Source organism: Mizuhopecten yessoensis, unplaced genomic scaffold (assembly GCF_002113885.1).
Source record: "Mizuhopecten yessoensis strain PY_sf001 unplaced genomic scaffold, ASM211388v2 scaffold11185, whole genome shotgun sequence".
NCBI classification, from domain to species: Eukaryota; Metazoa; Mollusca; class Bivalvia; order Pectinida; family Pectinidae; genus Mizuhopecten; species Mizuhopecten yessoensis.
Window position 1 is genome coordinate 1,232,451 of NW_018408922.1, and position 72,089 is coordinate 1,304,539.

At 36.2% G+C, this 72,089-nt stretch overlaps 1 protein-coding gene and 1 pseudogene across 2 annotated transcripts; one reads left to right on the plus strand and one right to left on the minus strand.

Annotated features, from left to right (window-relative positions):
- The first annotated feature begins 5,215 nt into the window (after nucleotides 1–5,215).
- On the plus strand, nucleotides 5,216–30,837 carry LOC110440581 (fibropellin-1-like). The gene is made up of 31 exons (XM_021483725.1): nucleotides 5,216–5,460; nucleotides 5,975–6,115; nucleotides 7,176–7,311; nucleotides 7,873–8,028; nucleotides 8,369–8,523; nucleotides 9,143–9,304; nucleotides 9,793–9,833; nucleotides 10,300–10,419; nucleotides 16,826–16,939; nucleotides 17,301–17,414; nucleotides 17,732–17,845; nucleotides 18,443–18,556; nucleotides 18,679–18,792; nucleotides 19,101–19,214; nucleotides 20,018–20,131; nucleotides 20,412–20,525; nucleotides 20,804–20,917; nucleotides 21,176–21,289; nucleotides 22,866–22,979; nucleotides 24,137–24,250; nucleotides 24,619–24,732; nucleotides 25,558–25,668; nucleotides 25,842–25,955; nucleotides 26,061–26,174; nucleotides 26,476–26,589; nucleotides 27,158–27,268; nucleotides 27,528–27,641; nucleotides 27,981–28,094; nucleotides 29,176–29,289; nucleotides 29,757–29,887; nucleotides 30,286–30,837. Exons 1-31 carry the CDS (start codon nucleotides 5,216–5,218, stop codon nucleotides 30,703–30,705), a joined length of 4,095 nt encoding a protein of 1,364 aa, XP_021339400.1. The 3' UTR covers nucleotides 30,706–30,837.
- Nucleotides 30,838–46,085: 15,248 nt separating this feature from the next.
- Nucleotides 46,086–49,174, minus strand: LOC110440549 (annotated as a pseudogene). Its single transcript, XR_002461749.1, has 2 exons — nucleotides 48,941–49,174; nucleotides 46,086–47,439 (listed from the first exon to the last, which is right to left on the minus strand). The product of XR_002461749.1 is annotated as an actin, cytoplasmic-like (transcript).
- Between the last annotated feature and the right edge of the window lie 22,915 nt (nucleotides 49,175–72,089).

Consider the following 72,089-nt stretch of genomic DNA (forward strand, 5'->3'; position numbering starts at 1 on the left):
TATTCAAAACTGTTTGTATATCTAGACAAGAAGATGAATAGCTTTTTAAAGACGTATCATCAACAAAAAGACTTGTTGTAGATTCTAGTACTTCGGCGATTTCATTAATATAAATTAAGAAAAACAAGAATTGAACCCTGAGGAACTCCAGCACATATCAAACCAGCATCAGAAGAAGAATTATTTATAAACACTTTCTGTTGTCTGTTGCTTAAGTAGTTTTCGATCCAAGAAAGGAAATTTCCTGAGATACCATATGATTTTAACTTGACTAATAAACCATTATGCCAGACTCTGTCAAAAGCTTTTGAGATGTCACAGAAAACTAAAACTAAACAAGTATGCTTCTTTTCTTCTAGATCAAGACAAATATTATGACATAATTCGATTAATTGATACACAACTGAGTGGCCAGGCATAAATCCTGATTGGTACTGATAAAATAGAGAATTTTCAAAAAAATAAAATTTGCAAGTACTTAAAGATAACACTTTCAAATGTTTTACCAACCGTAGACGAAAGAGAAATCGGTCTATAGTTAGAAGCAGAATGCCTATCACCCTTCTTAAAAAGCGGTAACACTTTAGCAAATTTCCAAATATCAGGATAAATACAAGTAGATAACGATAAGTTAAAAAGAAGTTTCTAGTGGTTTACATACAGTTTTTGCAGTGTACTTCATCCATGCCTGAGGCTTTGTCAAGTTTTAAATTCAACAAGACATCACATATTTCATTATAGTTAATTATAGGAGATTCAAATGAACTCTCCGTTTTCGGTTCTAAAATAGGAATATCAGTATTGTTATCATCTATGCTAGTGATACTGCAAAAATTGTTATTCAATAAATTTGATTTGTCCTTATCGTCAACTAATAAACGTCCCGATGTTGAATCAACTAAAGTAGGAATAGACTGCGAGGTCCCTGAATTTCCCATCAGTCGCCAATATTTTTTAGGATCAGATGAGTAATAAAAATCAATAAGATTTCCAACATTTTTACAGAAGGATTTTCTAGCATGCTTTTTCATGTTATTAATTTGTTTCGCTGTTTTTTGAGTTTAGATATATCCCGTGGATGCTTAGAATGCTTGGCTGTTTTTCGTAATCTATCGCGTAGTCTCATATTTTTTCTCAGGACTAAATTCATCCATGGCTCATCGTTAGGTCTTATAGTAACTTCTTTGTGTGGTATTGTTCTACAAGCAAAATCGAAGCCGAATCAACAGAGTTACATGTAGCAAAAAGAGTATTCCAGTCATATTCCTCGATAAGGTTAAATAATACATAGTCACCTCTTTTTTAGGACTTTTTTATTCGTTACCCAAATGAATTTCGGGTATTTTTGAACTTGTTAAATATATCAGTATATATGATATTACGACTATTTTTTTTACGCCAAACAGAATTATCTCTAATTGTTAAAGCACGGACTAAGATAGCTAATTATGTGGTTAAAGTAATATACATGTACACGTACTTATGATTTGCTTGAATAGATATAAGTTAATAAAGATTCATATTCAATCGATTGTGTCGATTCATAAGCGTATTTTTAGCTTTAGATATTATATCTAAATGATATAACCATGAAATGCCATATACATTATTGTTCTGTATGTATGCATCTGCGAAGCGAATTCTTGCGCCTGTTCATAAGAAGTCTACTATTCATATATAAAAATCGATTTTTTTTCTGCCCAATACAAACGATCAAATTAAAAGCATATGTCTGTCGCTGTGTTACTCCACTATGACGTCACTGTTTAAGTTGTTATGCAATACACAAATGTCAAGTACATTGCCTTGTGGCCTTTTATCATATTGGTATGAAAAGAAAATGTCGACAAATATGGCTATCTGTTGTGTGAAATCCAATAAAACAATCATTAAACCTTCATAATTTTTTTTTTTTTTAAATGCTCATTATATAACAATATCCTGTCAATGCTTATAAAAATGTGCGATAAAACTACAGAAGTGTAAAATGAAAACATGATTGTGGAGTGTTTTTTTTATACATGAATAATTCGTAATACGGAGCACATTCAAATAAACTGATCAAACAACGCTTCCACTTTGGCAACTACACACAATCCAGATGTACTACAAAGGTACGACTGGTGTGAAAGTGTGATTTCTGACATATCTGTTTGATATAACTGATATACACTTACATAAATCACCCTCTAGTATTGGTCATGTCCCTTAGTGGGTAGGCCGACGTGGTTCGGAAACCTCCGCCATAGTGTGTCCATATGGCTATCAATGACACTTGTAGATAATTTTGTATAAAGAGGACCCTGTCAAGATAGGGATCACTAATATCGATCTCGCAAATATTGTCATCGGAAAAACAAGTTGACATTGCGATTTTTCTTTCTTGGCAGAATGTACGTTGGATATACGCATTTTGAATAATTATTACAGTAAAAAGTTATTTTCAACAGTGGTTGAGTTTTCATCATCCGGATGTTTTTTTCCCCGAGGGAATAACAGCAGGAATTACGCACCTTGGAGAATGGCAATACACATTGAATAATTCTTACAGCAAGTAAAACAGTTTTGGTAAGAAAGATTTTTCTTCGTTGGAATCTAATAATATTCGTACATATTGAGGAGTGATAAAAATGCCTTGAATAATAGTTAGAGTCAGGAAATATTTCTTTTTTAAGAAAGGTTTCCCTAAACTAAATGGAAATTAGGAAGATTTATATATACATTGAGATACGATACCTTAAACATTTGATGATTTAATACGAAAGTAAATATTTTTATTAGTTTTTATCTATCAGAAGTGTCAAAGTCATCTAAAATAAAATAATGATATACGACTTTGATTAGTATTACGTTAAGGTGAGTAAATGTATTGCGTTGGTGATTATTTTCCTCTCGTAATAAGAAAGGAAAAGTTTATCATTACGTGTATCACGTTAATAATTAAAGTGAGTAGTTTTTTATAGGAATCAATATAAAATATTGTATTCCTAAAGGGATATCCAAGATTTTAGTTTCGTACATGTATTACCTCCCTATGTGATACAGTAAAGGAGAGTCGTCCGCGTGCGTCAAGTCCTCATGACACCCACAGTCTGTACCCTGTTGTTCCTGTCAATTCTAACAATGGTCCTTAGCACCCATTTCCGGGGAGGAACGATCAGCTGGAAACCTTTAACAGGAAACACGGTGAGTCCGCACTAACAGAAATAGCGATAAATCCTCTTAACACGGAATGCTGACGTCTTTCTATGTACATTTATTTCTTGGCGTGACAACCAGTTACGCGATAAAAAAAAATCTTATTTTAAATATGTAATTATATCTATCTTAAAAGTGTTTTTGTCACATTCTTCTAATTTACTCTTTTCTAATTCGATCTAAATTTTGTTGAATTTCCGGGGTTTCTTTTGTATGCATTCTTCGCAAAGTAAAATGAACAGGTTATTCGCTCTGTGTATTGGCAAACATCTTTTAGATGTTTTCAGTTTTTGCAACATTCCAATGTCTATTTAATTCATTTAAATAAGGCTCATTAAAACAGAACGTTTCCTGTTTTGTTACCAACAAATTAGACCAGATTAGCATTGCCTGTTCGTATGGATTTATGCATGCCTATGTCACATCAGTGATTTCGCGGGTAATCTTCATCCACGTATCAAACGTCAACGAAGTTATTATAGATTTGACATGAGACAAAAAATGGAGTTTTGTCGTGAAACCACGAAATATTGGCCCCCAAGCAAATATCTGATTTCACAGTATACAAGTTCCATGTTTTAATAAATGGATTAGATTAAAACACACGGATTGAATATTGTATGGTCGATCTTGTCGGGGTTATTCAACAGGAACTGCTTAACAGTTAATTAAACTTGTCTCAAGACACACTAGATGCAAGCTCCAATGATTTTTGTAAATATTTTCGACATAACGAATGTGTCTTCTTTATGGCTTTGCCATGTTCATCTTTGCCCTACACTATCAATATATGCAATTTTACCAGGAGTATTTAAAAACACAACACAATAGTAATTATGGTTAATGTATGCAAAAATATTTACCATTTCTAAAACATGTTGAAATAATCATTAAAATAGGTTGTGCTTTTTACCGGTGCGAGCGATGTTTCTGGACTTCGCCATATGTATCAGACAACAATTATAATTTGATTTACTATTATACACAACACACACATTAGAAAATGTATTTGAAACTACGCCATTCGAGGAATAAGGTGCCAGTTCGACAGTTTTAAGAGTTTTATTTAAACAAAGCATTGGACATTAAACCTCCTGTTCATGTCTTTCTTTGGAAGAGAAATAGGGCGGTATGCACTAGCTGTGATTGCTTGTGTCGGTCGGCCATGTATCCGTGTACTGGATCTGTTTATCGTCTGTGGTGCTGATAACATTTGCAGATGTATACACAGGTAGTGGGTATTTGTTTCTTTTGCGTCATCGCAGCAGTAAACGTTATTTGCAAACGATGCCAAACGATGATATCATCACCTAGTCTTTTCAAACGTCCTTAAATATCTGTTCGACCTTTGCGAGCAAGGCGTCAAACGTTGTATTTGAAACTACATGTAAGCCAATAAATGAGATTTTTCTTTATTTTGATTGGGGATAAACTTCAAAACGTCATCTGGACTGTGACTTTAATGCAAACTTTGTAATATAGTGTACAAATGTTTGTTAATCGTCAACAGGAGCTTTTGATCAATAAATAGAAAATTATTCAGTTTGAACGATTCAGCACAACCCCATCCTCGATATCCAGGGGTTACGCTCACTTACGCTCTTTGCATCCCTGGAATATGTCATAGCAAAATTGAACGCTCAGTGTTAGCCACCTTGTTGCTGAGACAAGAAGACTAGTTTGATCATTTGATGTACATCAGAAGAATTTCGCGGTCGCGTAACGGTAAAAAATGACTGACTTTGAAGTCGGGTGTCGCCCCTTTGTAAACTTCAAAGGACATGTATCAGCCTAGCGATTGGTCCGGTTTTGTTACCCGAGACAAGTCAAACAGCTGTCTTTGTGCCTTCAATTCTGCTATGACATATTCCAGGGGTGCAGAGAGCGTACGTGAGCGTAACCCCTGGGTATCGAGGATGGCGCAACCAATACAATATCATTATACGGCATTAATTATAATTACAATCTTGCTGGAAGATAATTCTCGTTCCTCTTTAAGGTGGAGTTCAAATTCAAAATGGGCTGGTCGCACGGGAAGGGTCCCGGCTGTACGGCAGCAAAGATAGGCCAATTCGTCAGTAACTCCTTCATATCTGACGACCCCTGGAAGTGTGTTAAGGGGTGTGGTGGGACATCCTACTCCAAGCCAACAGTGGCACCGGTCTACTACTATTGTACGGGTGCCAACAGGGTAGAAGACTGGGAACAGGGCCAGAACTCATTCAACTATACGTTCAGTGGTCTAGGTCCCTACACTATAAGGTTAGTAATGTATGTTTTCGTCAACTGTGTTATCTTCCACTCAGGCATTCTCGAAATCATTGGGTTTCGTCCTCAACACACATCACATGTCTTCTCTGCACTCCTGGAATCTAGCATGACAAAATTGAAGGCATGCAGTTAGGTATTTGCTTGGTTTGTGGTATAAAATGTACGAAACGATAGGCTGATACTCGTCAGTTGGAAATTACAGAGGAAAATGCACGACTTCAAAACCTGTCGATTTTATCGTTACGCTGCTACGCGATTCTTTTGATCTTCATCCAAAGACATAAGACTGTCTGCTTATAACAACCTTCTTTTTTGACATGACATATCCCAGGGGTGCAGAGAGGTTATTTGTATCGAGAATGGTACCCTTTGATTTCGAGGATGCATCTTCGGGACTGATATTTTTTGTTTTTCATTCACCAACTCAATGATAATTCTTGTTGATTAACAAGAGTTGTGTTACTTTTCACCTACTCGAGTATTTTCAACATGTCATGTCTTACAGCTACCACGGTACCCAGTGGCGCCCTCTGAGTTTCGGAACTAATGGCGACTGGAACCTACAAACCATAGTAGACCTTCACTCGCGGAGTGATATTGGCCGACCTAACAGTAGCCCAATCACCTCCAACAAACCACTGTTCGAGTGAGTATAGTGACACGTTGTAAGGCTGTCTCAAAATAATACCGAGGGTCATCACATATCATTTAAACTATTGTATATATTAGATGTACATAGTTTAGCGGTATTCCAAATTTAAAGCTTTTTGCGCTATAACTATTGCGCAAAATAATGACTGCAATCATTGACGTTTCTGTATATAATTTTCTGTTTGTACGCAGCGTGAGTGCGAAAATTTATCAAAGTGGTAATCTTTGAAAAATCCATAATACGTTAAAATCTTAGTCCGCTAAAATATCTATTTTTTCAGTATTTCAACACGTTATAACTAAATTAGATGCGGATAAGCTACTGTCAATACTTGTTTGTAATATGTTTGGACAATATTAAGAGTATATTCCATTTTTGTGGAGTTGAACCCATGTCTGCCAGTGCACAAGGGTTCTAATCACCTTAGTTCGAATCTAAAACTGAACGTCACATGAATTATATTCGAAAAACAACAAGAACATTAGGAAAAAAAGCAACGGAATTAGAATTGTTTCCTTGAAGCAGGCGAATAAAACATAATATCATCAATAATTGATGTAATTTCATTAATCAAACGGTCAAAATTTCAAATCCACTATTTCGGTTCACTACAACATTCAGTTTTGGATTATTGATACATGGATATATTTGATGTACAATATTAGGTAGTTTTTTATTTATCGCCACCATGAGCTCTTTCATTCTAAATAGTTGTTATGTTATAGAACAAAACAGTATGGAGGAATTTCACTGTGCAACATAAAAATCACAATTTTTTGCTGTTTTGTGTAATCCGCATTAAAAATAGCCAGAATAGTCAAGGTGTGCATTGCTCATGTAAAATATTCAATATGCTGTACATGGTATAATCCACTAGAAATATGTATTTAAAATGCTATATATTTTAACCAATTTCTTATTCCGGGTATGACAGGAAATTTAACCACTTCAACTCCCATGTTCGGCAAAATTTTATGATTTGTAGACTATGTTAGCGATGATCAATTAAGAAATCACAAGTTTGTATATATCAATGTCTTTTGATATAATAAAGGGTGCAGTTCACTTGCCACCACGAACTAAAAATCCCCATGGTTGATCCAGATGGTGATAACCTTAAGTGCCGATGGGCCAAAGGAGATGAGTGCGCTAGCGTTTGCCACGCTGTGCCCGTGGCCACCCTTAACGAGGTATGTAAATGTGATTTCTACTGTTTACGAGGTCAATAGACGAAGTGTGTAACAGGCTGGTAAGCAAACGACGTATTTGAATATTTAAGGCAAGTAGCTGTATACCTAGATAGCATGTGACCAAAATCTACCGGGAAAACACCCTGAGTGTGAAGTTGGTAATATCTAATCGTATAAAGGATCTAATTAAGCTTTAATCCGCAGTGAAATTGTTGACAGGTGTGTTGGTATTAGTGGTAAAACTAACTTCGGACATAATCAGCAGACCATTTGATTTTTCTTTCAATTTACAAATGTATGTACTTTATACCTTCTACCGAAATAATGTTATGAAAATAAAGTCGTTACACTGCCATAATTTGTCCAGAGAAATTTTGGCGTTATAAAAGGGTTTTGGCGTTAAAGTGAGGGAAACATTATTAATAAAAAGGGGAAAATAGCATTGAAAGATGTTTGCAGTATGTGAGGTGGCAAAGGAAACGGGGACTGTTATACCGAGGTTTTATTGTATATACATAGATATATCATCATATACTAATGACGGGTACTTAAATTCCTCAGACATCGTGCACGCTCGTGTTTACGGCCGACGCTAACTTCATGACAGACGGGTGGTACGCTGTAGCTATCACCATTGAAGACTTCCCAAAGTCGAACATCACCATTGGTGGCAAAACCTTCACGCCGTCGGACCCTATATCAGCCATACCAGTCCAAGTTGGTCAAATATTCAACAGCCTTCTCTGTGTTAAACTCTGTTTGCTATATCAAGTAAAGCAGACGAGATTGAGACTTAAAACACATCTGTTACTATTGTTCTACCCATATCAAGTAAAACCATATATAAACTGCTTCAGCTGGTCTTCCCCTTAAGTTATTTTTTTGTTTCATGTGTATGTTGTATAGAAATAACGAAAGAAATCATAACACATCATCAAAAAAAAAATTTACACAGAAAATTTCATTACAGTAGTATTTTTCTTTTAATGCCAAAATTCAGATACTATTTCTTGCATTCGAATTAGACTTGACTAACTCTTGACGTTTCTACACGCAGTTTTTGATCCACGTGAAGACCCAGCCCATTCCTTGTGACTGGAAGCCAGTGTTTATCAACAACACGATAGCGGAAGGCAGCGCGGTGACTGTCGCGGCAGGCAAGACGTTCTCAACATTAATGTATGTCACCAATAAGAAGAACCCCAGTGCAACGTGAGTGAGACTATTTTTTCTGCTCCTTCTTTATTGTTTTTCTCTCTTTACTACATACATTATAATTTTTCCCGCGTCGAGGTATATGTTACTGAGGATTTGATTAATGTTTAACCGAGAAATACTTTCGCCCTTCCACGTTAAAATCCGTTTTCGCCGAATCTTTAATTCACTTTCTGCATCGACTTGTTGTTTTTGTTAATGTCTTACAAAGTATTCCCGGTGATTCTTTTACGTGACTAAGCGTTCGATTTTTCTGTAGACATTTCAATCCCTTAGGTTGGCAGGAACTTTGAAAATTGAATTTGTTCACGATTAACATGAAATATTTAGTTAAGAATACATTTTCTGATCTTTATCATTTTGTGTATCACATATTACTTATAAACAGACGAAATGACCATAAGGCGCAGTAAAATCTAATATTAAACTTTGTTTTGATTCCTCAATCTACTTGCTAAATATTTAAAAAGGTGTTTTTTGACTAAAATGAAATATGACCTTTTATATTTAATATTTCTAAATTAATTTTTTTTCATCGACCCAGTACATTGTTTCCACTGAGTATCTAGGAATTTACATATTAAATTCATGGATAAACTGTACGGGTTTTTTTCAGCATTACAAGCTTACAGCTGACTGCCCCCGCTGGTGTGACGTACTCGGGTCCATTCCCAGACCCAAGTCGTCCGCACGTGGTTTACTGGAATATCACGTGGACTCCAACACAGTCCCAGAAAGGAGACAACATCTTGTGTGGGGTGGCTGAAGACGACAAAGGGTATGTTTACATACTCTATTGTTCGTTTTAGATGGTGGTGTGTCGGGGGGACAACAAAACAACTCGGGATAGTGACTTCTTGTGTGAAGACTCGTATAATGCATTCATATGACGTATAAATGTCATGATTTATTTGTAGACGTCATAATGTTAATGTTTGATATCGGTGGCAATTGATGGCAGATAAGTGGGGTATTTTATTGACAAATAAGTCAAGCATATAGTGGTAATAACCAAATAAAAATTCCGTAAATAGCACATGGGGAATTTCGATGGACATTCAAAGCTTCTATAAATGCAAACTCGGAATTTACAAATTCAGCGAGAAACACTGGATTTCAATTGAGTTTTCCTTTTTTAATTTACATCGGTATTCACTTAGAAAGTATAGATAGAAAGTTCTAGTTTTAGGAACGATGTTTTGTGTGTTAATATATATTAAAAAGATGATAAATATTTATGTAAATATGTAATCATTTTTTCTACAGGAAAATCACGGATTCCCGTTGTTTCTCAGTAACTGCATGGGGTAAGCTTCATGATTTTATTTTTCAATCAAATTAGGTTTTTCTTACCTAAGAATGCAAATTATAATAATCAGTGGTAACAACCTTTTGATTTTCGGCTAGTAACCTTATTGAAGTGCATGCTCAGGTAACATAGATTTTCACGAACTGAGCTACGTAGCTGGTCAACAGTAGCACCCTTACCAATTCGCATTTCAATTAAATCACACAAGGAAGCTAATGAGATGTTACGGAGTGTACTAAAAACTATAGTGAAATTCTCAAATGTTATATCTTCAGTGGGACAGGGATTCTTAATGATCCACCGTATATCGTCAAAAACTAGATAGACATAACCAAACACACGTTTAAGTCGTGCAACGTGCAAAAAAATTGAAAATGTATGGCTAAGACTATGAGTATGGCTAAGACTACAGTTGATGTGAATTACCTGCAGTGACGTCCTGAAGATCTGTTTCATTTTTGTAGACGTCGATCCATGCACTAAACAACCTTGTCTCCATGGCGGTACGTGCTCACGTGTTGGCAGTTCCGAGTTTTTCACGTGCGTTTGTGCGGCAGGATACACCGACATTCACTGCCAGACCGGTGAGTATATATCGATGAAAAGTGTCACAGTTCGGGAAGAAATATAATTCAAACGTTGTTTTATTAATATAATTTCAAACAGACTACAATAAACGTTACAATATTTACATTTCAAATAAATGAATGGCTTCTTTATTAGAAGGTGTTCACACAATTTTCCTGTGAGGTTTATTGTTCATTTGACGAAGTGGAATGTAAATCAGCTTTGCGCATTTTTGTTTTGGTATTCATAACGTAAAATTGAATTCATGGATAGTGAGTTATTGATGTTTTAAACACGCTGAAATTTAACTTTTTGCAAACTATATTGCATTCAAGCAAACTTGTTTATTTCTTGAACTTCGTGGTATTTAAGGCACGAAGCGAAATTAAACACAAAACAACAACTATTATATGCGTCCAGCAATAAGCCCAATTGTTGACATCATACCAAGACCCATGCATTTTAACCATCAAAGAAAAATGGTGATCGGGTACATTAAAATGTCTTTCTTTCGAATTTAAGCGCTTGTTGTAAACGTTATTGATGTTCTAATCATTCGATTTATGGGTAGCCTGTGACAATAATCGTGTGTCAGTCAACGAACCTGTTATGAGTAAGATGGGAGTTATAATACGAAGCGACTATCGTACTACTAAATATTGATATTGTCAAGAAACTGTTTAAATGTAAGCCTTAAATGTTTGCCTCCTGCACACAAGTCATTGGAACCATGCCCTAAGATACCGGCTGTTCGAGTATGTAAAACTTGTTACGGGTAAATAAAATACTGAACAACGTACGTCGATCAAAAACGGAACTCGCCTTTAATAAGGGAATAATTGTAGGGTAGATATTGAAGAAAATAAGTAACCTTTAATTAAGAGTTGATCTCAATCATTATGTCCCTTCTGTAATCAAGAAATTCCTTTTTGATGTAGAAACATGTTTGTATTAACAATGATATCTTTTAATACTGAGTGTGACTCTTCCATTGTTGCTGTTTCTCACAAGTGTGATACTGTAAACTAACGGTTTTACTTTAATATTATTAAGATATTGACGAATGTTTGAGCAATCCCTGTACACATGGGGCAACATGCGTTGATCACGTGGCTAGTTATACGTGTGTTTGTCAGATTGGCTACACCGGACCAACCTGTCAGGCTGGTAAGTGATTTAAATATTTTATGAAGACGCGTCTGACATACGTTAACTTTTGTGTCTGACCCTATTTTCGCATTAGTTTTCCAAACAATATATTTACAAGGATTTGAAATGTTGAAAAGATCAAGGACCAATAAATGTTGCTTGTTTTATTGTGTCCAATTACATTTTTGCGAGGATTTTGAATTAACACGCCAAGAATAAATGTTGAAATATAAGTGCAATTAACAGCGTCAACCGTATACAATTGTTCATCAATTAATTTTCGCGGGATATGAATGATCGCATCAATTAATGAGGAGACTACTTCGTTGTTTTCTTTGGCGTAATTAATTATTCATTAATAAATATTGAAATAGAAGTCTGTCCATAAGGAATTTTGATTGATAGGTGTGTTTTTTTTCCATACGTCATAATATTTTTTAGATTTTTTGTGTTATAATCATGAAATTGGAATACAAATTCAAACTGTGTTTTGTGTTTGAAATTACTTGTAGTTATCGATAACTGTGCCAGTAGTCCATGTCAAAATAATGGGACATGTTCGACTGCTGTCGCTGGGTTCTCCTGTACCTGTGCGCCAGGGTATACTGGTTCTACATGTGGCATAGGTATGTATTTCTTCTTCACTTCCAAGGTTCATACCCATTATAGTTATTGCGAGGTCGATGGAGAAATCCTAACTTCGACACTTTGAATAGGAGAAATATCCGAAGCGCTGCCGAGAGTTTTATCTTTGATTCGCACAAATGAAGATATTTTCTTTATCTTGTCATATATATATATATGAAACAGTATTTTATCTCAGACTTTTCTTACACAAATTATTTTAAAGTCAACCCACTGAGAAAAGTAACAAAATACTGATTCCGGTGGCCACACTCAAACGCGACGTCATCTGATACATGTAGTAGAACATGACGTCATCATACCGGCATCATTGTGAAATCATTACTACCGTCTCTCCTGATGAACAAATAATATAAAAATATATTCCCCCACCCCACTCCATGAAGTTTCCCTAACATGACTCTTATAAAAATCTTTCATCACCTCATGCAGCGTAGCCATATTATACAATGCCATGTCTTCAATTGTGCCACACTTGGTTAAAAGAAATTTGTTGGCATGATGACTCTCATGAAGAAAGAGTTATAGGATAAACATTGACTGGGAAACCCAAGACCAGTTCGTTCAACCCTCGTGATAAGAATTTAACTCTCTAAAGTCTAAAACCTATTTACCGTTTTCTATCCGAAAACACATTTAAGAAATTGATTTAGATATGTGCTGGTTGACCCTTTTTATACACTGTGTATAATATGTTTTATGCAAATAACTGCTGTGCAACCAGCCTTTTTACATTGTTTAACCGTAAGATCACATCATGATATTGTGCACACATGTTTCGGAGTTGTATCTCCTCGAATAGATCGTAGTCACTGAGAATACTACTAAATGTACTTTTTGATATATTATATTACGTATATGCCTATAGTTTGCAATTTGTTGGGCTATTGTACTGTAGTTTTACAAAATGTACCTACATTTGTTCTGCCAGTGGATGCTATGTCTTGTTGTTAGTTCCCCACCATTACTAAAATATTGTTTGAAACTGAAACGACTGTCTGTTTGCATAATGTATTATAAAACATGCTATGTAGAACAGATGAAATGTTGCCTACATGGTATCTGGTCAGCTGCACAGTTTAACAGTGATTTTAGAAGAAAAGATGTCTAAAGAACATTATGCAAAACGTTATAGGATAATTATTAAAACAATTACTAGAAATAAGAAAAAATTTCCAGTTTTAGTTTTGATTATTTTTATCATATTGTATCACCAAAATGTTATTTTAGTTACACATTTAAGGATCCCCGTACCACTGCCTAAACCTGATACTATTCATTGGAGACTGTTTTCCAGAATGGCTATAGCTTTGATAAATTATTTCTGCAAAGAAAACCATACATTGGGGGACATTTTATGAAAATAAAAATGCATGTGAAATATATGAAATATAATCAACAACATTAATCATGTGTGACTCCGACGTTAAATGGCACTTCATGTATGCTAAAATTCTAAAATATGCTGTGAACTGGGAGCCATATTGTCAAACCGGATGTTATCATCTCAACCAAAAAACGAGTCACTCAAGCTTGACAATGAGTATAGCCAACATAGTGTTCACTTGTCATATTGTTAATGTTCGTAAATGCTGCTAATGACGTCACTTTCACGATAATTTAAATATATTTCAGCCGATGTTTGCTATCTATGTCAACAGCCCAGTTATGAATGTCTGTTGACATTTCGTATTTGGTTTGAACCTTTTTTTTTTTTTTTTTTTTTTTTTTTTTTTTTTCTTTTTTTTTATTCCTCAAAAACGAAAGGAAAACTTAAACGTATGGGACAGACAAAACTAATTTAATTTAAATTATTTGACTGGCTGAAAATGTATATGTTACTATTAGACAGATAAATACATCTATTTATTTAATTTATCTCCTCCAAATCGTACTTGACATTTCCTTAAACACCAGATATCGACGAGTGTCTGTCTGCCCCTTGTCAGAACGGAGGCACGTGCTCTGATCATGTTAATGGATACAACTGCGCATGTGCTGTAGGATATTCTGGTGTCCGGTGTCAGACAGGTAAGATGCAGTGGGTAACACGTGGGGATCTGTGTTACGCTGTTTTAAGCTAAAATCAAAACAGTCACAGAACGTTTTGTAATCACATCAATCTGATGACCTTATATGAAAATGACATGTTTTATTGAAAATCCAATAACAAAACGGAAATTCTCAACTAACTGTTCAAATACGGTGTAAAAAAAAACCTGAAATAGATCTATGTTTACCTTTAATATTATAACATATGTTATATAAAGCTAGCAGCAAAAATATCCTACTACCCACAATAGAAATGGTATGAATAAAATAATATAAATAATATATTGTGAAATATATTTTTGAATTTCAAGATATCGACGAATGCTTAAGTCTGCCGTGTCAACATGGTGGAATCTGCTTGGATTCTGTCAATAGTTATGCATGCAGCTGTGTGGCTGGCTATACAGACGTGCATTGCCAAACAGGTACAAGTGAGATAAATATAACGTTATTCCCTGATATAGAGGGAGGATGGGATCAAAATAAACTTTGACTTGTTGACATACCCGTCATTGAAATAGCCAGTGCACTGACATTTCCGTCAGATAATACAGCACAATCTAAACGTCTCATTAAAACACTTATGTATTAAGCTAGATTTATTATACCTGTAGCATTCAGTTGCACCTTTTTTTTAATGTTTTTTCGATAAGAAAATATACTCTGGTTTGACCTGTTTCCTCTGTCAACTTTTACGGGGACGTCAAATAAAGATTGATCTTCATATACCATTTTTTTTTCTGACCAGATATCGACGAATGTAAGAGTGACCCCTGTTATAATTCTGGCTCATGTGTTGATCACGTGAACAGCTTTTCTTGTATCTGTGCAGCAGGATTCACAGATCCCGTATGTAAAACAGGTATGGCATTACTTATTACATTCATTTCTCATAGTTGTATTCATGTTTTTTTTATTCGAATGATGAGCTTTCTCATTTTGATTTACATGTTAGTCAATACGACTAAAACGTAATTAAAAAAAATGAAATAGCCATACGATATCCACAGGATTATAACTTTTTTATTATTTGTCCGTCATATTAGGTCATTTTTTTAAACATTTACCAGGGTAACTACGATCCCATGTGATCCTCATTGGTACAATTATGTCATATTTAAGACTCTATAAACATATGTGCTTGGATTATGGTGGTGTGAGGGTGACAATATGTTCGCCGAACATAATAAAGACCAAATACCTCAGTGAGTAATTGTTTCCTATGCTACCGAATACATACATGTATCTATTCTACTACATCAAATAACAAAAATACATATTTATGCTGTTATAACACGAAAGTATCTAGATTATTTAATATGCAAATAATATTCTTTTGCGCGTGCAAGCTTATTACGGGAACGTGTTTCTTCGTTCTGGTTTCATGCTTGTTTCCTCCTTCACGGTGAAGCTCATGAAGTGAACGCTAGCAATTTCGGAAATTTCTTGGTTTCCTTTCGGGATTATATAAGTCGTTGATTCTTCGATGAGGAACAATTTCCACGATTCCTGCTCTCTCCTCCTCGCTACGGCATGGATTGACACTTTATGCATGAACATTTTCCGACTGGTTGTGGCATTAAACATAGATCTTTCTATAGACTGCAACAACTCGATATAGTTCACTTCGACAGCACACACTGTCTAACGATGTATGACCCCAATATCTGATTACTGACATACGATTAGAAGTTGATTTCAACCCATCGAAAATCTCATAGTCACAGTTCAAACTTACTGTTTGGGTAGCCCTAGCATGTATACTCCAATGATATATATTGTAACTTGAATGGATGATTGTGCCATGTCAGCATTTCATATGCAGAGCATAGGTGGCACGTCCATACAGATATAACATTGACAATCGTTCTTCAAATCATGAAATGATTGGTGGTGTATTAAAACTCACCTTGTATAGGAATCATACAATACGGAGAAATTTCCATATAACAGTTCCAAAGATGAAAGGATACGCCGTTTCAATAACAATTCGACTTCTATGAATACGCAAACCGCTTACATGTGGTTCCGTAAGCCCTCTAACGGAATCGATTCATATTATTCCTTACTGTTTACATGGCTGATTGTTAACAATCAAGGGAATTTTTATACAACGTGCGTACATACCTGTACATGCGTGCATAACTGTATCACTTGGGTGGCATGTACTACAGTAATTCACTTCTTCTGACCAATGAAAACAGTCGTTACATCGCGAATGTGGTAGAATATTCAGAGCATTATTTTCTATGCTTCTTATCTGTTACTAAAGTCTTAAATTAGTCTCTTTTAGAAAGAAAACACTCTTATCTTATTAGATATTTTTTTCAGATATAGACGAGTGTTACAGTGACCCTTGCCAACATGGTGGAACGTGTGTGGACAACGTAAATGGGTACACTTGTAATTGTGCGGCGGGTTACACCGGGATGGAGTGTCAAACTGGTATTATTAAATGTCTTAATCTCGCAATATCACGTACATGTACAACTTCAATATACGTACTTATCTTCTGAATTTTAACGCAGGAATTAGATTTGTTTACATTCTCAATGAGTTAGTTATGTTTTTTCATAGATATCGATGATTGCCAGAGTTTGCCGTGCATGAATGGCGGCACATGTCAGGATCATGTCAACCGTTTCTCGTGCACTTGTCCCCCTGGGTACACTAACAAAGTCTGTGAAACTGGTAAGAAAATATAACTCTTAGTTCACTCTTCATTTACCTTTTACAAAAAGGTACTCTTAGCATAATTCATGCCCGTTAAATGTTTTGATAATGCTTTATTTTATTGTGTATACATATAAAAATAAGCTTTTAATTTGCGTCATTGACGTACTTAATCACAAAAGTATGTTTCTGTTGCTATCATGTTCCACAAGATCACAGTTAAAGTTATCAACCAAAAGTGATAATTATAATAAGTTGATATTGGGAAATCAATTTAGTATTCAAACAAGTCGAGTTTTCTTAGTTCTGAAATGTTGGGGTTATTTCACTCAAAGTACGAAAAGTGTATACATTTTTATGAGTATTGATGATCTTTTAGATGTAGACGAGTGTCACAGTGACCCGTGCCAACATGGAGGAACTTGTGTAGACCACGTGGCTGGATACACGTGCTTCTGTTTAGCGGGGTACACAGATGCAAACTGTCAAACAGGTACCTTGTATTTATCACTAGAAGCCAAGTAGATACTCTTTAAGTCGTCAAAATGAGAAGAAAACAGAGACAGGGATTAATTATAGCAACATATTAAGTTTTTGAAAAACAGGTTCCATTTATTTATCATAATAGCCAGACAGGTGGTTTTTAAGTCGGTAATTCTTGTGAAGAAGAAAACGTGATCAAATATTGAAACCTTTTAAACTTTAAATGTGCTACGAAACAAAACATAAATAAATAATGAATGACGTTTTATTTCAAACAGCTGTCGAATTCAGGTTCACCTATACTAAGTTTCTTTGTTCTCTAACCAGATATGGACGAGTGTAAGTCGTCTCCCTGTATGTATGGAGGGACATGTACAGACCAGGTTAACAGTTTCAGCTGTTCCTGTTTACCTGGCTATACAGGCATCCGTTGTAGTATAGGTAGGTCATTTCTTTTACGGCTTTATAGTTTCCTTTGTATATTGTAATAACCAGTGAATGGAATTTTCGTATAATATTTAAATTATACCGCCATGTGGAGTTTCATATTTTCAAGAAGATGTATCGAACATATACAGATATCATTGTGCATTTTGCATCTGCTGTTTTACCTCGGTGTCGCCACTAACCTTTAGTGTTAACGGAAGTACATATCTGGTTCTTTGAAGTGCACGTTTATTTTTCTGTTTGTGTCGAGTTCGTTTCGAAATATCACAAAACTGTCCAAGAACATGGTAAACAAACCGTTTGGCAAAGGATCCAGTAACCTTCATGACGTTTTTAAAATTCCAACAGCGTAATGATATAGGAACAGTGATTTTCTTCAATTAAAAGGAATATTTATCAAAGTTGTCGTGGTATGGACGTATATTAAATGTAATTGTTCGTTAAGTCACATTCCCAATACTAATTGATTTTAAATGCATGAATATATTAGCATTTACGTATTGCAAAAGATCATTTAAAATAAATAATTCTTAGACTTACAATTTGTGTTGATTGAGCCTTTCTTATAATAAATCTTTCTTTTTTTCTCAGATATCAATGAATGTAAGAGTAACCCATGTCAACATGGCGGAACGTGCACAGACCGCGTCAACAGCTTTACGTGCAGATGCATGCCGGGATACTCTGGACTGACTTGTCAAACAAGTACTGTTAATTTTAACCAATATATGTAGGTCTAGAACCATCAGTTAGCGTATCCACTGGCAGAACAACCTTTGCATATGATGTATACACATTCAATGTACATCTGTTGTGTTTTGTTGTAGATGTAGACGAGTGTCAAAGTGACCCCTGCCAACATGGCGGAACCTGCCAGGACCAGGTTAACGGTTATACGTGTGTCTGTATGGCGGGCTTCACAGGAGCAGACTGTCAAACTGGTAAACAGCAAGTGTACATATGGTGTCACATCCAATCACAGTCTAACGATAATGTGCAAATACTCAGAAAGAGTAATTACTTTGTAAGTAATTTGCAGTATTTCACCATGCATCACTCTTTGAGTGACAACCATTGCATATCTTTTCCTTGATCGAAAATGGAATCACGATATTATAAACATTTTCATCAACTGTGACTCATTTTAAAATGCACGGAGCATTTGACAAATCCTATCATTATACATGCATAACTTACTACATATATAGATAGATTATAATATTCATTCAAACAATTGTTTACCTTACAGATATAGACGAGTGTAAGTCGTCACCCTGTATGTACGGAGGCACGTGTGCGGATCTGGTCAACGGTTTCAGCTGTTCCTGTTTACCCGGTTATACGGGCACTCGCTGTAGTATAGGTAGGTACAAGTAAACCATAGTTTAAATGTTTCACTTGAGTACTCTGTTCGAGACATAAATAAACCTTCACTTACCTTGTCACTGTGAGAGGATCAACTGGCATTACTGAAAAATGACCCTTTTTCAATATCGTTCAATCACAGAAAATAATTTCTCCCTTACTTTATTTTATTTATCCCCCCACCTCCCTCCCCTCGAAAACATAATCGGGAAGATATACTCGTGACGCGGATTGTCCGTCCGTATATCCGTTATGCTTTTCCGGATGAGAACGATTGATCGTACAAAGTTCAAAGTTTGTGTATGGGTTGCCCTAGTACATTCACGAAACCTTGATTCTGGAGCATGGTTTGCAAGAGGTCAAGGTAACTGTTGCTAAACAACATAGAAACCAGCTTCGTTGGGCTCATCTGGATGATATCTCAATAACGAATACCACACAATGTTCAAACTTGGTATGTTGGTTACTATATTAGATAAGAAGAACTCAGTGTGACGATTGTTCTAGTGAATGTAAAGAACCCTATTGGATTAGGTGTTTTCTGTTAGAGGTCAAGGTCACTATTGCTAACAATATATTTTCACTTCCTTGTGTTTCTCCTGATGAAAACATAAAAAAAAAGTTCAAATTAAACAGCTTCCTGGATTTTAACCGGAATCATATCTATATTAACACTTGCGTTATATTTATTTCCTATCTGTTTCGCTGTCATCTCTCTTGAGTAGCCCCGATGATTCTTAGGGGGGGGGGGAGTAATCCTAGAAGACCAAACCATTGCCTTGTATTATTTGTATCGTCCAGATGTAGACGAGTGTCAGAGTGACCCGTGTCAACATGGAGGAACTTGTATGGGTAAAGTGAACGGCTACCAATGTATCTGCACCCCGGGCTACACCGATGCTGATTGTCAGACGGGTAAAATTGTTTTCGTTATTTATTTGTTTGTTTTAATAGCCTCAACACAGATGAATGCTATCGGAATGAATTCAAATAACAACATTTTGCATACGATTTTTTTCAACAAAATGCATCATTATTTTTTTTAGATCCAAGCTCACCAGAGAAATAGCAAATATGGTAATACTTCAAATTCACGTTTGCTCGAATTACTCGAAGACAGTCATTAGATATACCAATGCAGATGCAAACTGCCTTCTTCTAATCTTTATCTACATCTACCATTATTGCTATACAGATATCGACGAGTGTAAGTCGTCAACCTGTATGTACGGAGGCACGTGTACGGATCTGGTCAACGGTTTCAGCTGTTCCTGTTTACCCGGTTATACGGGCACTCGCTGTAGTATAGGTACGTCTGTTTAGATTACATATATCCTTCAATACTCGTTCCTGATTGGACAATTTTGATATGGTATTAAAGTCTCGTGCTGTTTCTACATTTCATCTACAGCAGGAAGTAGTAGTGACGTCACAAAATAATTCGTATCACGGTGTGAAAACAGGCATGTTGTTCTTGAAAGAGACATGATAACATTGTTTAAAAAGTATGGCTCATAGTTATTTTTATGTTGGCGTTGCTGTTTTAAATACTTCCAAATTAAAACTGAGTGTCATTTTCTACATCAGATATCAACGAATGTCTGAGTAACCCCTGTCAACATGGCGGAACATGCACAGACCACGTCAACAGTTACACTTGCAGCTGCATGCTGGGATACTCCGGACTAGACTGCCAGACAGGTACAATGTACATGTAAAAACAATCATGTAAATAAATAAATAAATTGAGAGAACTAAACGTCATCAATTGACGTTTCGTAGTCCTGCTATATATTTCGATATTTTTTTTAATCCATAATAACTTTAAGAGGATTGTCAAAATAACTTACCAATCAGTACCAATCAAAATATGATAGGTCCAACACTAAAAAGCTTTTATGCAGCAATCTCCGTAGCAGTGGTTCATTTTATAAAAGTACAATGTATTATGTATTCTAGATATAGACGAGTGTCAAAGTGACCCGTGCCAAAATGGCGGAACCTGTCAGGACAACGTGAATGGGTATACGTGTGTATGTGTGACGGGGTATACAGATGTAAATTGTCAAACAGGTAAAAAGGACATTAAATGACATTATTTACTGATGTCTCTGCTTGATAGATATATGTGGGTTTTTTGTATACAAATGCAAGTTTATCTGTTTTACCAGTTGGAACGGTCGTGCCGTATACAGCGCAGTGTTTGACAACAATTGAACTCGTGTTGTCTGTTAGACGTGGTTTGGAGGACATATTGCGTCAAACAAGTATAGAAATTATCTATCTCAGTGCATCTCTTGAACCGCACATTTTCGGACAATAAAACATACGCATATATTTATATTTTCCCGACAAACTACGCATGTAAAACGCTTTCCCAAAAGCCTCACCTGTTCTGAAGGAGTAAGTAATGAATATGCAGCATCGAGTGAGGGTTCGCGCATGCATGTAGATATTGTATACGTTCCAAATACATCCACGTTTAACTTGAACAATATAACCATCGGTTTGGTTTGGTTTTATTTTGTTTAACGTCCTATTAAAAGCTAAGGTCATTTAAGGACGTGCCTCCATGTGTGTTGTGTATGCGTGAATGCGTGCCGGAGACGGGGTATGTTGGTGTACTTGCCTCCTTGTGAGAGCGTGGATCTGATGCCGACTTTATAGTGCTATCTCACTGAAATACCATGCCGAATGCACCGTGCAAAGCATCCCGTCCGGTCATATTATAATGACAACGGGTCAACCAGTTTTTGCCAATACCCTTAATAATGAACGTTAAGCAGGGAATAACAACTACCCTTTTTGAACATTAGTCCCCTCTAACGATACATGCAGTTGGTAACAGCAGGTGTGTTTTTTCTCAATTCCTGACTACAGGGGGCCTGCAATATCCAGAAAATATGTTACCAGACGTGGCATCGGCTTTTAAGCTGGAAGGAAGATGTGTTATCCACGTGATAAACGTTTGTGCGTGCAAAACAACAGCCTAATTTACATAAAAGATTATCTTAGTCACGTTGCTTTACATTAGACACGTATTGACATTCAATTTTATTTCCATTTGGTAGAATAGATATAATCAACAAATGGTTGTATAATATGGAGTTATACATCCTCGAAACTCAGTTGTTACGCTCACATCCGCTCTCTGCACCCCTGGAATATGTCATAGCAAAATTGAAGGCTCAGTGTGCGCCACCTTGTTGGTGAGACAAGAAGACTAGTTCGATCCGTTGATGTACATCAAAAGAATATCGCGGCCACGTAACGGTAAAAACTGACAGGCTTTGAAATCGGGCGTCTCTCCTTTGTAATCTTCAAAGGACAAGTATCAGCCTTGTGATTGGTCAGGTTTATTTTTATCTGAGACCAATCAAACAGCTATCTTCGTGCCTTCAATTTTGCTATGACATATTCCAGGGGTGCAGAGCAGTTTAATTATTAAATTTTAATTTATTCTTACCAACGATATATGTCTACCATACAGATGTAATACATGCACATATGCCAATGATTTCTTATGTACAATTACAAAAGATACCTGTCACTGATAATAAAAAGTATCACAATAACAAAATGGGCATTGCTGCCCTCTATCGAAATAAAGTTAATATTATATTTATACAAACAAGTGTTTACCTTACAGATATCGACGAGTGTAAGTCGTCGCCCTGTATGTACGGAGGCACGTGTACGGATCTGGTCAACGGTTTCAGCTGTTCCTGTTTACCCGGTTATACGGGCACTCGCTGTACCATAGGTAGGTATAATGCACACTGTATCGACATATGTTCGTCGTGTAGCAGAGACAATCCTTTTACATCTGATTCTAACTTATGATACACTGAATTCATTGCCATTTTGTGATGAAGGTAACTGGGGTTATCTAGTTAACAGTATCACCATGCTAGAGCGATATAAATTATCCATTATTCAGTTAGATTTATCCACGGAGATAATTCAAATGAACATTTGCAATGCAGTAGATCCATTATCCATACGAGAATAGGCCCGCATTAATTGCTTCTTTCACTCATGCAGAAGGCTGAACAGGAGGTCACTTTCCTCAATTCACTAAATACCATTAATGTTGACGAATGATGTTAACAATTTAAGGTCATGAAGTTTTGTTCTCTAAAAATCTATATTTAGATATAGACGAGTGTCAGAGCAACCCGTGTCAACATGGTGGAACGTGCACGGACCACGTCAACAGTTACACATGCAGTTGCATGCCGGGATACTCTGGATTGAACTGTCAAACAAGTACGAAACTAAGTTATATAATGTGTATAACAGATAATGTGAAGTCGTTCTTCAATTTAAACATTGGTTTAAGTTTTTAACTTGCATACTGTTTCACAAGTACAGTACACATAGACGCTGGTACACTGTAATATGTAGGATCGCAGGTGATCTGCTAGTAAACAGTTCGTTATCATTTTCAAACAAACGTATTCGATAAAGTTATGGCCTATCCATGAAAACGGCAGCATTTGATTTCTATTTGGAAAATGTTATATTTAGTTATAAGCGCTACCATTACATTGAAAACTGTTTTAAACGGCAACTGTAGTCAGGAACAGGAACAATTTTTCCGCGTTTGAACCGAATTATCAGAAAGTTAATCATAATAGCAACCCAGAAAATGCAAATCGTAAAATTGTCGAGCTCCGACCTGTTAAACCGTATTTCTTCAGTGGTAATTTTACCTACTAAACTAATGCTTTGGATTATGTAATTATCCTATATTTGTCTCTTTTTGAATCCGCCAACTATTCCTATGACGAAAATATTGACATGGAAACTACTCAGTGTATTTCGTCATTTATAGTTTGTGAGACTTGCTAAGAGTAGTGTATTCCGCACTATAAAGAAATATTTTTGTAAAAAAATATTTTTATATTTTTCTCTCAGATATAGATGAGTGTGCCCCTAGTCCATGTAAAAATGGAGGCACGTGCGTTGATGGAATCAATGCCTATAGATGCTTTTGTCGGCCAGGCTTTTTAGGAGCTCGATGTGACAACGGTAACTATTGACCACAATATTTGTTTTCTATGACACGCAATCTACTGTTACATTCTGTATCAGTAAGGCAGTTATATATTTATTATAAATTACATACCATCACCACTGTGTTTCTATTCCAATCATTTGTTAATTTTAAAGTAAACATTATCTTATATTTTGCAACATTACAATTTAATAAGCGTCTGAAAAGAATTATTAATTTTGAAATATTTAATATATCCCCATATCACTCTAGTTTATATTGTCACATGCAACGTAACTGATGTTTGACGGCATACACAACTACAGAATCCTATAAAAAGCCGTACAATGAATCATGTGCGTACAAATTGGTAATGATGTTATATTTTTTTTTTTGTAAACAGATGTTGATGAATGCCTAAGCCAGCCGTGCCTTAATAACGCCACATGCACGGACCTTGTCAACGCCTACGCGTGTTCCTGTCTACCGGGATATACTGGCAGAATCTGCGGTGTCGGTATGTGAACGATTATCTTCGAAATCCAACGTTTTCCGTCGTAATACTGCATCCTCTTTACATATATCTTCTCTACAACATTGGAATATGTCATGACGTAATGGAAGGCTCTTTACGTGACACCTTTGCTCATGACACACGAAGACTAGTCTGATGTCATTGATGAAGACAAAATAAATCACGCGGCAGCGTAACGGTCAAATCGATAGGCTTCGTATGTACCGTTTGATCAGGTTTTGATACATGAAACCAATCATTCGACTGTGTCATAACTTATTCCAAGAGTGCAGAGAAGATATGCCTGTTAAGAGCAGAACTGATGGATTTCGAAGATGGTGTACGTTCGTTTATCTCATAATGTGCATGTACAAGCGTATGTGCAGTTATAGTGTATCTGATAGGCACAACCTTAGTTGCTAATTCATATTCCTCCCCGGTACAATTTGACAAGATTCTTGTGATGACGTATTCCCAAGAAAAAGGATATAAACCAGAAGAAAAAAAAGATATTGTCTGAAATCGTTACAATATTCTAGCAATATGTACCAGGCTAAACAATGTGAAGCAATGTGTGCATTGGTTTTAGTCAGGATAAACAATGAAACAAAGAAGGAAATAGTGTAACAGAAAGGAAGGAAAACGTAATATGAAGATATCTGGGAGAGCAGTGCCTTCCTATGATATGTTAGCATTCGATTTTTGAAAAATTTCTCCCTCCCTCCCTCCCTCCCAAAATCACCTGCTTGTATGATAGTATCTTTAACCGTGTGCATGCCTCAATCCTGAACCATATTTATAACATCTAATTTAATGTTATGTTTAAAGACATCAATGAATGCAAGAGCTCTCCTTGTCAACACGGGTCCTGCAGTGACCTCATCAACAACTTCGACTGCACCTGTTTCCCGGGCTTTTCTGGTCGTATATGTGACGTAGGTAGGTTGATATCACAACGAAAATGTCAAAGACCTATTCCTAATTGTTAATAGAGTTTTGAGATCGCGTTACACTTTGACGTTATCAAGTAGTATTACCAAGCTCTACGTGATATAATGAGCGAGTTTTCACGTTTCAAATGTATACATCATTAATATCGCTTTCATTTGTAGACATTGACGAGTGTTTTTCTGATCCTTGTGAACATGGAGGAACATGTACAGACCAGGTCAACGCGTACACATGTTCATGTGCGCCGGGCTACACTGATGCACAATGTACCACAGGTATGCCATATCTGTTCACGTAATTCAGTCCTGCGGTAAGCGTCCTAGCTTTTTATCAGTGTCGTTTTGGATAAGGTACTTATAAAGCAATGCTTTCTATTGTAGATATTGACGACTGCAAACCTAACCCGTGTCTTAATGGCGGCAGTTGTACCGATGATGTCAATAACTTCACGTGCATATGCGCGAGTGGCTTCATGGGCTTCCGATGTGAAATCGGTAACTATGGGAACCTTTTATCACAAAGTGTATTTAAAAAAGTCATTTGATCTCAAAAAATATTAATGGTCATCCTTAATTGTGTTTTGTCGTATTTGTGATGGTAAACAAATGTAAATTAAATTGATTCATATTTAAAATATCAATTTAGTTTTGAGTTTTTGTTTTCTAAACGATAATATAAATAATGGTATCCCAGCAACATTAAACAGAAGGTAAGACAATATTACCGTTTCTCGAAAATTAAAAGTCAAACGTTTTTGTGTTTGGAAAGTAAAATAATCACCGTTTCTTTTTCCAGATATTGATGAATGTGTGAGCGCCCCCTGTCAGAACGGTGGCACATGTGTGGACAAGTCCAATGGGTATGTGTGTACCTGTGCCGCTGGATACACCGGTACACACTGCCAACAAGGTACGCACTAGAAATCCGTGTGATCATATCCTATATTACTGATTGATTTTAGGAATAACTTGAATTATCATGCATGGTTATCCCGTATAATTTAATCCAGAAAAACGGACAATCGTTTTTAATTCATAACAGATAAAGATTTGATAATTTCTGATGAACAATACCGCGATGTAATTTCATCGTCGAGCAGCTTCAATCAATTAAATACTGCGCCAAACGTTGCGTATATAACGTCATCTCCTTTCGCATTATCCATTGTTGAGAAGGTATCATACTTTACTGGGGGGATATATGCAATACCAAAAAAATGTAAACTTTTCTGTGAACCAATACATTTTCATTGCTCACTGAAACTGTTAATGTGAGTAATCAACTGAAATTAAAGGTGTTAATTCTTTCTTATGTTCACTTAACAAAATAAGATCGTCTTCACTTCATAACTCCTGCAATGTAAACGGGAAAATATTAATTATGAGAGCTTTTTGTTATTTACCTTTGGTAACGATAATTTATATGTTTGGGGAAAAAAATGAATTCTTTAAAAAAAAGCATGTATTGGTGTTTTCAGGTATCGATGAGTGCTCGAGCTCCCCTTGTGCTAATGGCGCATGCTTAGACAGGGTAAACTCCTTCCTGTGTCTGTGTGACCCCGGGTACACGGGTGTATTGTGTCAAACAGGTACGTCCGTTCGGTGGTTGCACTAATATTGAATAGAATATGTGTACTTCATGCTTTTTGTCACAAATAAACATTGTATGAATATGATTACCTTGTACTGTTTCGAATGGTTGTAAAAAATGAATTGCGGCATAAAAGAGACACAAAAGTGACATTCAAGTTGAATTGTGATGTATTATGTTTTAATTATAAAACCAAAAATTGTACATTCCTATGTTTGATTTGGGTTTTTTCAATATATCAAACGGTCAAAATACAGAAATCAACGAGTGTCAATCACAGCCTTGCCTACATGGTGGCATATGCCAGGACCATGTCAACAACTTTACATGTGTGTGTCTGTCAGGCTACACCGGCAGTCGTTGTGAGAAAGGTATGATAGCATGTTTCACAAATAATTCTAAACATTTTCTTCATATAATAGTTATAAATTATACAGTTTATTTAGCACAACCAGTGAAATGTTTATGTGTGCAGATTATATTACGTGTACGATATGTACTCTGACACCTTCTTCAGACTTCGAAACGTAACACGTAAAAACAATTCACTTGTCATGCTGTAAGAACATTTTTGTAATATTTGAGAAAGTTTCCAGCAAAAAAAGCGTAACTTTATTTCAGTTATTGTTACTCAAGGTTGTACAATATGTGTTATTGTGATATTGCATGAGCTTTTTGTTGTTAACGTATTACGTTTTACTTGTTTCCAGATATAGACGAGTGTGTCAGTATGCCTTGTCAAAACAGCGGTACCTGTGTGGAGGGGGTAGACTCGTTCCAGTGTGTCTGTCCAGTCGGCTACACTGGTGCACTCTGTGACCAGAGTAAGTACATCTAACTAGCAAAGAAAATTACTGTCTTTCTTGCAGTCTTTGATTGATAATTCATTCATACCCATACGTACATGTATATATAAAACTTGTGATCCTCGAAGACTTTCATGACTCTGGCGTAAAAAAAATAGAGGTATATATAATTGTCTATACAATTACATGTGTATTCGTTCCTCAACCTTTAATATCATTTCGAAGTAAAACATTTAAGTGGTAAGCACTACAGTACATCGCATGAATTCATAATTTAGGATTTTGTGTATAGGAAAGGCGAAAATGAAAACTTTCACAAAAAAACCCTGAATTCGAATCGAAAGCAATATATCTAGGGCAAAACATGAACAACGGAAGGATTTACTTGGAAATCCTTGAGAAGAACGAGGAGATTAAAGCCATGGGGTCCGGAGGGGTGAGCGTCTTCTTCTTCATTACTGACATCCGTCATGTAGATCTAGATCATACACAAGTGAAGTCAGTACTCATAGTGAGAACCGGGGTAACAACATCAAAACGAGACGCACTCGTTAGAAAGCAGTTTGCAGCTTAGCAAGCTCCTGCCATATTTTTTAAAAAGGCATTTGTCGTTTACAGTTTCTGTCCTACACTTGAGGTTTTGAAGTTTATAGAATCACATAAACGCGGCTAGCTATTTGATTGGTCTCGGGTAAAACAACTGACCAATCACTAGGCTGATACCTGACCTTCGAAGATTACAGAGAAGCGACGGCCGACTTCAAAGGCAGGCAAGCTAACTGTTACGCGACCGCGAGATTCTTTTGATGTATATCAGTCTTCTTGTTTCAGCCACAACATGGCGCGAGCCTTTGATTTTGCAATGACATATCCCAGGTGTAAAGAGAGCATAAGTGAGCGTAACTCCTTGATATCGAAGATAAACGTACAACAAACCATGTATTTCTTTTTAGTGATTGCATATTTATTCTTGTGGTGTTTTTGTCCTGGTCAAATGAGCCATAAACCCATACTTTTAAGATATTCACTTTAATGTATTAAAAAGTTAATAAAAGAGTAAGTAAAGTAAGGTTTGAAATGTGTTGGTGTATGTTACCAGATATCGATGATTGTAAGGGGACTCCTTGCCGTAACCATGGCACGTGCGTAGACGGTGTCGCCACTTACACGTGCAGGTGTCCGCCAGGTTTCTACGGCCTCCTGTGTGAGAAAGGTAATCTATCATGTGGACAGTTTATCATTATGGTTTACGTGTCACCTGTACCATTATAACTAACCAAATAAACCGAACAATCCTAACTGCTAGAAATGGAAACCGCATAAAAAGTCCAAACTAGATTTGCATATTATATATTCTTCTTGGATTAAAACACTGTTAAAGTGAAGGTCTCCATGTAAAATTTGTTTTCGTGACTGTGACTAGAATTCTAACTGTTGTTTCATTTATTTCATTTCAAAATAATGTATTAAGAGATACATGAAAGGGATAAAGGTACAGAATAGGTCTAGATCGATTCTCTTATTGCAGTGGTAGAGAGTCATTAGTATGCATACATTTTATCATTTGTTAAAAGTGAAATGAAAATAAAATGGAAACGGGTACGAAAGAATTTACATTCAGATAAGTGATATAGGGGAGATAACTCCATGATAACTGATGGTACACATGTACGTGTTTAGGTATCGACCATTGTAGCCCCTATCCGTGTCACAACGGAGCTGTCTGTATCAACAACGTCACCACCTATCATTGTATGTGTCCACTGGGATGGAACGGTAAAAACTGTGATACCAAGCTTACCAAAACAGCGGTCAGTATTGTATTCGTGTAATTTTATAGAATATTGTAATAAAGGTTGTGACATTAATCTTCTATAAAATATATATGTATATGTATATCAATATTCTATTGTTTTTTGTTTGTTTTTGTTTTTATCAGTTTAGAGCTTTTGTATTTCTCGTTGTTGTTGGCCCTGTCATTTGAGCGTGTCATTTTGAGAAAACGACTTTTTCGTTTTGCTTTTAAAGTTATTTTATCGTCTGCGTTGAGAAATATCTACACGTACAGTATGTGGAGTATGAAGAAGTGTAGAATATTGGGAATGAACATGTAGATTAGTCATAGATTTGCTTGGTGATGTGCTGTTTGAGCCGCTGACTGAAGTGTTGTGATAGCTTTGATTTCTTGATATGTTGCTTTTTGTTACAGAAATGTTCACAGCTTGAGTATGCGGACTGCAGTTGCGTGCTCTCTAACAAATACTCCATCGTTACCAATCAGCTTTCTTCAAAAAAGGCCATAACCTCATCAAAGATCATTTCTTCCGTTATCGGTGTATTGCTCGGGTTACTCAGCAGTGTGCTTGGGTACTTCCTCATCCTCCAGTGTTGCTGTCAGACCATACCTCGCATGGCGTCAGCGTCAGCATCGCCAAACCGCCTAAAAGTCAGGCCCGTTAACGTTGATCCGGCGGTCCCGCCCTGGCAACAGGGTCACATGGGAAACCCACCGACTTTACCCATACAAGGCAAGGATTCCAAGTCGCCCAACTCCGTCAACATCTACAGAACGACGCTCAATTACAACTTTGGTAACAACAAAATCACCAATGCTGTGACTGACTGGTAGATTGGTCTTGGGTGTTTCTGTATCATATCATGACGTATCGAGCTTCATAAGATTATATCGATAACACTGGATAAAGGAGGGAACATAACGATCTTATAAATGTACTGACGTCCGCAGATTCCCATCAATTCACCGTCGTATTCATCGATAGCAGTTTGATTTGTTTATTAAATAAAATCTTAAGAATAGTGTTAAAATATTATATATATATAATAGATATATATCATATAAATCCTTACTATAATATATCATTGAAATTAACAGGCACTGACTACGCGTAGCAACAGCATCGGAAGCGCGGTCTGTTTGTTTGGGAAATACTTCAAGTCAGGAACAAACGCCAATAGACAAAGTACATGAATATCATACGTCAACCAATTTGAGAACATTGATAAATATTGTATACCTACATACGTTTAACATCAACACATAACTAAATTTAAATATGAAAGAAACATGTAAATGATTTTGTTCTTGCGATTTTTTATTTTTCTTCAATTCATTTTGTTCCACCGACTCGCTACAAAAACACATTTACAATAAAAGTAGTTACTCAGAATCCACATACATACTGAGGCAGAACGATACACATACTGTGTGCCCCCATCATTTCATGTATAACCTGATTTTAAGTTAACCCATCAATTTACGTACATAGAAACCGCAACATCTTCAAGATAGAAACCCTTTTTTTAATCAAAATTACAGTAAAATATATATATTGGCCCTCAGTTAATGCTTTCGGTATTTGACCCACTATGTATTGTAATCGGTTCTGTTAGCAGGTAATTAACAGCCTCGATAGGCAAAACATGAAAATAAATAACATCGACCATTTCAAACAGATCAATGATAAATAATCAGCTATACGGAACCTGTATTTAATCTTGTTTGCAATATTTCCATATGAAATACATGTATATCTTTTTAAAAGAAATAGAGCATGCAAGTTAAAAGAGTGTTTCAATTCCAAAAACAAAGCCATCGCTATACTACATGCACTTTATTACTATTTTAAATATATAATTCGGTTTAGTTTGGTTTTATTTTGTTTAACGTCCATTAACAGCTAAGGTCATTTAAGGACGGCCTGTGTGCAAGATGCATGCGTGTACTGTATGCGTGTGTATTTTGGAAGGCTGCGATATGTTTGTGTTTGTCTCCTTGTGATAGCGCGACTTTATAGTGCTACCTCACTGAAACATACTGCTGAAGACACCCAGCAGGACGCCCCACCCGGTCACATTATACTGACAACGGGCGAACCAGTCGCCCCATTCCTAATTTGCTGAGCGTTAAGCAGGAGAAGAAACTACCATTTTAAAGACTTTGGTATGTCTTGGCCAGGGGACAGAACCCAAACCCTTCCTCACAGGGGTGAACGCTCATCAAATAGTCAAAAGTGAGGCAGTGTCAAGGGAGACATCAGGAAGACGAACGTTATTTGGAAAGAAGAAAAAAGATAAGGTCCCAAATTTAGTCGCCTCTTACGATCATGCAATTGGGGGCAGCAGGTACAATTCTTAAGGCTCGTGTTGATTTTCTAAGTATAACTGACCATTTGTGAATTGTAATTCAAACGACGTCATTACCAGGATAACCAGTATTATTGAAAAAAAACAACATTTTTGCATTATCGCAAACATTGTAGATCCTTTTAAACCAAACAACTTCAGTCTAACATGTTATGAGTATGAGGTTCATTCAATTAAGATTCAGATAACCCACATTTTGTTATGAAAAACATAAAATGCAAACGTCAAGGCTAAGATAAATCCTGTGACACCTGGGCCGTTTTCGTTTAAACGGTTGAAACAGGTGTTCGTTTATGTAACAAGGTCGGACCTAGCAATATGATGCTGCTTTCAGGCGAGCCTTGACAAAGCCTTGCAAGGCCATCCTCGATATCCAGGGTTTACGTTACAATGCCGTCCCAAGAGGCCAAAGAATATGTACTGTCTGTAACAAAAATGATGTAGAAGATGAGATGCATTTTATACTACTTTGTCCAGCTTATTCTGAGTTAAGAAATACATATTTAAAACAATACTGTTATTATTACTAGTGTTTATGAATAGATTGAATTATTTTCATGTAAAAATGTAAAAAAAATAAGTAAACTTGGTAAATATTTATTGCATGCAACTGCCAAAAGAAAAGCCCTTGTGGTTCAGTAAAAATGTATATGTTAAATGTGAACGATGAATTATCCTCCGCCATTTTGTATATTGTACTTTGTTATGAACCATGTGTGATGTAATTGTATAACCTATATGCTGTATTGCATTTGGTAAATAAAAAACTTGAAACGTGAAATTTCGCTCTCTACACCCCTGGAATATGTCATAGCAAAATTGAAGGCTCAGTGTGTGCCACTTTGTGGATGAGACAAGGAGACTAGTTCGTTCCTTTGATATAGATCAAAAGAATCTCGCTGTCATGTAACGGTAAAATTGGACAGGATTTGAGGTCGGGCGTTTCTCCTTTGTAGTCTTCAAAGGACAGGCATCAGCCTAGCGATTGGTCAGTTTTTGTTACCTGAGACCAATCAAACAGTTATCGTTGTGCCTTCAACTTTGCTATGATAACGTGAACGTAACCCCTGGATATCGAGTTTAGTTTAAACATATTTATTGCCAAAAATAGACAAGGGTTAGGCACAAGTTAGAACAACTTATCAACGCCTTCTCCCATTATACATTTTTAATGACGTTACAATAATGACAATAAATATATACAATTGTTGTTACAATTTGAACTCAAAATCTCTTGCTGGATTTGATAAAGTTTTGCACAGATCTAAAAATGTTTGAGTTAAAGTCCACGAAAAATTGTGAATTGCCAAACAAAAGAATTTCTAAATTTGACGCAACATGAAAATTAATCAAATTTTGAACCAAAATACGTCTTTCGTTTGTAAAAAGGTGACATTCCATAAAATAGTGAAAGTACAAGATGCACTCTCAACAAGGTTAACTCTAAAAAGGTCAAAATTAAGGGAACTGCACTGGTGTCGGAGCTTAGTAAGCAAAATATTAAGTTTACGATTTCCGATTTTAAAGTAAAAAGGTGGACTTGACTGAAAATTTGATGTTAAACAGGATTTCTATTTAAAGTTTCTTGAATTTCTAGACAAGATGAAGATGACTTAAGTAATGATGTATCGTCTTCAAAAAGACGAGAGGTTGATTCAAACAAATCTGCTATGTCATTAATTAAATATAAGAAATAAAAGTGGGCCAAGAATAGAGCCTTGCGGAACCCCTGCCTCAATTAGACCTACAGAAGAACATGAACTGTTTAAAAATACCTTTTGGTGTCTCTGAGACAAATAATTTTCTAACCACATAAGCAGTTCACCTGAAATTCCGTACGATTTTAACTTCACTACAAGACCTCTATGCCAAACCCTATCAAAAGCTTTGGATATGTCACAGAATACAACACACGTATGTTTTTTCTTCAAGTGCAATACAAATTTGGTGTTAAATATCAATGAGTTGATACACTGTAGAATGACCATGCATAAAGCCAGACTGATATTTGTAAAACAAAGAATTTTCTATAAAGTAGTTGTACAAATGTTTAAAAATCACTCTTTCAAAAACTTTACCAACAGTGGACAGCAAGGAAATCGGTCTATAATTCGAAGGAGAATGCCTGTCACCCTTTTTAGACAACGGCATGATATAAGCTAATTTCCATTTATTTGGCCAAATCCCTGTTGATAAGGACATATTAAATATTATTTCCAGCGGAGTACAAACAGTGTGAGCAGCATATGGTGGCTGATTCCATCCCCACCCGAGGCCTTGCCGAGCTTCAATATCTGTAGAACATCGCGTATTTCAGTTGAATGTAATCTAATTGAACTAATATGTTTGTCAGTTTTTGGCTCAATAATCGGAACATCAGTGTTACTGTCATCTACTCTAGTAATACTACAAAAAATAGTTTTTTAATAATTCAGCTTTATCTTCATCTCTAGTCAAAACTATGACATTAGTAATAGGATCGTCTAAGGAAGATATAGGTTTTGAAGTATCAGACGTTTTAATTAACCTTTTAATTAATTTCCAATAAGACTTAGGATCAGAAGATGAGTACTCATCAATAATATCATAAACATTTTCATAAAAAGTAACACGTGCATGCTTTTTCATATTATTAACTTTGTTTCGCTGTGATTTGAATTTATTGATATCTGCCAAACGTTTGGTTGACCTCGCTATTTTATGTAATCTATCCCTAATTCTTAAGGCTTTTTTAAGCTCAGAGGTCATCCATGGCTTATCATTAGGTTTTACATTTACTTCTTTCCTAGGAATACATTCATTGGCAAAATGATAGATAAATGTTCGTAAAACGATCACATGCTAAATTAACTGCGTCACAATTATAAAAAAATATCTATCCAATTATGATTAGATATAAGTTCATTAAATTTTCAAAATTTGCACCCTTGTACTGCCAAATATTACGTTTATAGCTATGGACTGGTTTAAAAAGACAAGGAAGATTAATGGAAGCAGTACAACCATCATGGTCACTAAATGATCTATCAACAGAAATTACAGAAGAGGCAATACAAGAAATAGAGTCAGATAATAGTATAGGATCTAGTAAGCTAGAACTAGTACGTCCAGTACGAGTAGGATCTTTCATAACATTAGTTAGTGATAAGGAGTTAATGATGTCAAAAAGAACGTGATTATTTGAAGCAGTGAAGAAGACAACATTTAAGTCCCCTGTTACTATATAACATTAGGAGAGATATCAAGAGCATTATTTATAGATGACCTTAAATTTTCCCAAAACGGTAGAATAGAGCTTTCTGATCTATAAGCTGTTCCAATAATGTAAGTCGAGTGGGGTAGGCTATTTTTTGTCCATATAAACTCATTACCAGATGCGCAAGGCATGCACAAACATGTGCAGGTCCGCCAGGATTTATTCCCGAAATTGTTACATTTAAAACCGGACAAACCGGTTGTTCCGCATAAACGAAAAGGCCTCTGTTTGGAATGTAGTCTCATTCTTAATATCATTCCACAGAAGGAAATCGCAAGACCACTGCACAGCTTATGACATGTTCGGATGGGGTTCTGAAATATAATAACACACTACGAGGTTAGCAAGTGTGTCATGCATATACTTATCAACAAGAAAAGCTAATCTCCTGGAATCCATACTCGATGATCTAATATAGTATTTGCGAACAAAAGAGTCTGTAACAAAGTCCTTGTTCATAAAAGTATCGAAGGGTCATTTGTTTGAGGAATGTCCAAGGAGAAGAACCGGAAGACATCACTTAAATGAAAGAAATTTTCAAAAACTATAAAACAAATCTATATCGCGGTCAATGCAAATATAAATAGCCACGAAATTTCACAAGATGCTTCTGAACAAGAGAAAACGTCGCTAAACGTGTACAAAATCGGATTACAGGGTCGGGAAGACGGTTAAGTATATGACGTGGTGAAAACCGGAAATTGACTACACCTAAAACTCAGAAAGGCAGAGACAAAAAAAATATATAATAATAGGTCTGAAAAAACAACGGTATTTTCCACAAAATTACAAACTTTGACAAATAGAAAAATTAAGATAAGTGGACAGAGAGAGCAATCAGGTCAAGCGGCTGATAAATGAAGCCATTTGGATACGCCACAGTAAGTTAGCTGTGAATGGAGGCGATGTGGTCATAGACTCTCGCATATTTACTTATAATAACAATTAGAAAATGATCCAATCGAATTATCAATTAAGTTATTTAATAGATCCATTTGAACTCATTATTTACACATACGCTTTACTGGACACTTGTTTGATAACGGTGACCAAATATTTAACTAGAGTTACTTCCCTTCAGACATAAACAGTAATGTTCATAAACGCCGTGATGTCTTATGATCTTCGACGAATTATATACAGCACATGGAGTATGTACGGACTGTGTTTCTTTTATAAGTTACACAACTAGACACAAAGATAAGGACACAAAGATCGATTGTTCTCTGATTTCATAAGTGCTCATCTTGAGTAACTAATGCCCGTCTTTATATTTTTGTGGCCATTAGGATCAGAGTTACTGTGTAATGTGTACCTATGTTATCATTTGAGTCGTTTACTTTGGCACGAAAATCTTGTAAAGGGTAAACATACATGTACAATGTGTGATTATTACAATCAAGATATGTATACATGTATATGTATCGGGCACTTAAAATCGTTTGGACAAGTGCGATGGTATCTTGTACAATTGATTCATAAAAACACACGTGGTATATTGCTAACAGTTATGCACAAGATCAATATCTTCCAAATATAATGTTGGTAATTGGAGGTGTGGAGAATTCCACTGACACACGCAATCCTGTACCAAAGCCTGAACGTGCACCCATTATAGATCTACTGAGACGAAGTAATAACAAATATTATTAGTCATCAATGATTAGATCGCATATCTACATGTAGTTCACATTGCCGAATAGTACAATTTAGCGAGGCTCATGAGATAAATAGTTAAGGTCATAGAAGTGTATTGCTAAACGGATTAACTTCATTTTGCAAAAAAATGTGTTTCATTTTTTTTGCAAAATGAAGTCAATAAAAATGATATTGACATAGATTGGTATTGCATTAATGTATATCAATTTCATAAATGCTGAAATTGTGTCAAATAAATTATCTATAATAATTTTATGATATAATTGTTTTGTTTTTTTCGAAGAGGGAGATTAAACGATGATTTGCTAGATATGTTTTTTCCTATGTATTCCAGATTTGACTTCGACAGGAGACGGATTAACATCAGTAGTTCGCTTGGTTTTGAATTCTTTGCTCTAGAATCATGTACAATAATTTTGCCATTTAGAAAAAAAACATAAGTACGATAAATCGACTTGCAAGTAGCAAGTTTGCAAAAGATGCGTACACGCACGCCCATACTAGACGCATTTCATGTACGTCAATCTAACATCAAAGGCCAATGGAAGTCCAGAACGGAAATAGTTACCGGTGAATTAAATGCCTGAAGCTCCTGGATACCAGGTATTGAAACTAATCAACCGTTATCTTGTATGTACCTTACGATAAGGTATCGGTTTGTCAACAACACCCACATCAGATTGACACAGGGCTGGTTGGTGGAAATAAAAGTTTTCCGCATCAAAAGGATACCGACGTGGCCAAAATTTACAAAATGTCATTTTTAAAATATTAAGGTAAAAAAAAGCATGTATACCATATTCAGGCAGTGCAAAAAGGATGATACATCTAACTGCTGGAATGCAAGGTGAAACACTCCTTGATACAATATCATATCAGAACATGATGTAATGACATTTCGGTCTAAGTGGGTAGATATTTGTACATGTACTGCAAATACAAACATCTCATTCAGGAGATATACCTGAAGGAGTGAAAGTCACTCAGAAAAGGAAAACCAACCTGAAAATACGTCACAAACAAAAGTACAGTGTACGAACCTGCTTCAAATACGTCTTTCATGAACAACATGTCAGCATGTACGTACGTCACACACAGAATATATACCTACAGGGGTGTACGTCAAACTCGGGAGACATACCTACAGGGATGTACAGGAGAGTACGTCACACACAGAATATAAACCTGTAAGGATGTACGTCACACACAGAAGATATACATGTAAGGATGAACGTCACACACAAAATATAAACCTGTAAGGATGTACGTCACACACAGAATATAAACCTGTACGGATGTACGTCACACACAGAAGATATGCCTACATGGATGTAAGTCACAAACAGAAGATATACCTACAGGGGCGCACATCACAGACAGAAGATATACCTACAGGGAAGTACGTCACAAATAGAAATCATACCTACAGAGATGTACGTCACACACACAAATTATACCTACATGGATGTACGTCACACACACAAATCATACCTACAGGGGAGTACGTCACACACAGAAGATATACATATAGGGATGTACGTCTCAAACAGAAACCATACCGACAGGGGAGTACGTCACACACAGAAGATATACCTACAGGGGGATGTACGTCACTACACAGAAGATATACCTGTAAGGATGTACGTCACACACAGAATATATACCTGTAAGGATGTACGTCACACACAGAAGATATACCTACAGGGATGATGTACGGCACACACAAAAGATATACCTGTAAGGATGTACGTCAAACACAGAAGATATACCTGTAAGGATGTACGTCACACACAGAAGATATACCTGTAAGGATGTACGTCACACACAGAAGATATACATGTAAGAATGTACGTCACACACAAAAGATATACCTGTAAGGATGTACGTCACACACAGAAGATATACCTGTAAGGATGTATGTCACACACAGAAGACATACCTGTAATGATGTACGTCACACACAGAAGATATACTGTAAGGATGTATGTCACACACAGAAGATATACTGTTATGAGGAACGCCATACACAGAAGACATATACGTACAGCTGTACGTCACACACAGAAGATATACCTGTAATGATGTACGTCACACACAGAAGATATACTGTAAGGATGTATGTCACACACAGAAGATATGCCTGTAACGCTGAACGCCATACACAGAAGATATACTGTAACGATGAACGCCACACAGAAGATATACTGTAATGATGAACGCCATACACAGAAGATATACTGTAAGGATGTATGTCACACACAGAAGATATACTGTAGGGATGTATGTCACACACAGAAGATATACCTGTAATGATGAACGCCATCCACAGAATATATACCTGTAATGATGAACGCCACACACAGAAGATATACTGTAATGATGAACGCCCCACACAGAAGATATACCTGTTAGGATGTACGTCACACACAAAAGATATACATGTAAGGCTGTACGTCACACACAGAAGATATACCTGTAATGATGTACGTCACACACAGAAGATATACTGTAATGATGAACGCAATACACAGAAGAAATATATATAAAGCTGTACGTCACACACAGAAGATATACTGTCATGATGAACGCCATACACAGAAGACATATATTTACAGCTGTACGTCACACACAGAAGATATTCTGTAATGATGAACGCCATACACAGAAGATATACTGTAACGATGAACGCCACGCAGAAGATATACTGTAATGATGAACGCCATTCACAGAAGACATATATATACAGCTGTACGTCCCACACAGAAGATATACTGTAAGGATGTACGCCACACACAGAAGACATATATATACAGCTGCACGTAACACACAGAAGATATACTGTAATGATGAAAGAAGATATACTGTAATGATGAACGCCATTCACAGAAGACATATATATACAGCTGTACGTCGCACACAGAAGATATACTGTAAGGATGAACGCCACACACAGTAGACATATATATACAGCTGTACGTAACACAAAGAAGATATACTGTAATGATGAACGCCATTCACAGAAGACATATATATACAGCTGTACGTAACACACAGAAGATATCCTGTAATGATGAACGCCCCACACAGAAGATATCCCTGTTAGGATGTACGTCACACACAAAAGATATACATGCAAGGCTGTACGTCACACACAGAAGATATACTGTCATGATGAACGCCATACACAGAAGATATATATATACAGCTGTACGTAACACACAGAAGATATCCTGTAATGATGAACGCCCCACACAGAAGATATACCTGTCAGGATGTACGTCACACACAAAAGATATACATGTAAGGCTGTACGTCACACACAGAAGATATCCCTGTAATGATGTACGTCACCCACAGAAGATATACTGTAATGATGAACGCCGCACACAGAAGACATATATATACAGCTGTACGTCGCACACAGAAGATATACTGTAAGGATGAACGCCACACACAGTAGACATATATATACAGCTGTACGTAACACAAAGAAGATATACTGTAATGATGAACGCCATACCCAGAAGACATATATATACAGCTGTACGTCACCCACAGAAGATATACTGTAATGATGAACGCAATACACAGAAGAAATATATATAAAGCTGTACGTCACACACAGAAGATATACTGTCATGATGAACGCCATACACAGAAGACATATAATACCTGTAATGATGTACGTCACACACAGAAGATATGCTGTAAGGATGTACGTCACACACAGAAGATATACCTACAGGGATGATGTACGGCACACACAAAAGATATGCCTGTAAGGATGTACGTCAAACACAGAAGATATGCCTGTAAGGATGTACGTCACACACAGAAGATATACTTACTGTTATGAGGAACGCCATACACAGAAGACATATACGTACAGCTGTACGTCACACACAGAAGATATTCTGTAATGATGAACGCCATACACAGAAGATATACTGTAACGATGAACGCCCCACACAGAAGACATATATATACAGCTGTACGTAACACACACATGTAAGGCTGTACGTCACACACAGAAGATATACTGATGTATGTCACACACAGAAGATATACTGTAAGGATGAACGCCATACACAGAAGACATATATTTACAGCTGTACGTCACACACAGAAGATATACTGTAAGGATGAACGCCACACACAGAAGACATATATATACAGCTGTACGTCACACACAGAAGATATACTGTAATGATGAACGCCATACACAGAAGACATATATATACAGCTGTACGTCACACACAGAAGATATACTGTAATGATGAACGCCATACACAGAAGACATATATATACAGCTGTACGTCACACACAGAAGATATACTGTAATGATGAACGCCATACACAGAAGACATATATATACAGCTGTACGTCACACACAGAAGATATACTGTAATGATGAACGCCATACACAGAAGACATATATATACAGCTGTACGTCACACACAGAAGATATACTGTAATGATGAACGCCATACACAGAAGACATATATATACAGCTGTACGTCACACACAGAAGATATACTGTAATGATGAACGCCATACACAGAAGACATATATATACAGCTGTACGTAACACACAAGACTATAACGTCTATAAATCATTTTGAAAAGGATAACCATACCTTGCGAGACTTTGTATGAAAAACAATAATGAAGATCCTTAAGAAGTGGTATTATATTTTGACGTATAAGTATACACAATACTTACATAAAAGCGAAAAAATTATATACATTCGAGAGAGAGAGAAAGAAAATCATACACAGAAGTATCTAAATATTGGAATTTTGTGTTCAATCGCGTTTCAAAAGAGATTTTATCCATACACAACCTACTTAAATAACGTGCTGAACGCTTTAATCTTCCTCTTTAAGTCATCGTGTCTGTCTTAATGACTATGTCCCTCATCCTTTAGAGGTTGATCACGTGTGCCGCGAGAATCTCAAGTAACTTCAGTGCAGTATTCAGTCTGCCGACTCAGAAAGTAACGAACTGATAATAACTTCCTTTTCGCGATGACTTATCTTTGCGAGTATGCTCGAAATTAATATTAGCACTGTTCGCACTGTGTTTCCGGTCATTAGATAGCCGCAGCTAGTGAGACCATCCCTTTGTTGTTTCTTCCCTCGTTTTGCGCATATTTATAATATTTAAAAACGTCGTATATCATTGTCTTATTTACATTTATACATGTGAACACATTTGCATGTTCTTTTTTCTTCGATTGTTGAATGTACAGCATTATACCAGATACAGGTTAGATTAGCCCCACTAAATCGTCGGCATTTCTCCAGTTTCCTTCCCTTTTCTGGTGTTCCGATCTTCCTTTGTATTTCAAGCTCTTTGTAGGATAATATTTCCAGTTTTGGTACTAGCGAGCGAGATACCCCCACTAAATCCTTATTAGGAAATGTATACAGTTCACTATCCTACATTTTGAAGGGTATTTTAGGAGTGCCTGAATTCTCTTTGCTAGTTTTCATCTTAATTCTAAGTTATCATTTCCTTTATTTCCTTCAGAAATGAAGAGTTACAGCTAAATGATCTAGGGAGGAGGGTACATATTATACTGTACTTACGAAACTTTATATTTTGTAGTGAAATAATGTTTCACAAAGCCTGAAGGAAATTTTCAATCGAGTAGTCGGTCAGCATCTAGAGTTATCTACCTTGGTATATATGTAATACAGTGTATAAGGCATAAGAGAAAGTTTCAATTTTAAAGCAGAAACTAAACTCAAGAAAACATCACGGTCAACGTTTTATGAACGGATTTGGCAGCATCATGTATCAAACATTGATCTTTAAAATATTTCTAAATATTGAAAAGTATTAGAATAGGTGATATATTAAAACGTGTAATATGGTGGATTTTTAAATGTATGTTTCTTTAAAGAACATATGAAATCTAAAATGCGATTTAATAAATGGCCTTTTGACGTTCAACAAAGTCGGGATTTTATATGTTTCAGCCCAGCATGGGCAAACGTCCGATGTCATGTGGAGTCGTCTGTGTAACGCAATGTCATAAAGGGCTAATATGGAGGGACAATAGCATGATAGTGGGGCATCGTCAGACAGGGTTATAATGTCATAATGGTGGGGCAATGTCATAGTACCATATAATGATGTAAGAATATCCTACAGGACCAGAATATAGACCATGCATTTGTATATGCCAACATCACAAATACGAGTTCGTGATAAACGTCAGGGATTTATCGAGCGTGTGGGTTTGGGAGTCTGAACTAATAAGTGTATGTAAAAATATCATGAAATTGAGTTTACCGTATGACGCGACGCATCTTTCTATCATATTCAATTTGTGAAGAAACGTTACACCGGAAAGAAATGTGCCCCACTTTCATCAAAAAGTTTGGATCCGAAACTCCACCGCATTAATTTGTTCCAGTCATCTCACAAAACTTCTTTTTTTTTTAATTCACAAAAGATTATTTTGTTACAGAATCGCATCACATTCACAAGATATTTCAGATTTGTCTGTAATTATTTGCAGACATATTTTTATTTATTTTTTTATTTTTTTTTATTTTATCATGTTTACCGTGTCTAAAATTCCCGATATGATGTAAAAATCACAGCTCACTCATGAAACTAGAGAAACATATACCAATATTTGTTAATTCAATGGTAATATGATAACATTAGCTTGATATCGACACCCGAACACAAATCGAGGGAGTAGAAACAATGCAAATGTGTCGCCTACTTTACCCCCTTCGCTCGTCTTTATCAAGTAATCGAAATGCGGTACCAGCAGCACTTAGTGCTATTGTTTAAATCGGTCTTAACAATGTTTCTATTATTTTTTACTTTCACGACATATAAGGATCCCCAAAACTAACTAATCATTGGAAATTCATATTTGCGGCTGGATGGACTGTACATTTTGTAACGTTATGTCTAGCTTTTGATAATACCTTGCTGGGGTATTTATGCAAAATTATAAAAGATAAAATTAATTTAATATAAACAACAGCAGCGTTTTAAGTTTAAAAGGAGCTAGAAATGGGTGTTCGAACCCTGGACTTCAGATATACCTGGCCAACTGGTCCAAACCGAATTAAGGGGAGGTAACCGTTTATAAGAAGAGCCACAATGCAGCGGGGCAGCATCCTTGATATCCAGGGGTTACGCTTACTTTCATTTAGCGAGCGTAAACCCTGGAAATCGAGGATGGCGGAGCAGGGACCATTAATATAATTGTTTCGACTTTTTTTTGTAAACTATAGATTTTCAGCGAATTATCTCTTCCTTGCGACAAAAGGATAATCCGTTAAACGAATAACTAGTCGTATATAAGTTCGTGTCTGCTACAAGGACCATGTGCATGCACCAATAAACTAGAATACTCAAACATTTCAAGTAATTTACCAACTGGGAGTTGTTTAGCTGGAATTAATCTTTGTTTCGGATTGTTATTATTTTTTTTTTTTTAATCATGGCGTCGTGTTTTCTGCTTTCACGTTCATCAGAGGGTAGTTAGCAAGTTTTACAATTGTAAAATAGTTCGTAATCGTTGCCTACATCTGGTCTCTGTAATTTGTTGATTGTTTGAACAAGGATATATTTATGTAATTTAGTAGTCACTAATTTAGACAACTCTTTTTAAATAGGATGTTGAGGATTTTTCCGTAATCTCGTCGTTAATTACATGTACATATGGATAAAACCAGGTCTAGTACACTGGCCTTCGAGCTATATATTATATAACTGCAACAACCCATAATCCCCTATATTATAAAGCTTGGGACTATTTTCCAAGATTCCAATAATAATTAAAATATTTTAAGATGATTTTTTACTAAGAAAAACGGTTGTTCATTTTCCTTTTTTTCGCCTTTTTGAATCTTATACCGATAAAACATATTAATGAGTTTTCATTTTACGTGAAAATTGCTTAAAACATCGGTTTCATGTATAGCTATTATAAGTCATCAAAACTATATGTAGCTCAACCGGCAGTGTGTATTGGACCAGTTTTAATTATCGACAAAGGACTTTGGGCGTTATGGGTCATTTTTGGCCTTGCAAGTAAACAAATCTACTTGAAAATTATTTACCATTTTCTGCATATTGGTTAATTTGGCCCATCTTTAATGGAGAAGATTTTTCCCATGCGCATATGTCCTGCCATAGCAACGAGATTGCGTTACTATACCGAAATAGTCAAAATATGGTGTTTTTGGCCAGTTAGCATACAACAATGAAAGCCTCCGCGTGCGATAAACAAAAAATCCTTTCCACGAATGAACACTGGCATGACAATGTTCCTGCATGTTAAATATTGGTTTGTTGCATGCGCAGGCTTTAATTATTTTACTTTAAAATTACAAATTTTCAACAAAATAGCGCACAACGGACAATATTTACAAATTTAACTTATGAAAATGCGAGTTTATGCATCTCTTTATCATGTCATAATTCCTAAACCTAGTGTCGAATGCTTCCTTCATTCCAGATTTCTAACAACTATATACTTTTAAATCCCCGATAAGGCCGGAAATAACCCTTAACGCCCCTCGTCCTTAGCCAATATCTTGATAGTGTCGGCAGATTCTTCAAATACAATTCCTACTTTCAAGGTCAGTGCCCAAACCGATGTTCCATAGGGATTTTTCAACACCAAGACCAGTCGATGTTCCGATATTATTACCGCATTACTCAGTTCAACTGTTGCCACAATTATACCAGTTTAATAAACCGTTGGCAACGCCTCTCTGGATATATTTTAGATGCAGCTATCAAGATTCACTCAAGATTTTGAATCGTCAATAAGTCGTGTTTTAAATATCGATTTTAAACTAACAAAATGGCCAGGACATTGACAGATATACAAAACTTGTGTGAATCTTGTTGAGAGAAGGTATAAAACCTCACAATATGACACCTTTTCTTGTATACAAAATAAAAAATTTATTATTACAATATACATACATGAACTTTATTCACATTGTCAATGTGATAATGAATAACAAGATTGGGGTAGTATAGCGCAGACGATGTGTTCGGACCGTATTGCCATCTTAAGACACGGGCACCTCTTTTTCTAAGAGGAACTGCAACTTAACTGAACATCGCGAGGTTAGTTTGTTATATTGCATAGCATCTCCCGATTGCTGAAACCTGGTGGAATCGTTTAACAAAACTTGGGACACAATGCGCAAACCCGGTGCGCAAAAAGTCCTTCAGATCATAGTTTTCGTATTGTGTAGACTTTGTCGTACTCTTGGATTATGAAGCGTTTAGAAGCATTTCCTGTGGACAATGGATGGGCCGGACTCGTCATATTCCTGCTTGCTGATCCACATCTGTTGGAAGGTGGACAGAGAAGCCAAGATGGAGCCTCCGATCCAGACGGAGTATTTCCTCTCTGGTGGAGCAATGATCTTGATTTTCATGGTTGGTGGAGCGAGGGCAGTGATTTCCTTCTGCAGACGGTCGGCAATACCGGGGAACATTGTGCTGCCACCTGACAGTACAGTGTTGGCATACAAGTCTTTACGGATATCTACGTCACACTTCATGATACTGTTGTATGTGGTTTCGTGAATACCAGCAGATTCCATTCCCAAGAATGAGGGCTGGAACAGAGCCTCGGGGCACCTGAACCTCTCGTTTCCAATGGTGATCACCTGACCGTCGGGAAGTTCGTAGCTCTTCTCCAGTGATGAGGAGGAAGCAGCTGTCTGCATTTCTTGTTCAAAGTCAAGTGCTACATAAGATAATTTTTCCTTAATGTCTCTTACGATTTCTCTCTCGGCTGTGGTTGTGAATGAGTAACCACGCTCGGTAAGGATTTTCATCAGATAGTCTGTTAGATCACGACCAGCGAGATCCAAACGGAGGATGGCGTGGGGAAGGGCATAACCTTCGTAGATTGGGACTGTGTGGGACACACCATCGCCAGCATCGAACACGATTCCGGTGGTACGACCAGAGGCGTATAGGGACAACACAGCCTGGATGGCGACGTACATGGCGGGAGAGTTGAAGGTCTCGAACATGATCTGTGTCATCTTTTCCCTGTTGGCCTTGGGGTTAAGTGGGGCCTCTGTCAGGAGGACAGGGTGCTCCTCGGGAGCTACACGGAGCTCGTTGTAGAAGGTGTGATGCCAAATCTTCTCCATATCGTCCCAGTTTGTGACGATACCGTGTTCGATGGGGTACTTGAGGGTTAGAATACCCCTCTTGCTCTGGGCCTCATCACCGACATAGCTGTCCTTCTGTCCCATACCGACCATCACTCCCTGTAATGACAAAAGAAAAATACACATTAGAAAACACATTTCCATTTAGAATTGAAGCTAACAAATATACTTTCTCACTGAACAGGTCAACTATCATACACGTAGAACGAACTTGCATTGGTCATGCAGGACACTTGTAGTAACAAGGATCAAGTTAACTGACCTTACAAGGTCAAGCTCACAATTTTTTTCCGGTTTTGTTTAAACATATCAATATTTGAGATGGATAGGCTACCAAGGCCCAATTAAGTTTTGATAAAAAAAACTACCAAGGCTCAATAAAGTTTTGATAAAAAAGTACAAGTGTCGTACTGTCCAGAAAGGAAAGACATTTTTTTGTACTTCACGTACGGAAAGGATAGGCTCACAGGAAGTTGAACATTCCACAATCTTCTAGAAAGCGAGTTTGACCTAGTCTAGCTGCCCCATTGTTTGCGTTAGAGTGATTTTCTAGTCGACATATTTCCCACCTGTCACTGCTGCGTCGGCTTACTAAAACCGAGGGCTACACACACATATGTATTCACGCGAGCAATAGCATGACTCACACACCGCTTTATTGATCGACTAGAATAGCCGGCACACCTTCATATAATGCCGCGTGTTTCAATATAATCGAGAACTATGACCAGCACAGGACATTGAAATATTTCGTTCATTTGTAGGAAAAGGCTTACAATTGGGCTTATAAAATACTATAAAACAGGATACGAATACCTAACTAACCATGCGCGAAATCTGGGTCTCGTACGACAGGCGAATGCCGGCGTTACGATGACGTAGTTATCAAGCCTAAAAATAGTAAATTTCCTCCACACGGAAATTATGCAGAATTTTATTATAAAACTAGTAATAATCCGAGTTTCAAATGCTACAAGCACATTACAAGTTATGAATTTGAAGGCTTGCATGTGCAATACTTCATGAATGAAAGAGTTCGCTTGGAAAGTATGAAGGGCGTGGCCAACCGAGGCGAGACACGGTGGCACTTTCACTATTCACAAATTTATAACGAATTTTACCACAATTCAAACTCGGATGTCGGTAGTTTTCTTGCTTGGTGTACGCGTTGGGATATCTACACAAATTAATCCCGAATATTAATGTACTATGCTCACAATTTGGCAAGTTGAAAACGCCGGGTCGGGCAACGCCCATGTACATAACATTATGCCATTCTTGAAATACAGTTTCATATATTGCAAATATATTCGGTTACAACCGATACACAAAATAACTTTCAGAACTCAATATTTGGCGACACATACATGCCTTAATGCAATATATACAAATGTTAATTTAATTTATTAACAAGGAAATGTATTCAACGGTATGAAACAAAAAATGAACATTACACATGAATATGAAGAGGAACTATCCGCATAATACAATATTACTACACCGTTCCTGGTTTTATAATGGCAATATTTCTAACTACGTATCACATTTCAAATATTTCATTTTTAAACAATAGTCAATTTCCAAGATTCAATTTCTTTACCTGATGACGGGGTCTTCCGACGATGGAGGGGAAGACGGCACGAGGAGCATCGTCTCCAGCGAAACCGGCCTTGCACATGCCGGATCCATTGTCTACAACCAAAGCGGCTACATCATCGTCACACATTTTGATGGTTTAGAAATGTCTACCCCAAATACTACCCAAAGATGTTCAGTGTGTTCCGTGCAACCGTCAACGGCAAAGTGACAGGATACCGGCTGTGTGCACAGTTTTAAACACGCTGTTGGCACGCTCGATCTTGCCAATACCATAAAAGGAGATGTAGTTATCCTTATAAGGTAATACGACTAGAAAGCGTTTGCGCTATTTATATAAACCATTCACCGCCTAGATACACATGGGTGAGTAGCAGAGTTCGACGATAAGCTCCGCCCATATTTTCATGTTTTTCACCCAGGTAAAAACGAGGAACATGTATAAATGTACGTGTGTGCGTAGCCCATACATACCGTACCGGGAAATTGGGGGAATTTAGGGAATAATAATAATATATATCACCATATAAAGGTATATCTTAGACCATACAGGCTAAAAACAACGGAAAGCCGTACGGGACGCAACCACTTTAAAATAGACATGAGTCAACAACACTTACGTGCTTCAATACACTATAACTACGGACTTAGACTAGAATGGTGCAATACACAAACCTGGGCAGTTTAAATATTTTAGTTTTAACTGTAATGCCAACTTAGGCAGAGTACATGAACCGATCATGTTTAGAATTATACTTGTTCAAAAGGACAATGGTAGCTTTTAATCTGTAAGTTTCAGCTGGTGTGTTTGCCCCTTGCTAGCCGAGTTTGGATTTAAATACTTGTTTTTGTCACCTAGGAAGGGCGCAGTGGTGTATCTATGCGTGTAGACCAGACAGAATATTTAATTTAGAAAAAATAGCATCAATAAAACTGATCGTATTCAATCAATAAAAAAAAAAACTGTCAGATTGTTAACACTATTGAGACGCAGTTTATCACGAGAATTAAGTCTCATGGATATATTTAGATCTGTTATAACAAAATACATAATGATGTAAGTGATTTAAACTGCATTGCCTTAGATTCCCAGGGGTCGTGCAATCCTTTACAAGATATTTCAATAGCTTCGACAGAACTTACATGATAATTATCAGTTTACATGTATACAAATGTTATAAAATAATTAGTATTATAGAGTTGTACTATACGTCATTATTGATAGTTAATGATCGTCTGGTATTTAAATATGTCTGAAATGTAAGTAATTTATTATTATTGTCGAACAGGAAGACTTTGAAATTCTTCCTGTTTGAACATTTCAAAATATATTTTAAAAATAACACAATGTTTCCTCTTTCTGAATTTCAATCATGATTCATATAACCATAATACTTCCTCGGTTGCGTTTTTCTGGATTCTGGGTTTTTCTAATTCGAAGAAATTTAATACATTTGTGCCGTACGTACTTCCTTCTCCCTGGCCTATCACATTACAAACCCTTCTCCCCTATTATATTAAATACAAACAAATCCTGTTGAGATGGACAGATATTTGTTATATTGGATTGGCGTGAACAGGAATAGCGTTGTTTATGCATGGGAGTATGGTCCCACACTGCTGACGTATACCATATAAGTAGATATACTCCGCACATGATTATAACTACATACACATTGATACAGGTAAGTTAAACATAGAATAAAAAGATTTGTCATCTTTTCGGATTTTTTTAAAAATGTTGTAGGTAATTAACATCCGTCATTATTTCCATAAACGTATTAATATATAGGTGAACGTGCTTGTTTAAAGATGGGAAGTGAGATTTTAAAACTGACATTTTGATAATAAACAAAAGCAATCCCTTTTTTGAAGGTAATGAGAGTTGACCACACCTTGCGCAGGTAGATTTCGTTTGTCGTGTGTTCGATGACGCATGCTCGTTACAGTTTGCAGCCACACGTGGACATGTGTGTGTGTGTGTGTTACATTGTCAGTCAATCTGTTGGTGAAATAAAAAAAAACAAGTTACAATGTATTTACATTGTGTTTTTACGTTGTCTGTTTATACATAGGTATTCAACATAAATTTGCACTTTCCTGTTGTGGGCTGGGAGCCTTATGTTTATAATGTCATGTGTCAGCAAAAACTTGGGTAATGAGTTGGAAGATTTATTGCTTACATAAGGCGAATCCATACTTGTTGGGGTTTTTTTGTGACATTTTTTCACTTGTGTTTATGCACCTTGTATGTGGTCTATTGTAAAGTTAGTGATGCTTATCATGTTTGTCTAGATAACTTATAGTCATGCTCAATAAATGAGGCGTATATATTACACATGTATAGAATATGTGATAGATTTATTAGATGGAATGAAATTAAAACGAACTAGCATTGGTACAGCCAGTTCCGGTTTGTCGAGCGCTCCATCGTCCCCACCCTTCAACTCTTTCAATATAGTTAAGTCAAAAGTCTTGTTAGCATACTTGTAAAGTTAAAGTAGATATTTTAGCTGTAGTAGTATGGTAGGTCTTGGAATCGGAAGATGTCATTATGACCTTAAATCAGAATGGTGTGCTCAGGGTGTCATTATATAAGAGAGAAATAGACAAATTAAAAAACTTCATCATGTGCTAAAACAATATAATGTCTGCCGTTACATGTACAATGGGCCCATCCCTTTTTGTTATCTATAATGTATTCTAAGTCATCCTCAAAAGCACATACACTCTGTCTCATAAAAGCTGGATAACATTAGCCAGCAAACCCCGACCAAGTATGGTGACCTTGGGACCCGACACTCCACACAATACGAAATATGAAGTTATCTGAAGTAGGTCGGGCAATGACGTGATCACATGATTGTTGAAAAATTTATGGAATTATATAGTACGTAATTGTGGTATTGTAAATACCGGCGCACATACGTAGTCGTAAAGTGTATGTCAAGTAATGACATTTAATTCACATACAGCAAATAGCAGTTTATGGTGTGTTGTTGTACACCGGTCTCGGCATTGGGACAGGTCCACGAATCACAGCCTGGTTTTATAGATAGGGGGAAAAAAACAATTGTCAGTACACATCTAGTAGGGAAAGTATTTTGTTTTGTGAAACAGGGAAGGAAAAATATGCTCGGCCAGACTGGGACTCGAATCCGGGACTCTCTATCTCGAGGCGGACACTGACCAATTCAGCGTGGGATATAATAATAATAATAATAATAATAATAATAGTTCGATTCCGCTAGATTTATCGGTTTTCGGAATACCCAATGCTATATGAAGAGTAAGTGTATTTGTAGTGACATACTGCCTGGAGAAGACGGTAGGTACAGGAAGAAAGAAAAAGAAAAAAAAATCTGAAGTTTTGCATTTTTGGTCTCCTCAATGTCCCATTAAAAGACAGAGAAGAAACGATTCTGCAGGAGGACCTCATATCAGTCGCCTCCAACGATACACACATATAGTGTGATACGGAGGGCTGCTCTTGGTTTCTCCATTTTCTTCTAAGCAAAAAATACACAGAATACACAGACTACACAGAACACACAGAACACACAGAACACACAGAACACACAGAATACACAGAACACACAGAATACACAGAACACACAGAACACACAGAACACACAGAACACACAGAATACACAGAACACACAGAATACACAGAACACACAGAACACACAGAACACACAGAACACACAGAATACACAGAACACACAGAATACACAGAACACACAGAACACACAGAATACACAGAACACACAGAATACACAGAACACACAGAACACACAGAACACACAGAACACACAGAATACACAGAACACACAGAATACACAGAACACACAGAACACACAGAATACACAGAACACACAGAATACACAGAACCCACAGAACACACAGACCACACAGAACACACAGAATACACAGAACACACAGAATACACAGAACACACAGAACACACAGAATACACAGAACACACAGAATACACAGAACCCACAGAACACACAGAACACACAGAACACACAGAATACACAGAACACACAGAATACACAGAATACACAGAACACACAGAACACACAGAAAACACAGAATACACAGAATACATCCGCATTAGTGGCCTAGCTCTTACGATCATGAATATTTAGTCTTGCACGGCTCTGGGAAGAGTAAGACCCTTGTTTTCTACTGTATCGACAGGACAGGCGCAATGACCTATGCAAACAATTTAAATTCAGATTTACATGAATATACTTGCATGGATTGAGATTTGCAAAACAGGTTATAAGTTAAAGCTTATAGCGTAATCCTTTGCTCTAGATGTACTCAAATTCACCCGTCCGACGAGTTGGGTATCTGACAAATATACACGTATTCACTCCTAAATGGTTTACATTGTAGGTTACAGCCATTCAAATCGAAATTTTAACCGTATTTGTACGTCCTGTGCAGACACGTAAATGAACAGTTTTCCTCTGTATAACGGTTACTTGTACAAGAGGAACTCCATATACAAAACCAACCATACGTATAAGATTCTTACAAACGAATAAAAATAGCACGCAATGTCAATACAGTGTACACAAAAACATCACATCTTAGTATGCCAAATAAACAAATGTTATCCAACCCGAATATAATCATAAAACATGATGTTCAAAAAAAATCATTTTTGATTACATTCTCATTAACTGGATCATAATCACGTGGTGGTCAGTGACATGCGATATTGGCTCGATGTTAATTTCTATTTGTAGAAACAAAAGTTTGATATTCTCTTTATGACGTCACTTCCATTGTAACGTCACAATGTTCTCTGCCGAATACGTTCCATCTTGTTTAATAAGAGAATATGACATCATTTCATGTGTGGACCTGAAAAGTGATCTCTTTGTTAGGTTCATATGACCACATATTCACCTCGACAAAAGTCCTTATTTGATAAACATCTGCCCAGAAACAAAAATAAAAACAAAATTATTAAATGCCCGCATAAAACATTAGATATGAAAAAAATGCCCGTATGTGTTGGCAAACATCCATAAAAACACGGATATTTACCCGCAAACAAACGTCAACACATTTACTTGTATACCCGTGGGCAAACCATAAAGACATCTTGGTACACGGCCGCGAATAAATACTATATATGTTATAACCCCTTAATCCTTTCATAATTTGCACAGAGTGACAGTAGCGTAAAGTGTATTGAAATGTTTATTGTTTTGAAATGTCAAATTAAAAGTAATGTTGCCGTTATTTTCTTGAGCATCAAAAACAAGCCAAACTTCACCCCCGATCTGTGCCGGCTTGTTGTGTATTTACGGCCCGGATTTCCTGTTTGACAAAATCACCTCCGGTTGAAACATTCTGCTCGAATGCATGACATGAGATATTAGGCCGAGGTACTTGAAAAACTTCCTCAAGGAAGGCAAAGGTGACCGAGGTTTAATGTGGAATCCGACTAACAAGGAAAGTAGGCTTACATGTAAGTACATGTATAGGAGGTGGACATCATCGGACACGCTGATACACATACACACATGTGCATTGTACGTGTTCACCCGATCAATTTTATGTCAGCATAAATATGTAAAATTGTCATTTAATACATATATATTCTAATAAATATCGCAAGTAGTTAAGTATAACCAGCAAACGCCCTTTCATGAATTAAAGTCTAAATTCTTCTTGTACAAAAACTGTATCTTTCAAAACCGTAGTTTGGGTGGCGGTGACCAAAAATTTTGGTCAGAATCAGCAGGGTTTTCATATCACATATGCTGAATGGCGGAGAAAGATATATAAATTTGAAAAAAATCAGGATTTGTTTATCAGTGAATAATTGATAATATATATATTCAGCAAATATGGATAATGGATAATATGGATATTCTCGTAAACGGTATTTAGTGTAATGATAGACAAGTTCCCGTCTCTAAAATCTGTCATTGATGAAAAAGAACAAAAAACAAAGAGAGGACTTTTGGAAGTCTGATACTAGGGGTGGGGGTAAGGGTGAGGAGGGGTTGCTAGGAGACGAACGAAGCTGGGCAATCTTTACAAATGTACATGTGAAATAATTGTATACAATTCCGAATTCTCTTATTTCACCTGTTTTTTTAAATTGATTATTACTCAGGGCAGTGGTGTTTTTTAAATTGATTATTACTCAGGGCAGTGGTGTGTGGTTCGGATACGAGTAAATACTGTTTAAATACTACAAGTATTAAAAAAAAAGAAATTTACTTCAGTGTAATGTACATGTGTCTTTATCTAAAAAAAGGCGAGAACCAGTGAAACCCTTTTTTTACAATTCAGCTGAGAAAGTATGATTGAATATCAAGAATTAACACATGATTTTAAGGAAAAACAACATTTAAAAAAGATATGATATACAAATATTGATGGGCATCAAAAGTATAGATTTTACAGAGAGTAATATAAACGTTCAATTGGGTTTCTTCTTCAACAATTCTTCAAAAGAAATCACAATAAATGTGGATGTATATCAGTCTGCATTATCTGATACTTCCGAATCATGAAAAAAAATAATCGCTTAACAGATTTCTCAATTAAGCATCACATATGCAAAAAAAACGCAATGATCACGAATCTTCCGTGTGAAAGGTCTCGGCGGTACTAGACTTTATGTAAATGAGCTTTATGTAGACGGGGCAGGGCGGGGGGGGGTGGGGGAAATCAATGAGGAAGTGCTGAGCCAGGAAGTCGTCACTCGGAGTAGCAGGATAATGATCTAATGACCTAGGCAGATGAATTAGGGGCTGAGAAGGGGATTACTCATAATGACGTGTCACGGTGCGCAGCTGTAGTGGGGACAAAGACTGGACCGAACTTACGACGCGAGAGTGTATCAACAAACCCCGTCCCTCCCCGCATTCTATCCTTTTTTGACTTCATTCATGAAAAAATATTTGAGAAAACCTATATATAATATAAGTACATAAAATGTAGTTAACAATTAATGCATATAAAACCCCCCTCCCACCAATACCACGGCGCTGATTTAAATAACAGTTCAATAAATGCATCATCAACCGCGATAAGTGACACATCAGTGAAATAATTACATTCAGTGGAGATAGCCTTACGAAGATGTCCACAATTGGTCTGATAAGATCGCTGTGACTCAGGGTACAGAAGTTACGTCACTGGAGGGCAGAAATCGAAATGTGGTGTCTATTGCATATACTGAGTGTGTATATTTCTAAGAACTATGGCTTTACAGAATAAATGAATTTAATTTAATTGTATCTGCTGTCGCAAACATTTCTATCGTATGACAATCATTTGGAGTGTTTTGTTGATTTTGTGTACGTGTCATGTACAGGGACATGTAATATGCTAAGCATATAACTGAAGATATAATATAATATAAATGGGCGCCAGAGTATGTACACAGTAGTTTTGGTATACTATCACGACCGTTTATATGGTAACCCATTAACTTTCCATTTTCTCGCATGTATTAACTCGGGAAACAGGGGACATTCAATAACCCTTTTATTGAAAACTTTCTTTGTTTATTTTCTTTATCTTTAGCAGACCTCGCTGGTAGGGCTCTCCATAACCTTTGGAAAGCTAGAACATTTTTATTATTGTTTCTATTACTACTTAAGCCGCTTTAATGCATTTAATACAGAATTAAACATTTTATTTGCCATTTTGTACGACATCCAGTCAGAGAGTTTATTAGGTAGGGGCTTTTCGGTTATCAGCTCTCTGGACTGTTTTCTAATTTGGGTCAATTTATTAATATTAATATTTCACATAAGATGATTGATCACTGCAATGTTACTATATGCCCGTATGCCATGTAACTGTATTTTTTTTTTAATGTATCAATTTAACAGTGATATATGACACTGAAATAAGCAATATTGACTTGATTGTAACAAGTCCCTGTGGTGTCGTGACGATATGTCACATGTACCTGAACATCTACTACAGTGTGTACTAGCTGTGGGAAGCGTAGCTTTTAGGCCCGATATTTTTTTTATTTTTTTTTATTGTTATCTTCCGATAATAATAAACGGTTCCCGCAGCTAAGTGTGTACCTGATGTATTTTGAACTGTGCATATGAAATTTTGTTTGTATAAAAGGACCACAGGTACATGTTTGTTCGCATTAGGCTTTGGTTATGCATGGTAACCCAAGCATCGTTCAATGTTAAATTAATTTTACCTCTTATTCGTCAAAGAATTTATGACAAGGGACAACAAAGAGATATGTTAGAATCTTCATCTACGTGATTGTTTTTCTTCATATAAGCATAGTGTAGACAACCTCTCTATACAGTATTAATTAACTAAATATATACCCAATAAATTGAGAACAATATCATGTATGTCTGCGCTTTCCCTAGCAATTGAGATAGGCAGATATCGAAATATTGTTCGATCGCAGAGATATTATTACCTTCTGTAATTCGGCCAATGAGGTTGAAGATGAATACCATATTGTACTTATATGCAATACTTACCAAAATTTAAGAAATCAGTATATAAAGAAATATTACTGAAAAAATACATCTATGTTTAAATTTATACAATTATTGTGTGTCAACAACACCAAGGGACTGTGTCAACTTGGTAAACATATCTTGGAAGAAAAAAATGGGAGTTTAGTTAGATATACATGTATGTACTACACTTTCCACTTTGCTTGTCGTGCCATTGTTTATTATGTAATTTTATTAACATATTTATGTACTGATGGGCCGCAAGGCCTAAAGTTAATAAAATGAACTTAATTGAATTGATACGTACGTAGGGTTTATCACATTTAATCGTTTCAGCGCTCGGTGAACTACATATCAGCAGGGTTAGAGAAACAAATAAGGGCTGGGTTTGTATTTCAACCATCGTGCATTGTGTTTTCAAAGTTTCTTAAGGCAATGTTACATAACAAGTTTGGATGTCTATATCGAAATAAAATACATAAACGGGCAGGGTTGGATCTTTACTCGGATCTATTGTACACGTGTTGTTCATATAGAATGAAATCAGAGACTTAATTTAAGAAATTACAAAATCACCAGACATGGTTATTCGGACCAATTCTATTCATTTTCCATTAGGTTTCAAGATCTTTTGAATAATAACTTCGGATTTCAATTTGGTTTTGATACCTGCCTATGAAATGGAGAGATGTCATTCTTTCGGTGCGTTCAAATGGGACGTTTAAGTGCATTCGAGTGAGATAAATTTGTTTGAGTCAGAGGTTAAAACTAGGGTCGGTCGGGGTAACTGAAACTTACTTGTTTTGACGGATGACTGTTGTCTATTTTGTTTTTATGAAATTGACTAAAAGTCAATTTGGAATAACGAAAATAGCCTCTTGCCTGAATTTTCCGATTGACATTGAAACGGGGACCATGTGTCTGGTAGGAATACTGGGATGATAAGATCGATTCTGATACGGAAATTTGTAATATTAAACGTGTAAACACTAATAACCCCACCGTCCCAACCACACACTCAGGCCCCACCCTACCCCTGCATAAAAAAAAAATCCATTAGGGGGTTACACTTTTATTGATTGTTCGGGTGTTGATACAAAACCCATCTAACGTCTCTATACATATCAGAGAAGGTTCAGCCAAACTTACTGTAACATGTCTAATGTTCTCGCGGGTAGGACTGCTATGAATAATACATATAGATCTAGTATAACGTTTTATAGCTTTTCTAATATCTTGCACAAGTGATCGAGTCAATTTTCCTCAGACAAATCGACCTCTGGCTGTGTGACCTTGCCAAAAATGAAGGTCATACCCATGCAGTGACACAGAGATTTTATCTTTACTTTCAGAAAAGATTCGGTTATTAATTCTGGTATACACAGAAGACTGTTTGTTCAAATCCATTCGTTCACAAAATTGAAAACAAAATGTAGTTTCTGTTTATGGCGAAATTTGATAGCTTTGCAAATAACACAGAGCTTATTTTGTATATGCTTTAATTAGAAAGAGTAGGAAGTGTGCGTTTCCGTTTTCCAAATAAAAAAAAAAAAGCTTCATGTTGGTATTTACCGTCGTTTACACAGTAATAGTTCAAATATGCCAGTAGCCGACAACCTCGTTCTGATAGACGTACATTTGTCGTATAGGACGCAACGTGGGGCACACTATTGTTTTAAGAATTTTGTTAATAAGACAAAAATAATATGCAAGTTTCATTAAAGTGAAACAGAGGAACTCTGCCACAAGCAAACAGCTTCACATTTGTAATTTAACTATTAAGCATATATTTATGCTACCTTTACAGTTCATCGAAATACACAAGTGTTTCTAAATTTTAACGTGTTTGGTTTTGTTTGTTTGTGTTTTACATCCTATTACCAGCTTTGGTCATTTTAGGACGTGCCAGGTTTTAGTGGTGGAGGAAAGCCGGAGTACACGGATGAAAACCAGCGACCTGCGGATAGTACATGGCGATTCTTCCCCCGTTGGCCTCGAACCTACGACCCAGTGGTGGAGGGCTAGTGATCGAGACGCGGTTTTAACCATTCGGCCAACGCAGCCAACTAACGTATTATCGATTTTGTTTGATTTGAAATTTTACATGATCGCTTTATTTTAAATTATAGGATACACATATATTTTTATTTTTATTTTACATGGTCGTCTATTGATATAATGTAAAAAAAATCAAAATCAAAATATCTAAAACTTCAAAATAAAATAAACACGATTGGGCCTTAAGCTACGGTTCTCGCAGCCAAAACATGAACAAGCTTCTTTACTATGTATATTGTTGTCTTAAATTTGATTTTATCTGAAAATTGATTAAACATTGTGTAATATTGTTTCAATACGCTATGAAATATTTTTATAATGATATATGCAGATAATTTTACACATATTTAAAACTAAATGTCATTTCGTGTTTGTAGATTTTGTTTTCTTCAAAAATGTGAATAAATAGACAGAGGGCGTTCAAAATAGACTGATTGTCTTATTGTGACATTACTAAATTGATGAGCAACACGATCCAATATTTTTTAAGTCAGGTGTCTTTAATTATGTTACTCGTACATGTACGTGAATTTATATAGTTACATATTCTTACATGTACTTAATTACCTGTACACCTGACAAAATGTACATGTATTTATATAATTGTAAAATGGAGTAAATTGTACATGTATTAATGCAGTTACATGTATTGAATTACTTGTACTTATACGTGTATTATCATATTTGTTTGTCCAATTACTAGTATTATCTAATTACATGTCCTTAATCACTAGCGAATGTATTTTCGTATTACATATTCTAAATTACTAACTAGTGCATGTACTGTACATGTAATTAACATACGGTTTTTCTGTACGTTTGGTCTTGTTGAAAAGATGACGTTAGAGTTGATAAAAGTTAAACTTTGAAATTGTATAAGAGATAATTTTTGACTTGACGGCGGGATATTCTGGAGTGTCCAAAATATACCCGATGTGTTCCGTACAGAGTCTAGTTTATATAAATCAGCTGAAAATCGGGAAAACCTCATCCGATGTAAGAGCTGTTATAAAAATTGAAATTAAGTTAAAGCGTGAATACATGCTTCATCAGGGAAATATGTTAGGATATCTGAGAAAGTATAACTCAAAACGGTTTTACAAGCACTTCAAAAAAAGGAAGAAGTTACCTGTCTCTCAGAAGATATCTTTAGAAGAATTTCAAAAACACTTCTGTAACCTTGCATCCTCTGAACCAACAACTGATGAAAGTATTAATAATTATATGAAACAGTATGATGACATACTCATTCACGCTCCAGTGTTTGATGAACTTAATGCTGATATTACAGGTTGTGAAATAGAGCGTGCTATTCAAAACCTTAAATCCAATAAGGCGTGTGGTATTGATGATATGCTGAACGAATATTTTATTCATTGTTCTGAAGTTTTTGTACCTTGTCTTGTTGTACTTTTCAACAACATTTTTAAATCAGGGAATTATCCTCGTATGTGGACAGTTGGAAATATAGTTCCAGTATTTAAGAAAGGTGACCCAAGTTACCCTGATAACTACAGGGGTATTTCAATTGTCAGTTGTATTGGTAAACTTTTTACGTCTGTATTAAATAATAGGTTACAATGAGATAACCGATGCTCAGTTTGGATTCAAACGGAATTGTTCAACGACAGATGCTATATTTACATTACAGGCCCTAATTAATCGAACGCTAAAAAGTATAAAACGTTTATACTGTTGTTTCATTGACTATACCAAAGCTTTTGACCTGATCAATAGACAGAATTTATGGTACAAGTTGATCAAAGAAGGTATTGAAGGTAAAATGTTAAATGTTATCAGATCACTTTATAAAAATGTAAGATGCTGTGTAAAAAAACAGCGGAGTTTGCTCTGATTTTTTCGACTGTAAGATTGGACTTTTTCAAGGAGAAATTTTGTCACCTCTGTTATTTTCATTGTATGTGAACGATTTCGAAATGCAATTTATAGAGGACAGCTGTCCTTCGATTGACTTACAACTAATTAACATATTTTTACTTATGTATGCTGATGTACAGTTATCTTTGCCGAAACACCTCGAGGTTTGCAAAAGATGCTAGACTCTTTGTTAAATTACACTATCAAGTGGGACCTTACTGTAAATACTTCAAAGACCAAGATTGTTGTTTTTAGAAATGGGGGAAGATTAAAAGATAATGAAAAATGGGAATACGATGGGTGTGTGTTAGAGATAGTGAATGGATTCAACTATTTTGGAATCTTATTGAATTATAATGGGAAATTTAAACAAACACAGAAAAAAAATCTGAACAAGGAAGAAAAGCATTGTTTGCATTATTGGGTGTATGTAAAAAACAGTATTTTAATATTGAGACTCAATTAGCAGTGTTTGATACTTATGTCAGTAGTATAGTCAACAACGGATCAGAAGTATGGGGATTCCATAAAGGCCCCGACATCGAAAAACTACATGTAGATTTTTGTAAAAGGTTGCTAGGTGTGCGCAAATCCACTCCGAATATGATGGTATATTTCGAATTAGGCCGTTATCCATTGCATGTAAAAAGGAAACTAAAAATATTTAAATATTGGTTTAAATTGCTCAATACCGAAAACTGTATTTTGAAATCCTGTTATGAAAATATGCTGCTAATCAAGGATCCATGGGTCTGTGAAATAAAAGAAACAATTTTACTACAATCTTATCTTACAAAATCAGTTAATATCGGTTATATGAAAGAAATTGCTCGACTTAGGCTGTCAGCTCACAAATTAAACATTGAATCTGGAGGTTATGTTGGCACTGTTAGAACTAATAGATTATGTACAAAGTGTAATCTTAATGACATAGAAGACGAGTTTCATTTTGTTTTAGTTTGCACAAGATATACAGATTTAAGACGGAAGTATTTAAAATGTTACTATAGAAATAACCCTAGTGTATATAAGCTTGTTCAGTTACTTAATACACCGAATATTAAAGGATTATGTAATCTTGGAAAGTATCTGATAACGGAAAATAAGCGCCGATCAGATATATGACAGTTTGTATGTGTGTATTGTTCATTCTCCTGTGACCAATGTGGCTTTTTGTACATATGTAAATATCCTGTTTAATATATGTTTACACTGATAAGTCGCAAGACTTATAGTTAATAAAGAACTTGAACTTAGAACCTCACTGAGACAGGAAGTTATTCCGTACATATTAAGCCCAAAGTAGCTATAATTAAATACTGGATAAATATTTTGAATACAAATAACTGTGTACTAAAAGCATGCTATGATGCACTACTTGAGCTTAATGTCAAAAAGCCGAATTGTAAACTTAACTGGGTTTACCATGTTAAAAATGATTTATATAGAATTGGTTTTAATCATATTTGGGATGTTCAATATGTTCAAAATGAAAAACAATTTGTGGAAATGTATACCCAACGTCTGCATGACGTATTTATTCAGGAATTACGTGGTGCGTTTGAAACATCTTCTAAATGTTATTTATATAGACATCTTGTCGATGCTTTTAATACGCAATTCTATTTAGTAAAGCCTTTAACATTTAATACCAAAAAAATGTTGAGTCAATATCGCATGCAGGCGCATTCCCTTAATATCGAATCTGGACGTTATAATGGGGTTCCGAGGGGTCAAAGATTATGTTTTGCTTGTGACAAAAATGATTTAGAAGATGAGATACATTTTATTCTTATTTGTCCTGCTTACTCTGTATTGAGAAACACAAACATTAAGCAATATTACTTCCGATGCCCCAGTGTGTATAAATTAATTGAATTATTGTCATGTAAAAGTATTAAAACATTACGTAGATTGGGTCTATATTTGAAATATGCTACTGCCAAAAGAAAAACCCTCGTGCAGTAATATTGCTAAATTATGTATTCTTTTTATGTGATAATTGCTTATATGGAATTGTCCTCCGCCATCTTGAAAATTTGAAATATGTTTTGTATTCTATGTATCAATTAACCTATATGCTGATTTGCATTCGGAAATAAAAAACTTGAACTTGAACTGATTTACAAAACATCATATCACAGTTAAATACATGTACGTACAATAAAGGTACATAAGCTTTGAGTGACAGGTGTCACTAATTGTAAGATCAATTACCTGTGGTCAGTATCCACAAGATAAAGGCTATTACACTAATCCTGTTGCTTTATGTGATAAACAACAGCAATGAGTTGTGAAAGTAAGTTTACAGAGAGTACGTATTTAGGGATATAAAAACATCACACATGATTCTGATCTTAAATGTCAGTAAGGATATAGATAGTGACGTAGATAATTATACAATTAGGGACAACGTAACATGTATATAGCCAAATTCCGTCTAAATGTCATGTAAACGTGTTTTGTATTCAGTCACATTTGAATTGCTAGATATGAGAAATTCGAAATCTAAATTTAATAAAAGATGGTAGGATTAAAGTTTTTCAGCAATAATTTATCACAAAATGTCTGTGTGATAATACTAGTACATGTAGTCTTGTCTGGGACAATTGTGGAATGACAAATTCATCAAAACTTGAAAATATTCAGATAGATGCTGCACGAATTGTTACAGGACTACCTATTTACACAAAAATTGAACATATATTTAATGAAATTGGCTGGGTTCCACTAAGTAATAGAAGGAAAAACAGAAAATTGTCCCTATTCTTTACAATTAAAAACGGTACAGCTCCTAATTATTTGTGTGACACCTTACCAGATAGCATTGGGGATATTTCTCGTTATAACCTAAGAAATTCCCAACATTTAAGACAACCAAACTTTAGGCTTGAAACAATGCGCAATTCTTTTTTCCCATCAACTACAAAAATGTGGAATGACCTAGATATATCTATAAGGAATTCGGCTTCTCTCAGTTCATTTAAATCAAATATAAAATCAAAAGGTAAACCACAAAATAAATGCTTTCTGGTATGGGGTTCCCGTAAATCAAATATACTTCATTGCCGTTTGAGAAATCGTGCGAGCTCCCTTAACTATGACCTATTTAGAGCAAATTTATCAAATACAGCTGAATGTGCATGCGGTAATCCATGTGAAGACTCTTATCACTTCCTTTGTGTCTGTCCCTTATACACCCAGCATCGTAATCTATTAATAAGAGAGCTTCAACCTGTTCGTGATGATTTAACTTTAGACTTGCTCCTATATGGCGATCCTAAATTCAGCATTAATGTAAATACCTCAATTGCAAAATCTGTCCAAAATTATATCAGCAAATGCAACAGGTTTGACTGAATGTGATCATCTTTCTCTCTCTATCACTCTTTTTTTTCTCCGACTCTACCTGTGTTACTATCATTTACTTCATTACTCTATCCGTCTTTTCTTCCACTCTATTTTTCATCTACTCTATCTGTGTTACTATCCTTTACTTCGTTTCGCTCTCCTTCTTTTCTTCGTCTCTATTTTCCATTTCCATATAAAAACATAATTAATGTATATTGCGTAAATAACCTTATCAAGTTATTGTTTATACTCATGTATTTGAAGAAAAGGACTTTGATAAGTTGGTAAAACTTGTGTCCAATTCTTTTGTAAATATTTATTTGCAATAAAATATGTTTAAAAATAGTACATGTAGCTATTTATAAGATTACTTTTTCATATATTTATATAGTTACATGTCCATACTTACATAAGCCTATAACTATAGAACACATTTCTCAATTGAAATATCGCACAATACAGACCGGAACTTTCAATAAACAATGTACTAATGAATCATTACTAGTACCACCAGATTGTACTGATATTACATATTCATATATACTTATTTGTGAATGCATGTACCGGAACGTGATGTCATACGAATTATATTTATATACAATTTAAATATATATACATGTAGGTCTCATAAATAATAACGACAGTATGATCAAATATAGGCACCCGTGACCGAGTCCGAATATTTTGAAAAAGGGGCGGATCGCCCTGAAAATTTGACAAATTTCTTTGGCTACACTTCTCTCGTTATTAATATCCTTCTTTGCCCAAATATATCTATATAAAGATGTATGAAATTGCAGAATATTTCGCCAATGCATTGGACACAAGTTAAACTAAGTTTTAACAAGTCCTTCTCGAAAATGAACATTTGATTGCAATACATAGAAATGAAGTTGTCCATTTTTTCCCACTCATCAGAAAGGTGGTTTTTGAAACGGCACGTTGCGGTTGGTATAGGGGATTTGATAGCTTTGTACCCGTTTACTAGCTATACATGTACCCCATCATTATTAGAAGATGTGAGAGTTGGGGGGGAGGGGATGATAACTCCTTACATTCTGTAATTTGTTCCTTTGACTTGGTATTGTCAAATTATTCACAGACTATCCAGATTTTAGTTAATGCAAGATAACTATTCCAAAATAAAAGATATGTCTCCGATATTGGAAGACCACAGCTTAGATTATGCCTCCGTTGCATTCATGGCACACATTGCACCTAAACTAGAATATTTTAAGTTATATTTATATTTTTTCAGATAAACATGTCTCATTGTCAAAATAATTTGGTCGTTGTCAAGCTTTCGTGTTTATGCTGTAAAAGAGCTGTTTATAGAATCCACTATCAGCGACATCGCTACCAGATACGTAAGCTAAGCTATTCTTCATACAAAATGGCTTCCTTTGAGCTTCTGCTTTTTTTTTTTTTTTTTTATTTCCCGGCATATTTAGTACATCATTGTACTTACTAAATAGCGTTGACAGTAAACTCACACCTTAGTCGAAAAAAATTGTTCTAGTATATTGATCCAAAGTCTACAAAATGCATTAAATATTTAAGTTCGTCCAAGGCTTCCATGTGAAAAAGGTAGGTTACCAGAAGAAACACTTATGTACATGTAATATATAATATTGAAGATGAAAAGTTTGTATAAAGACAAGGTTAGTTTCAGAAGTGCATTATATTCCCAAACTACGCGTCCTATTTCTTTCCTTAGTGTCCCGAGTTTAGAACACGAACAACAAAGGTTTCAGTGGAGGACTCGGATGAGTCACCAAACCGGTGTATGCAAAAGGACGACTCGTTTCCCGCGAACCTAATTGACAAGCAAATATATCTTTATAGATGAAACCTTGCAAAATTATAGCCAGCTTATTTTCAAGGCCGCTTCATTATCACAACATTTCAAAAACTCCTACTTTATTTTCGAGACAGAGTATTTTTTAAACAAGGATTGTTTTAGAAGTTTTGGGGTATAATAAACGGCGTCGCTATTACCACCCGAGTGTCAATAGCCACTGCCGCTTGCCATATACTTAGTAATGACTGCAGAAATAATATCCTAACTATTAGGGAAAGTCATTATATTGTAAAGATTATCCGACAATGGTCAGTAAATTCTTTGCTTTAGTAGTGACCACAGAAAGAATATCCTATAAATATTAGGGAAAGTCATTATATTGAAGGATTACCCGACAATGGTGGTTAATTGCTTGTATTTTTAAACGCCATCTTTATTGTCTATGATGTATTAAAAAAATAGAAATTGAGGCTGGTAGATCTAAAAAGATTCCTCGACAATCCCGACTATGTAAATTCTGCAATACTGTAGAAGATGAAGTACATTTTATATTCAAATGCAAAATAAATATAAATATCAGGACTACGTTTCTCCAAAAAAATAAAATTAACCCATCATTGCCTGATCTACAAAATTTAATATTATTATTGTCATCTAATGACCCACAGCTTTTGCAGGAAATAAGCCTCTTTATTAAAAAGTCATTTGAACTGAGGAAGGCAGGCTTGCAGAATGCATAAGTATGTAGTTTTTGCTGTCCATTATATAGTATCAATGTTTGTTTAATGTTTGTTTGATGTTTGCAGCTCGATCCTTGTAAATTGGATGTAAAAAAAAAAAGATGCAATAAAGTTGATTGATTGATTATAATGGCCCTAAAAATCAATATTTCACAAAAACAAGAAAGGACAGTACTAAAGATGATATCACTTTTTATACTCATTTATTATTCCTTTTAATCTTGCTGACATAATAAAGATTCATTATTTGATGCCTCAGTCAGCTGTCGACTACATGATTCACAGCACAGCTATCAAAAAGTTATAGTCGTACCAGAGTTACGTCCCTTTAAGTAGGTTACATTAACGAAGAACAGCAAGAGTTATTTCCCTTCGTACATGTTTAAACGACTTAATTTAGAGGTAGTTGTGAAAAATCTTTAATTTGTTTATCTGTCTATTGTTTTCAAACACTGTTTCCCCAAGCACTTCCCTTATTGAACATTTGATAATGAATCTCGAAAAAAATGGTTAAGCATCAATTTTGTCAAATGACCAAAATGTATACAAATGAGGTATACGCTATAAATGCATACAATTTTCAGGACCTCGACAATTCTAATGTCTATTATTTCGAAAATGACGTCATCAATTAGTCTTTGGACATTTCAACCAATCACAAGGCGCTAGGTTAAATTGCTCTACTGATATATCGCATTACAAAAGATTAGTTAGATATAATGAATATAAACAATTGTTTTGTATCAAAATGCAAAAACGAATAAAATGCTTTGGTCCCGATTTTACAGCTGACAAAGTATTTTAAGAACCATCGCTATCTATCATACAAACATACAGATGTAACAGGAGAGGAAAATGACCAGACCGCGATTCGAACCCGGGAACGTACGAACTCTAGACAGACGCTCTTGAAACCAGTTGAGCTACCTTGTCGTCGGCTAACTACATAGTCCAGTTCCGCTACATTCCTCCCTTCTTTCCCGAAGTCTTCACCCGCGAAGTCTATTATTTCGAAAATTTTACCACTCAGGTTCGGGTATCCACTTGCCAGGTGTACACTCTAAAGTACAAGGGTTGGTCTCTGTAGCAGGAGCTGCAAATTGAACTCTAGACGGACGGTCAACCTTGTCTTCGGCTGGTTACCAAGCGTAGTTCCGCTACACAGAGACAAATCTTAGTAAACAAGAAGTCCTCAGTCATTGCTTACAACAGATTCGTACACCCTCTTGAGTGTAAAACTCGCTCAATCGGGAATCTGACAACGTTCCTCCTAACTGAGGGTGTTAATAAATGTAAGTCTACTTTTAGGTGAATATGTTGACGCGGAACTGTATAAGCGTGAAAAAATGTCCTCTTGATATCTGAGGTAATTTCAGGACGTGCCCCCGTGTGTGTAATGTGCGCGTGCATGTCTGTTTGGCTTCACAGGGTGATCCCGTTGTTGCTAGAGAAAAGATAACTCTTTCTTGCATACTAGACCGATAAATCCGCATATCTGGCGGTGCTGGAAAATTCCATCCTACCCACGGGTCTAGATCGCTTACACGCGCAGACTGGCGGGGTAGTTATAGTGAACTTACGTGGTCACGCTATTGTTCGTGACGTCATATTATGACGTTTTGGGGTCAGTCAGGGTCATTGACGTCACTAACAATTGCCATCCGGGCTTCATATGCAAATGAGAGATGTGCGGACAGTTTACAACTTTACTACCTCGGAATAAAATATTGAGCAAAAGACCCTCGGCAAAGCCTCGGGTCTCCTGCTCAATATTTTATCCCTTGGGTTTGAATAACCTTATCCATACCTCACATCAGGGATGGATTCTATTATTCTTGCATACTAGACCGAGATATCCGCATTTCCGGCGGTGCTGGAAAATACTATCCGACCCAAGGGTCTAGATCGCTTACACGCGCAGACTGACAGGGGAATCATAGTGATCTTTCGGAGTCACGCTATTGTTCGTGACGTCATTTAATGACGTTTTGAGGTCAGTCAGGGTCATTAAAGTCACTAACAATTGACATCTGTGCTTCATATGCAAATGTGAAAAGTGCGGACAGTTTACAACTTTACTAGAAGAGCAGCTGTTTTTACGGGTTTTAGGTAATAAGCAAGAAATAGAATCCATCCCTGATGCGATGTATGGATAAGGTAACTCAAACTCTGGGGATAAAATATGCTCAATATTGTATCCCTTGGTTTTGAATTACCTTATCGATACCTCACATCACGGATGGATTCTATTAATCTATTATTCTCCCACACTTCACAGGTACATTCCCGTTTTTGGTAGGGAAAAGGTAAACCTGTATTGATCTACCTCGATCAAGACAGCTGGCACACGCTATTACGTCACAGACAACGCACTTCTTTCAACATGACCTGTGACCCTGTGCACTTTTAGCAAAACCGAGGACATCATCACTTTTACACACATGTATTGACAGAACAGTCAACAATAAACAAAAACATAGGATGTCGTCTCTTCTCTCAATGATCAATCGCTCAAATGAAACCGTACAAACGGACTTAGGACGACACACTGGGTCTTGTGCACCTACCTCGCATCGGCCGATGTCAAACGAACAGTCAACAAACATTACACATGTGACTACAGCGCACAACAGCATGTTCTTGTGTGAACCTGAAAGCGTTCGTAAATCCAATGAATGTGAAATCCCGAGTATATTCCAAGGCACAAAAATCACTGGAGGAACATTTAACATAACTATCAACAATAACACAACGATGTCAGCCCCCAACACGAAACGACCGAGGGTGTTGTATTCTGACTCCGAATGAACTTTTCGATGCGTGAAGTCAGCGAGTGCAAATAGTTCTGTGTGTTTTCGTTAAAGACACTATATCGACAAATCTTATAACAAAAAAATGTCAATATACAATAAAACATTGATAATACTACTAATGTATTAAATATCTGAATTTAATTATGACTGCTATTTGTTATTGACGTTGCGGATTTTTTTACACACATTTGCAGCACAGCGGCTATGCGTGTATCCATGCGCCATTGATGATAATACGGTGCATTGGGGTCAAAAATACAACTTCGCAGTGGAGGTAATTTTACGGTATGAAAATATGGGAGAAAATAATCAATCACTACTGTGTGATGTAGACAGAGATATCTCAACCCTCGGCTTACCAGAAGGTGAGATATTTATTTAGGTTTAGCACGAGCAAAGCCCCGTGCGGAACCTAAAAAATATATCACCCTCTGGTTGAGATATCTCTGTCTTCATCACACAGGAGTGATTGATTCTATTAATCTATCACGGGGTAGGCAAAGAGAGCTGACACGCGCTATGACGTCATAATAATGAATTGTCGACGTGACGTCATTGTATTGTTTCCGTGATGTAATCCCTTGTTGCGAAAAACAATCAAACATGGGTCTGTTCCATGGACAGGGATATCTCAACCCTCGTGTAAGAGTACGGCTGGCCAGCCAAACTCTTACACTCTTACACTCGGGTTGATATATCCCTGATCACGGAACAAACCCATATAGGATTCTATTATTCTCTCATTTCTCTGTGTGTAAGATAGAGCTGTCGAGGGTAATTTCTTTCTTACACCCCATTTCACGTGACGTGACGTCACAATGGCTCAACAATGACGGGACGTCACGATTTTGGAAATCTCCGATGCCGCAATGCGGAAAAGGCTACGTGATGGAATTAAAACCTTTTACGATATATTTACCTTACACGTTAGAAATATGTTATTAACTTTTCTGCGCAAACGCTGTTTGCAAATATGAGGTATGCTAAATCGTTTTCGTCTACAAAGCTCACAAGAAAAAATGATATTTTCAAAATGGTAGCCAGTCCAAACGCATTTTCATGGTTTCTAAGCTTATTCTGGTAGTTGGAACGAGAGAAATATACTCTTTCATGTCCAGGGGTGTAGGATTTATAGATTATCACACTGTATTTTCAGTGTTTGTCGTGAGAACAATTTCCTCATCGCGAGCACGTGGATAAAATCGAGAGGCCATCGCAGGTGGACTCGATATTTTATCTACATGCATATGCGAACGATGAGAAAATTGTTCTCACGACAAACACTAAAAATATTGTATGATAAACTATTTATCATCTATCTCCTACTACCTTATATATTTCTCCATTCAAAAAAACTCAACTAAACACCATGTTTTCCAAATTACTTCTAAGCGCAATGGTCAACGATCGCCTGTGACAAACGTAAACAAACAGAAGTTTTGCGCGGATGAATACTATGAACCTTAAAACTAAATGTACGGAGAAAAACTATTTTTAAAACAATCCTGTCGTCATTGACTTTTCCATATACACATTTACACATGAAATGGTGTTCTTATTCTCACAATAATGAATTTATCATGCTACCGGTAGGTGGTATAAAGTTGTATATAGATGATAGGGTTTTACTAAATTTGAAAACTAGTTCTTTCCATTACCTTAAATGCTGAACGTTAATCAGGGAATAACAACTACCATTTTGAAGGATTTTTGTATGTCCCGGCCCAGGGACAGAACCCGTTGCCTACCCCTCTTGGGCGAACGTTAAACACTAAGGCCAAAAGTGAGGTACATGTATTGAAAAGCAAGGCACTAGAAAATAAAAAGATGTTTAAGATGTAGAGAGGACCTACAAAGATCACAAATGTTGTAATGGGGGCAGCAGATCAATTTTGGTTTCTTTAAATTCTTTTAAGCACAAAATACAAAAAAGAAATCTGAATCTGCAGGGGCCCAACATGAGTCGCCCTCTACGACATGTAGTGGTATACAACAGGCCCAATATTTGCCCCGAACCTGCAGGTCC

Excerpts from the sequence above, each read along its gene's own strand:
- LOC110440581 (XM_021483725.1), top strand. The coding sequence starts at position 5,216 with ATGGGCTGGTCGCACGGGAAGGGTCCCGGCTGTACGGCAGCAAAGATA. Across the intron at positions 26,590-27,157 it reads CGGTACACACTGCCAACAAG|GTATCGATGAGTGCTCGAGC; the intron begins GTACGCACTAGA and ends TGGTGTTTTCAG. Across the intron at positions 29,888-30,285 it reads CCAAGCTTACCAAAACAGCG|AAATGTTCACAGCTTGAGTA; the intron begins GTCAGTATTGTA and ends TTTTTGTTACAG.